The following is a 72,089-nucleotide window of genomic DNA, read 5'->3' as shown; positions in this document are numbered from 1 at the left end:
CAATAATCTTAACTGTTTAGAGAGCCAGAGAGGTTAAAGTAGCATTCAGCTCTCAAGGTTATGAATTAGAGATGAGAGTAGAATTGTTATCCAGTTGGTCACCTTTTTTTTATCTTTGTGCAGTGAGCTATTAGAATTTAGTAAAATTTTTAAAAAAACTGTTAAAAGGGTAGACTGGTCTCCCAGAAAGTGATGTAAAATAGTAATAAAATAGTAAGTTTCTATGAATATAGCTACACTTAGGCTGCTGTCACACGAGCGTCTGTTAAAACACTATGTTTCAACACATTCAGAAGCATTTGACAGCATTTTTTAAATGCACCCCGTCATTGCAATCTGTGATGAGGTGTGTTATAAAGCGCTAAAATGCACTAAAATATAGCAGACAACATTTGAAAATTGCTAGTTTGCAAAGCCCCATTGAAATCAATGGAGATGTTTTACAGGGTTTAGCGTGGCATTTGAAACGCTGCGCTAAACGCTGTAAAAAGCGTTGTGTGTGACAGTGGCCTTATGATGAGGTATAGGGAAACTCAGACACTACAAACCAGACTGGTAAAGGCAGAACAAAGTGCACAACAGCAGGTGGTGCTAGAAGAATTAAAAGATTGCGTGTAGGTAACTTAAGAGGTCAGAAACGCTCTTTTCTCCTTAGGGAGAGCAACTATATACTATAAACTAAGTGAGGAGACTCAAATGGCCACGCACGCTCCTCTGGGTAATATGCAAATAAGGGAGATGGAATAAATCCTCCACAGTGCCACCTATTGAAAGGCAGCATTCCTTCGAGTCAAAGTGGGACTTTTTATACAAGTCTTCTTACAAGTCATTCCCCAGTCATTGTAAGAAGACTTGTATAAAAAGTCCCACTTTGACTCGAAGGAATGCTGCCTTTCAATAGGTGGCACTGTGGAGGATTTATTCCATCTCCCTTATTTGGTAACTTAAGAAACACAGAGTTTCTATAAAGTGAAGTGTCAGAATGTGGTATGAAGTTAATCTCTCAGTGACGAGTCCTGATCTTACTCCTATCGAAAATCTATGGAGCCGATTAAAGAAACTTGTTAGTCAGAAGTAACCAAGGAATAAAGCACAATTAATGGAAGCAATAATACATCTTTGGTTTCATATTATTATAACACCTGAAGAACTAAAAAGAATTGGTTCACTCCATGGGAAGGCATTGTAAGGTCGTAATTAAAGGGGTTCTGACATGAATAATTTTTTTATGCTTTAGCAGCCATTGTTCCCTGGTGTGCCTAATGGACCCAGGGAACCCATGGGTTAATGGCTGCTAAAGCATAAAAAGATAACACTTACCTGTTCTCCTGTTGTTGTTGACATCGGGGGGGTCATCTCCCGGCAGCATATTAGCACTTTCTGCTTAGGTTAAGCAGCCTGACTAGAGCCACCTGATTGGTGCACGCTGTGCAGTCACGTGGTGCCGAAGAGCCAATCAGGTGGCTCTAATCAGCAGCGCTGCTTAACCTAAGCAGAAAGTGCTAGTATGCCTCCCGGCAGGCAGTCTTCTTTCTCCAGCAGCCGCGCCGCTCCGGGATCGCGCGCATGCGCAGTGGAGAGGTGCCCTCTGACAGGAGTCAGGACGGCCCGCGTCTCCACTGCGCATGCTCAGCACTCCGGAGTTCAGCCGGACGGACGGGCCGCCCACAGCAAGCACTGCTTGTGACGTGCTTGCTGTGGCGGTCCGTCCGTTGACCTCGGAAGTGCCTGACGGACGGACCAGAGCAGGAAGCGGTCTTTTTGACCGCTCCTGCTCTGCTTTAAAGGCACAGAAGAAGATGCCGGCTGGAGGGGACATGCCTGGCGATCGGGCCAGGCCAGGCAAGGTGAGTACAATTTTTTTTTTTTCATGTCAGAACCCCTTTAAGGCTAAAGATATTCTAACAAAGAACTAATTGACATGCTCAAAAGTTTTGAATATTTGTTCTTTCCAATCTGTTTCACTTTTCTTGTTTAGAACTGCTGTTCTACTAGGAATTGTTTTATTAAATTTTGCTGCATTATATTCTACAGTAAATTATATTTCCAATGATTTATAATGTCATAGTATTATTACAAAAAATAGAGTTATGTTATGAGCCTTCAAACATTAAAAACATATTTTTCAAAAGGTTTTCACATTTTGGCCACTAATGTAATTTAACATTTACTGAAGTTATTTTAAACTGTTCCATTGTATTAAATGCGCACTGAACTTGACCTTGTTCCTATTTGATCCAATATGACATTAAATTCCTCCATTGCTTAAGGTGCAAGCAATCTGATTGCCTTTAGAACATGTTGGCATGGGTTGCAATAAGTTTCTTGTCTCACATGTTTCATATTAAACAGGTAAATTACTATTTTCAAGGTTAATAGCTAGCTGCTAAATAGCTCACAGAAATTATATTGTACAGCTTTTGAAATAGTTTCTAAATTACATTCCATACATTTTAAAGTTGACAAAGACTAATCACTTTTCATTCCATTATTAATATCTAGTTTTGTGTTACTACATTTTGGTAAAAGACCTTAAAGTAGCAATGTTTGTCTTTTTAGAGCTTGGTGAGATATCAGTAAAACAGGAAACATAACTTGGAAAGGAAAAATAATTGCTGAAAAGTGTGCACAGACGTTCACACATACATCTAATATATTACTGTCTTCTGTTTCCCAATTAACTTAACCCTAATCAAGATTTCACAACACATCACATGTCTAATTTAGTATTTGCTAAAATTTAAACTATATTTTCAGTCAGTACATTCCAGAGCATAGGTCAGTAAAATGTGGCCTAACGGGTGATTTGGTGAACTCATTACTAAAATTTGAAACATAGATCAGTGCAAATTAAATAACCCATCTTACATTAGCATTTTTAAGCCGTGCAGAATGTTAAAGGGATTCTTAATTACAGCCTTATTTTACCAAATAGCATTGCTCTAGGGCAAAACTATGTTCATGAGAGAAAACTAGTAAATAGCGGAGATAGATAGATAGAAAGATAGATAGATAGATAGATAGATAGATAGATAGATAGATAGATAGATAGATATTGCTTAACTATGTTCATTAGGTTGGTTTCACATATAACACTTTTAAGACAAATGGCATGTTTTTAGTGTTTTTAATGTAATTGTTTGCTTTTTTGTGTGGGGAGATACTGTGGCAAGATGTTAGCTGGAGTCACTAGGAATATATTGGCACCTTCCCAACATGTGCCGTACATGTATCGTGCTGATTATCAGAAGGCTCGGAAGCTGAGCCCTCAGTAACTACACTGGGATAGCAGCTGTAACTTAGAGCCACGGTGCCACTACAACAAACAGGATAGCAGCATCTAGAGGGTTCAGAGAGCGTGGCACTTTCTCCCTATTAGCACTTCTCCTTCCTGAGGTGCTAATGGTTGCCATGGCAACTAGAGGTCAAATCATGACCTCCAGATTTGTCATATACGGTGGCCTGTGAGGATCACTGTCATCACTGACAGTAATGGACTTCACGGTTAGTGTTGAAGGTAACAATATTAGATAATACACTGTACTACATAAGTAGTGTAGTGTATTATCTAAGTGATCAAAGGATCACATCTTCAAGTCCTCTTGTAGGACTAACAAATATGGTAAAAAAAGAATAAAATACATTTTCACACGTAAAGCCGTTCCCTGAAAAAATAAATCTGAACATCATCATTTTTGTAATAAAGTTTTCCATAGAGCCCAGAAAAGATTCTAAATGTTTAAACAATTCTTCTCATTGAATAGAATCCTAAAACATACCCTGTTTTCAATATTTTTACAAATACAAAACTGAGTAAATATAGATTAATGTCCTTATCCCCAGAAATACTACAAAAGTATCCATAAAATAATCTATAAGGGCTTAGTCACACAGGCGCATCGGTGCCCCTGTTACTGCAGGAAGAAGACGGCCGTACTTCAAGACGGATGTCTCTCTGCAGGGCCGGAAGAAAGAACATGTGACCAGCTTCATTGCCGGTCATGTGTTCTTTCTTCAGCGCTGCGGGGAGTCGTCCGTCTTGAAGTACAGCCGTCTTCTTCCCGCAGTAAGGGCTCAGTCACACGGGCGCATTGGCGCCTGTGTACGGGTGCCGATGCGCCCGTATGACTAAGCCCTTAAACCACAGATACAACACTTGCCCTATAGGAGGCCAGATCATACATGTAGCCTATGTTTGTATAAAGGCCAAAATCTGACTATCCTCAAGATATTTATTTTTTAAAAAATCACTGATTAAAGGAGAAAATCTGATAGTTTAGCTAGAAACACCTGCCAGGCACAAACTGGCTAGATGACTAAGTAACACTCCCTAGTCATGACCTTCAATGGATGCTCAAAATGCTCTACCTGTTTCTCTATCTCTTCTTATGCTAGAGCATCAGGAGCAGTTGGATAAGAAACAAAATACCATCAGCCATGTTATGTTGCCTGTGGTTCGTGAGATAATTTCACAAACCACCATATGGTAGTATATTATGAGATAAGGACATAAATCTATATTTACTCAGTTTTGTGTTTTTTTTTAAATACTGAATAAATACTATGTCTGAGGATTTTATTCAGTGAGAATGATTTTTCCAATAAAATGCTATTTATTATTGAAAAAATGCAAATAACCCCCCCACCAATAATTTGGTATGCAAGCATTCACAGCAATCAGTAGTATAAAATTACTTTGTTATCTATTCCATATGTTTATGGGATCCCATTGCTGCTTTTGATCATCCTCCTACACAGAAAATGAAATTAAAAGTTGGGTGCACCCCAAGTAGAAATGAAAATGTAAATTGATGATGCAAAAACAAGCTCTCTTATAGCTCTGTCGATGGAAAAATATAAAAGTTATGACTCTCTGAATACGACGATGCTAAATTTGTTTTCTAAATGGTTTTGTTGAAAAATGCTTTAATAGTCCCAAAGCGGGGAAATCTTAAGAAAAACACAAAACAATGTAAATGCATTATCAATGGAATCATGATAACCCAAAGAATGACATATCATTTATACCACACAGTCATTGTACTTTTTTTCTCATACCAATGTCAGAGTTGTCAAAACACACACTAAAAATTATCAAGTAGTCACATACACCCAAAAATGGTACCAATGAACATGTCAATGTATCCAGAAAAATGAGCCCTCAAGAAGCTCCTTCAATTCTGAGGCCTGAGTTAGAGTCTTAGTCCACAGTAGGGCCACATGTGGGATATTTATAAAAACTGCAGAATCAGGGTAATAAAAATTGCATTTTGTTTTTCTGATAACTTCTGTGTTGTCACATAAAACTAAAATTTTCAAATTAATCTTCTGTTTTGTTTTAGTTCCTGTGAACAACTAAAGAGTAAACGGAATTTTGAAAATCCCATTTTGAAAATGGTGCACTTTTTAAAATTAGGCGATTTATGGGAGTTTCTAATATATAAGCCTCCCAAAGTGACTTTACAACTAAATTGGTCCCTTAAAAATAGTTTATCATCAATCTGTGTGCCCTTTTGGTTAGGATCGGAGCTTTTCCGGCTCATGCATACCCATCTTATCAGCTCAAAGGGCATAGCTCTAAGTGAAAACATTCATTAACCCATTGAAAAAAAATGAGTGCACATCAACAAGACCTTACTTGGATGCTTCCTTTAATCTGCTCATCAAGATAATAGCACTCGCTTCCTTGAGGGACACTGTGAGATCTATGGGGACCAGCTTTTTAAACTATAGCTGGAGCTTTCCCCAATGGTTGGCAATATTCTTACATTAACTTGAAATTTTGGTAGTGAAGCAGGTTGGGTATTTCATGGCCCCCTGTTTCTTCTCTAACCACAAAACTATTAAAATTCAGGTCGTTTGGGGTGTTAGTTCTATTTCTGTCTCAGGCTCCTAGAAACTCATAGTGGATCTGCCAACTTAATATGCTGCACTATATAAGGTCAACATATTACAATTGCTAGTAGGCAGAATGCAAACAAATGTGCTATTTAGTTAATTGGAAGTCCTAGTTATGAGTTTGGTGAATGTATAAGGAGAGTGCTCCCACTACCCGTAACTGCCTATTCCTTCCTCTCAGACTGGTGACTAACAGGCTGTTGTGCCTTTGTGCACAAAAAAGAATAAGTAAAATAGCACTGTATGTAAAATGGATATCTTTGGTTTGCTGATATCCATAGTTGTGTCTCACAGCTGTCTGTGGGTTGTGCAGTGGCCTACAAAGTTAAAGTGGCTACCTACAAGTAATACAGATACTAGAGACACAATTTTATTCCTTCTGCAAGAGGGCTTCTTAAACGCAAAAAAAGGAGCTACAGTAAAGGCCCTTTTACACACAACAATTATCGCTCCAAATTTGTTCAAATGGCCAAAAAGAGCAATAATCGTTACATGCAAACGCGGCATCGTGCACTTTTCTTTTAAACAGGGATTTTAAGGTTAACTTAAAATCCATCATTCAGCCATTGAGAGATAAAGCAAACATATTTATCTTTCAATAGACTGCACACTGTTCTCTCCATGGCATGTTTATTTTGGTGGGAAGAGAACAATGCAATCTGCCAGCAGCCACGAGGAGAACAATGCAGCTATTTGCACAGCTAGACATGTGTTTAAGCACATGCTGGGCTCTGCAAACAGCTCCTGGAAGCCCTTTTACATGCAATTAAGATCATAAAGTGTTAATACCTATTACAACCTTATGCAAAAATGCTAAATCTTACAATCTTTCAGACATTTGAAAGATTATCTTTGTATATAAAAGTGCCCTGAGGTGTGTTACAATAAAATATATGTATATAGAGGTAGCAGCATAGTTTAGCTTGTCTGTGAAAATGTGTTGCAGAAAGTTATCTTATCTTAAACTATTAAACTATCGTTCTCTTATGTTACCACAACAGTAAGTGCCTATAGGTATAATATGACTTTGAGGCATCTAGTGCAAATGTACTTAAAGAATCTCATAAAGACATTACTATTGTCAATAGTTGATTGGTCAGACATGACCCCTCTAATAATGCAATTGATTTGATAACTTTTAACATTTTGCTTGTAAGTACTTTTGCTAATGGTTTCTAATCCATTTTTCCATGACAAATTAGGCAGTAGCATTCTTATTCAAGCAGATTTTTCCCTTTCTTCCCTCATTGATAGATCTATCTGATAGGATTCAATAATAGCTTAGTAATGTCTCAATAATACCTTACAGCATTTTTAATCTTGCCATATAAGTCATCATTACTGGGAGATTTATTTGACATTAATGTTCAGAGTTCTCTATAAAATTCTGATAACTATTGAAGGATCTAATGTTTTTCTAAGTTCTTTCAATACACCCGTACTTGACATATATTCTCCAAAAACCTAGCCGGCTGATCATGGGCATAGTTATTTTTGGATGAATACATTTTTTGAAAATATTGAAGAACGACATCTCTGATCTGTTGTGAGTCACTGATGTTGTTTTCTACTTTTCTCATAGCTGGAATAAATTTGGAACGTTTAATATCAATTAACATACCAGAAAGAAATGTTCCTTGGTCTCCCTGTTAAGAATATTTAACATACCTTCCTATTGATATTTATTGTCAAATATTTACTTTCAAATTCATTATTTGGGGTCTATAAGTGCTCCTCTCTACTTTTCTTAAAGAGAACTTGTGAGGTCCCCTAAGCTTTCCAGGCAGAAAGACATGCTGATTGATTGACTGGTTTAGCAAATCTTGCTTTTGGAACTTTGCAAGGTTGGACTGGAAGTGAAATCAGTGAAGCTCATACATATTCATATATGCATATTCCCCCACCCTCCTCCTCCCTCAAGATGCTGATTGGCAGGTCCATGTGAGCAATTTGTATGTTCCCTTTCATATTTCTAAACTGTGATGATAATTAAAGGGAAATTAGATTGTGGGTCACATTGGGGAAAGGCAGGGATGTAAATGATGACAAACTTCATACAGCACTGCAGAATTTGTGGAGCTATATAAGCATCATACATACCTAAATAAAGAAATAGCCTTAAATATGTCTCTACCATTGTAATGCACCTACTGACCCTGCCTAATGCTCCTTTGCATCAGGCTCTGTCATTGAGACCATGGAGGTGGCACTAGGAAACTTACCGGGTGACATCTGGCAGTGCATAGCCCTCAGAACAATTCTGTATTATTCCTGTTGTGTTTGTATCCATTTAATTCTGAATTGAATGCTTCCTGGATCTTTACCTGTTAATCAGTGTCTGCCAGCACACCAATCAGTGCACTATTCAAGCAGCCAATTTGTGTGTTCTGCTTTGTTTTTACCCCTTAAGGGTGACTACCCACTACAGTTTTTTTCACTGTGAAATTCACAGCGTTTTTTTTTTTTTTTGCAGGGGTCTATGGGACTTGTAATGCTAAAATCGCTATTTCGCGGTAAATTGCCATTTTGCGCAATCTCTATTTTAACATTACAAGTCTCATAGACTCCTGCACAAAAAAACCCGCTGCGAATTTCGCAGTGAAAAAAAACTGTAGTGGGTAGTCACCCTAAGGGCTCAATCAGACAGGCGCTTTTTGCTGTGCATGTTTTTTGCATTTGCAATTCGCATCTATTAGAACCAATGCTTTTCAATGGCAGTGGTCACATGTCCGATTTTTACCTGTGCAAAAAATTTGCACCAGTAAAAAATAGGACAGTGAATTGCAAAATGGAACTAACTGCAGCACCAAGATTCTTTGAACGTTGCCAATGGGGCTGGCGGCAGCCCCATTGACAACATACAAAGAAGATTGCAATCCTCTGCCACAGCTGTGACAGATGTGGCCGAGGATTTCTTCATCTCTGCTGGAAGTCCCCTCATCACTGAACACTGTGACAGCCCTGTCACAGTGTTCAGTGACAGGGGGACTTCCCGCGGGGATGAATAATTTCCATGCTACAACTGTCACAACTGTGGCACAGGAGCGCAATGTTCTCTGATTGCTTTCAACAGGGCTGGTGTTTCTGCAGCCTCATTGAAAGCAATGGGCTGCTGGCAACTCCTGCAGTGATTTTCAGGAAAGGGCTTTAAATATGAGCCCTTCCCTGAAAATCATCCCTAGAATGTGTAAAAAAAATATATATATGTATATATACTCATCTTTCCGCCACTGCCAAAGCTCAGGCCCATCTAGCTGCTTGCACTCTGGAACTGCTTTTAAGTTTTTTCAGCAGGCAGATATTTAAAATCCCTGCCTGCTGAAAGGGCTGCCTCTGATTGGCTGAACACTGTGACCAAACACAGGCAGCACTCAGCAATTGAATGACAGCTGAGCACTGTCTGTGATTGGTCCCTGTGCTCAGTCAATCAGAGGCAGCACTCATCCATTCGTTGAATTTTTTACACATTCTAGGAATGATTTTTAGGGAAGGGCTTATATTTAATGCCGTTCCCTGAAAATCACTGCAGGGGGTTACCGGCAGCCCATTGCTTTCAATGGGGGTGCAGAAGTGCCGGCCCCATTGAAAACAGTGGGAGAACATCACACTCCTGTGCCACAGCTGTGACAGCTGTGGCTAGGGAATTCTTCATCCACCATGGTGTGCGCTGTGCAGGGTGCTTTCCATAGGCTTATATCGGAGCCAAGGAAGCATGCAGCCCACACCATAGATGTGTGACTGGGCTACTCCACAGAGCTAGCAGCAGCCCGGTCGCGCAATATTTTTCAGGATGACAGCAGCATGGCTTACATGTTGCTTAGCAGCGTGTAAACCATGCTTGCCTGACCTCAGCCTTAGGCCTTGGTCAGACGGGCGTTTTTTCCCACGATTTGTTGATGCGCATCTGTCATGGATCGCATGACGGATGCGCATCCACAAATCGCATGACCGGGGCCAAAAAAATCGCCCGAAAAATCTGCTCCTTCATTCAGCTGAGAGCTGCCCCTGATTGGTCCCTGCGCTGAGCCAATCAGAGGCAGCACTCACCCATTCATGAATTCATGAATGGGTGAGTGAGAGCTGCCTCTGATTGGTGAGGGCTGTGACCAATCAGAGGCAGCTCATTCAGCAGGCGGGGATTTTAAATCCCCGGCTGCTGAATACTACTCATAGCAGTTCAGGAGAACTGCCGGCCGGCCGCGGCTGAACTCCGTCTGCCGGGACAAGGTGAGTATATATTTTTTTTTACTTTTTACACATTTCTGGATGAATTTCAGGGAAGGGATTATAGTCTTAAGCCCTTCCCGAAAATTCATCGTGAGATCGCCCGCAGCCCATTGCTTTCAATGGAGCCGGCTGTATTGCCGGCTCCATTGAATTCAATGCGCTGGACATCATTCTTCTCTGCCACAGCTGTTACAGCTGTGGCAGAGGAGAATGATTTGTCTAGTATATGTTCTCAATGGGGTCGGCGCTGCTGCCGCCGGCCCCGTTGAGCGCATGTAGAGAAGAGAACAGGAATCGCAGATCGCAGATAGGTGCGATCTGCGATTTCTGTTCTATAATTTATCGGACGAGCGCATAAAAGCGCTCATGTGTCCGATACCATTGCAAAGCTGTATTGCCGGCTCCATTGAATTCAATGAGCTGGACATAGAGATGAGCGAACGTACTCGTCCGAGCTTGATGCTCGGGCGAATATTAGGGTGTTCGGGATGTTCGTTATTCGTAACGAACACCACACGATGTTCGGATGTTCGGGTTACTTTAACTTTCTTCCCTGAGAAATCTTTTCTATATGCGCTCAATGGGGCCGGCGGCAGCAGCGCCAACCCCATTGAAAACATATAGAAGACAAATCCTTCTTCTCTGCCACAGCTGTAACAGCTGTGACAGAGAAGAACGATGTTTGCCCATTGAATTCAATGGAACCGGCAATACAGCCGACTCCACTGAATGCAATGGGCTGCCGGCGATCGCGGGATGAATTGTCGGAAAGGGGTTAAATATATAAGCCCTTTCCTGCAATTCATCCAGAAATGTGTAAAAATAAAAAATATATATATACTCACCTGGTGCCGGCAGACGGAGTTCAGCGCGGCAGGCTGCAGTTCTCCTGAACTGCTCTGAACAGCTGTGAGTAGTATTCAGCAGCCGGGGATTTAAAATCCCCGCCTGCTGAATAAGATGCCTCTGAATGGTCACAGCCTGACCAATCAGAGGCCAGCCCTCACTCACACCCATTCATGAATTCATCCCCAATCCCCGGCTGCTGAATACTACTCACAGCTGTTCAGAGCAGTTCAGGAGAACTGCAGCCTGCCGCGCTGAACTCCGTCTGCCGGCACCAGGTGAGTATATATATATTTTTTATTTTTACACATTTCTGGATGAATTGCAGGAAAGGGCTTATATATTTAACCCCTTTCCGACAATTCATCCCGCGATCGCCGGCAGCCCATTGCATTCAGTGGAGTCGGCTGTATTGACGGCTCCATTGAATTCAATGGGCTAACATCGTTCTTCTCTGCCACAGCTGTTACAGCTGTGGCAGAGGAGAATGATCGTTATGCTGACAGTGCGGGGGGAGGGGGGGGGGTCTCACTCTTGCCGCTATTGTGGCTTAATAGTGGGACCTGTGAACTTGAGATGCAGCCCAACATGTAGCCCCTCGCCTGCTCTATCCGTTGCTGTGTCGTTCCCATCATTTTCTTGAATTGCCAAGATTTTCACACATGAAAACCTTAGTGAGCATCGGCGAAATACAAAAATGTTCCGGTCGCCCATTGACTTCAATGGGGTTCGTTATTCGAAACGAACACCCGAACATCGGGGGAAGTTCGTTTCGAATAACGCGAACCCGAACATTTTGGTGTTCGCTCATCTTTAGCTGGACATCATTCTTCTCTGCCACAGCTGTTACAGCTGTGGCAGAGGAGAATGATTTGTCTAGTATATGTTCTCAATGGGGTCGGCGCTGCTGCCGCCGGCCCCGTTGAGCGCATATAGAGAAGAGAACAGGAATCGCAGATCGCAGATAGGTGCGATCTGCGATTTCTGTTTTATAATTTATCGGACGAGCGCATAAAAAGTGCTCATGTGTCCGATACCATTGCAAAGCAATGGTTTTATAAAATCGCACATCGCATGCGCATCAGCAGATCGCACGGAACATCGCCCGTGTGACCGAGGCCTTAGTGTGCATTTGGGAAAATGTAACATAATCATAATGCAGTAAAAAGATATTATCACACCCTTCCGATCCACTGCAAACCACAGGATGTTAATTTGTGGGTCCCTGTAGCAGAAATAAGATAGGTAATTATATGTGCCCTTTATCTTTTTTAGACTTATAAGATATTAATGGGCATCATGTTTGAACATTGTTACCTATGAAATGGAGCCCATTCATTAATTGCAAGTGTACCTGTGTCAAGCCATGCATTGACTCATGGAATATAGGTGCCAAGTAAAGAGATGAGTGTTGACTTAAAAAAAAAAGTCATGAGTGTTGGCCCCTTAAGAAATTTGTACTTGTCCGTTTATGATATTTATGCCTTTCTAGTGGCAGCTTTGAGGCTAGGATTAAAGAAAGTTTAAAAAAATGCGTTGTTTTTGGTACTTCGAAATGTGATTTGATCAAATATTTTATTCTGGTTATAGACTTCTAATATTACCATGACAACTTGATGGATCTTTATTGTTTGGTTATTTGCAATAATTTTGACTAAAAAATTAGCTTTCTATGCAGATAAATTTTATTTATGCTCATGTAAATTACTGCATTTTGCAATTACTGACATAAACCAACACATTTTTATAAATTATATGCATTGCTTAAAATTTTTAAAAGTAATAATGAAGAGACCAATGCCATTTTGTTATCCTAAAATATACATGTTACCAAGCTTCACCACACAGCTACTATCTTTATGTTCTTCATTTGCAGATGCTAGAATTCCCATTTTGTAAAATGATATGTTTCTAATTATTCTTGAATCATTTATCTGGTGGGAGAGCTTTAAATTCCCAATGACTTTATGCCATACACTACTGAGTGATTAACCTGCATAAAATATAAGTCTGATGTCCTAAAAAATTAATGAAAATATAATGTTTTCACTTTGCATATCACATGTAATTGGGAATTAAAATTTTGACAAGTTTATTATTTTTTTCATCAAATTCTATGAGTCCTAAACCCTTATTTTAATTTTTCTTGTACATTTTGCAAAAATTATTTAAGTACATTTTGCTCTATAGACAAAACAACATATTTTAAGCAATTTATATGTGAATAATGAGTTCAAATATGATTATTTAATTAGGAATTACAACTTCAAAAAAAAGATGCGCTCCCCCATGGATATAGTAGATAGAATGGAAATAGTAGTGTATCTTCACAAAGCCAGGATAACGTGTAGCCAGTTATTAAAGTCTTAAGAGACGCGTTTCGGAGCTGAGAGCATCTTCCTCAATCACAGACACAGTCACCAGCTCTGTAATGCATCTGTTTAGACTTTTAAAAATGGCTACACTTTATCCTGGCTTTGTGTAGATACATTGCTATTTCCATTCTATCTACTGCTGTATATCCATGGAGGAGTGCATCTCTTCTTTGACGTTATTGTATGATACTAGCTCACTCCTTTTTTGGAGATTACAGCGTTCCCTGGGACTTTGTTTATGCCTTCGAAAATATTGTGCTCTCTACACAACTACACAAGGTGATCAAGCTAATTGTCTCTTATATTGATCCTTCATTGGAATACATATTTAAGGAAGTGCTGTTCAGCGTTTTTAGGTTCTTTTCAATTAGGAAATTAGAATTGTATTTTTAACTCAACAAGCTCATGCATTTGCTTAAAAAACACATGTATTGTACTTTGTTTCTTCTCTGCAAGTTCCACTTTACCATATGACTATAAGACTCCATATAGCTGCAGTTAGATACTGTTAGTTATGTTCCATTTTGGAATCTATGTAAACCTGTAAAAAAAATATTACACCTAGTGCAGAGCCTGGAGATGTGGTTCATGACACAAGGACTATCTTCCTTAAATTCCTGTGTCATTCACTACCTCTTTAGGCAAAAACATTAAAGTGGCCCTCTGTTCGTGGACACAGGTCTGGTATCAGCACCTGGCAAACCCAGGCAGATGCTGGGCCAATTCTGCTTGCTGGCCTGAGAGATGAGCCACAGAGAGGCATGGATTATTGGGTCAAAGACAGCTACCCCCCTTACCCCCCATCAAATTTTAATTTGAAGCATGTTTAATTTAAAATAAATAAATAACAATTCCCGAGGCTGCGAATTGACCACAGCAATGAAGTGCTAGTCACATAATCGCATAATTTGGAATTCAGCTAGAGACAGAGCACCCATTACAGGACTTACTGTGTGGGGTCTACAGGAGGCACAAAAATGGGGACAGTACTACTGTGTGGGATACCACAGCTGTCATTATTACTCTCTTGGGTACTATACAGGGGGGGTTGTTTAATGGGGTAAAATCTTAGGAAAGGGTCATTGAACAGCAAAAAGCCAAATATTTCTGTGGATCAAATTACGCAGAGGTAAGTTGTGCTTGGGAGAAGTCATTATGGCAATCTGGGCTGGATACAAAAGACAAGAGAAACTGGACAACTCCAGTCAGTGAGTATGTCACCTGTGATCACTAAATGCAAAGGTACAGTAATCACTTATATGGTCTGCAAAGCACCTGTGTAGAGCTGGTATCTGCCATTATATGGTCACTGTATGCCCTGTTGCAGACTTATTGACACACTGCCAGGGAGCCCACTGAGACTCTATCACCCAATAGTCTGCACAAACCTTTCACCCAAGGCTCTGCCTGGACAAACAAATATGCTACACAGCTTTCCTGAATACCTAATGCACACTATACATTAGTGTGCATTTGTAGTCTAAGATACTACATGCTGTTCTGACTAGCCAGTACTGTTCAAAAGGGCACTTAGCTATCCCCAAAGGTCCCATTGAAGGGAATGCAGCGGTGGTGCGCATGCAAGGCTAACCACTGCCATTCACTTTGGAGCTGAGCTGTGACTGGGTTGTCTGCAAGATAGGTAAAGTCTGTTGTGAGAAAAACTCTTTTACCCCCTTCCTTTGCAAAGAGTTTTGGTCTTCCTAGCCATGCCTCATTTTTTCAGATCTGACATGCGTCACTTTAAGTGGTAATAACTTTGGCACTTAATTATGCAAGACATTCTGAGATTTATTTTTTATGATGGTTTGTAATGCATGTTAGTGGGGAATTTTGTTCAATATGTGTTGCATTTATTCATAAAATTTCCAAAAAATGTTATAATTTTCAAACTTTGAATTTTTTTGCTTGAAAGACAGATAATCATACTACGCAAAATAGCTAATAAACAACATTTTCTATATGTGCACTGTGTGTTGGTAACATTTTGAAAATATCTGTTTATTTATTTTGGATTCAAAAAGTGTGTATAGGAGCAATTTTTCAAATTTTGCCCAAAGGCCTGATCTCATACCTTTACAGCAAGCTTCTCTCAAAACAAGCTCTGACAAAACCTTATTATTTGGCTGAGTGAGAGAATGAATTAGGCACTAAGTTTCTCCACACAAGATGACACACATTTTGCCTAGATTCCATGGGCTCTCACAGTGTGTTACAACCCAGGAGAATGCTTTAAAAGTGCTTACCAGGTGGTTTAGAACCCCTAAGAAACTAGCACTCATGCATACAGGGCTCTCTAAGATGTGTTGGAGGTGCAAACAATAACTGATTACCCTATACCACCTAGGGTGGAGTTGCGATTTAACAATGCCATTCTGGTGCTCATGCAGTCATTTAGCCACATGTCATCCAATGTAAAAGGACTATAAACCATAATATTCAGATACTGAGCTAGGGCAATAAACTGTATGTTTGCTGAGTGAAAATTGTTTTTTTATTAATCTACAACTCTGAACGGAGTTCACAGTGTTGGTTATTTTTTTTTTATCTTCTTGAGTAGAGAAAGACAAAAATCCCAGGCATTTCCCTTCCCAAATTGTCTGCAAAGATGGGAGACTCCCTTTTAATTAGCCCCAGAATTTGACTGTGTTGCAGGTATATCCTTTGCCAGCTCTTTCCTTAATTTTTTAAAATTAGATCCAAATGATTTAAAGCAAAAAACTAATATCCCATCCTTGATGATTCAGCCCTGTGATTCTCCTAGTCTGTATTGAGAGCAGAAGTTAGGTGACCATTGACTGCTAGTCAGAGGCTTCAGCATCACCAACCATTCTATTAGTTTTAGAGCTCACATCCTTGGTGCCATGATTCCAGGAGGTGCCTCAGATTGGCAGGCGGTGGTCACCTGACTTCTGCTGTCAATACAGACTGGGAGAATCACAGGGGTGTAGCGCTTGAATGCTGGGGCTGAGGATGGCTAAGCAAAATTTGTTTCATTGTTTTAAATAAATTTTTTTAAGTTAATTTTTTAACCCCTTTAAGTATACCAGTTCTTTTACATCTAAATATGTCATTTAGTTAGAACAAAATTATAACCAGCATGTTACTCAGCAGAAAATCCTCATGTTTCCTATAAAACATTTTATACATTACTATTTCAAATGTTATCATGCCAGACTAATCTTGCGAAAAACTGCTTGATTATAAATAAACTTATAGATAAACTATTTCAAATATTGCATTTGGTTCTTGAAAAAGATGATAGAATGATAAAAAATGATAGGCAATAGTCTTATAATCACAAAGTCAATTTAAAAGAGCACTTTAAGTTGCCTGAAGCTAGCCTGGATTGATATAAAAAGATTTAAAGAATATATTAGTGATAGAATATAATGTTTCAAATGTAGTGTTAAGCTGGTCACATTAATGCTTTGCTGAATAGACAGACATTTCATATTTATCAGCAAATAATAGTGTATCATTTATACATTTTGGATGAATAGCAACTAAATTAAATTCCTGTGGTATTTAGATGGAGCTTGAAGCAATAAAAATGTTGACTTCAATTATTGTATTAACTGAACATTTTTTTTTCAAGTGTATGAAAATATAAGGTTGCTGAAATGTGTCGGGACAGTCTATTAATAGTCAATTGACTATAGTACATTATAATAAACAGATTATAGGTGTAAAGAAATGTCTAATTAGTATGTCATACTCATGTTGTTTTATATCCTCATTAATCTTGTTGGTTGGGTTCTTAATCAAAAAGATTAATTACTTGACAAGCAGTGGAAGAACAGATTTATACCAGTTCAGTGCCTATATTATTATTACTACCTAACTGTATTTTATAATGGCACTTGAACATTGTAAATGCATCATTTAACTGGTAGCAGTAGCAATTAGAATTTTCTGCTAATATCTTAGGCTTTGTTCACATCACCTTTGGGAGACAGAGTTGAAGAGTGTATTTACAAAAATAAATTAATTCAAAGAATAGTATTGCTTGTATAGGGATATATTTGAGGTAAATCCGTTTTTATTAACAAAATGAAAGCCAAAGTCATAAATAAGGAGTGCTTGCAGGCATATTAAGCATCATATTTTATTTAGACTTGCTTTAAAGACTCATATGTATGTAAAAGTCAACAGTCATTAGTGTGCAGAGTAAAAACATGTATGCCTCTAGGCTAAGAAAAAGTGTTCATAACATACTAAATGCCCATTTAGATACAATGATTATCACTCTAAATTCACTCAAAAGCCACCTTTTGAGCAATAATTGCTGCTTGTAAATGTGCCCATCTTTCACTTTTCTGCCGAACGATGAATTTCAGTTCGGCATGAAATCCATCTTTCGGCAGAACAGCTGATAAGAAGGACCGCACGCTGTGTTCTGCCGGGTGAGCACTGATTTCATTGTCTCAGCTGTCAGCCCTCTGGCAGAATAAAGGGAATTTATTCAGAGAACAGCAGGTAGTCTTTTCTCTGAATACAGCTCCCGGCAGGTGACACGCTACTAATCGGTACTAATAGGCAATAGTACCAAGTAGTAGTTTATGCAAAATGATCGCTCAAAAGCCAACTTTTGAGTGATCATCTTCGTGTGTAAATGCACCTTAAGCTTTGCCTGTAAAAATAAATCTTACCAGACAGTATACTGTACCATAGACGGCACAAGAAAATATCTGGGATGGGGTAAGAAAATAGGAGAAGAAAGAGGTAGAAGAGATGAGAGTATAAGGAAAATAAATCAATAAAGGCAATTATCAAGTTATGAGCACCATGATTTTATGATTGAAAGATGTTTTTTTTTGCAAGAAAAATATGTTGCTAAAAAGCCCATGCCTCTTTTGTCTGCAGGTGAAATAGGGGAGAGATGTCTGTACTAGAGATGAGCGAACACCAAAATGTTCGGGTGTTCGTTATTCGAAACGAACTTCCCGCGATGTTCGAGGGTTCGTTTCGAATAACGAACCCCATTGAAGTCAATGGGCGACCAGAGCATTTTTGTATTTCGCCGATGCTCGCTAAGGTTTTCATGTGTGAAAATCTGGGCAATTCAAGAAAGTGATGGGAATGACACAGAAACGGATAGGGCAGGCGAGGGGCTACATGTTGGGCTGCATCTCAAGTTCACAGGTCCCACTATTAAGCCACAATACCGGCAAGAGTGGGCCCCCCCTCCCTCCCAACAACTTTTACTTCTAAAAAGCCCTCATTAGCATGGCATACCTTTGCTAAGCACCACACTAGCTACAACAAAGCACAATCACTGCCTGGATGACACTCCGCTGCCACTTCTCCTGGGTTACATGCTGCCCAACCGCCCCCCCTCCCCCCCACAGCGCACACCAAAGTGTCCCTGCGCAGCCTTCAGCTGCCCTCATGCCACACCACCCTCATGTCTATTTAGAAGTGCGTCTGCCATGAGGAGGAACCGCAGGCACACACTGCAGAGGGTTGGCACGGCTAGGCAGCGACCCTCTTTAAAAGGGGCGGGGCGATAGCCCACAATGCTGTACAGAAGCAATGAGAAATATAATCCTGTGCCACGGCCATTAGGAGCTGCACACGTGGGCATAGCAATGGGGAACCTATGTGCCACACACTATTCATTCTGTCAAGGTGTCTGCATGCCCCAGTCAGACTGGTAATATGTACCTTAACAGTAACCGCGTTGGTGGTAATGTGGTGGTGACTGCGGACCTAGTAGCACGGTTGTATTTTGTTGGTTTTCGGAATGCGGCCAGGATTAAGTGGGCCGTGGCGGGGGGATGGTGTGGGGGCTCTCTTGTTGTGTCGGTAAAGGTGAAATTCTTGGACTGCCACCAGACGAACCAATGCAAAGGCATTTGCCAAGAATGTTTTCCCTGTTGGAGGAGGAGGGGGATGTTTTTGAGGCACTACGTGTCCTCTCCACGTGTCCGTGGTTATATGCACCTTAACAGTAACCGCGTTGGTGGTAATGTGGTGGTGACTGCGGACCTAGTAGCACGGTTGTATTTTGTTGGTTTTCGGAATGCGGCCAGGATTAAGTGGGCCGTGGCGGGGGGATGGTGTGGGGGCTCTCTTGTTGTGTCGGTAAAGGTGAAATTCTTGGACTGCCACCAGACGAACCAATGCAAAGGCATTTGCCAAGAATGTTTTCCCTGTTGGAGGAGGAGGGGGATGTTTTTGAGGCACTACGTGTCCTCTCCACGTGTCCGTGGTTATATGCACCTTAACAGTAACCGCGTTGGTGGGAAATGGCCTCGCCGCCATCATGTCTTTGGGAAGCCTCTGTTTCCACACCCCAGAGACATACCATTAGCAGCGGTATAGGCAGAGGCCAGAATTCGTAACATTTCAGCCGTAGCATTAGGACAGGCCCCACTAACATATCACTAGCAGCATTATAGGAGGAGCGCAGTCTTCGTTCCATGTCAGCAATAGTAGCACTCAAGACAGGCCCCAGTAACAATTCCGAAGCAGCAGTATAGCGGGAGCGCAGTCTTCGTTCCATGTCAGCAATAGTAGCACTCAAGACAGGCCCCAGTAAAAATTCCGAAGCAGCAGTATAGCGGGAGCGCAGTCTTCGTTCCATGTCAGCAATAGTAGCACTCAAGACAGGCCCCAGTAACAATTCCGAAGCAGCAGTATAGCGGGAGCGCAGTCTTCGTTCCATGTCAGCAATAGTAGCACTCAAGACAGGCCCCAGTAACAATTCCGAAGCAGCAGTATAGCGGGAGCGCAGTCTTCGTTCCATGTCAGCAATAGTAGCACTCAAGACAGGCCCCAGTAACAATTCCGAAGCAGCAGTATAGCGGGAGCGCAGTCTTCGTTCCATGTCAGCAATAGTAGCACTCAAGACAGGCCCCAGTAACAATTCCGAAGCAGCAGTATAGCGGGAGCGCAGTCTTCGTTCCATGTCAGCAATAGTAGCACTCAAGACAGGCCCCAGTAACAATTCCGAAGCAGCAGTATAGCGGGAGCGCAGTCTTAGTTCCATTTCAGTAGCCTTAGTATAGCCAAGGCCCAAGTTACATTTATGTAGCTAAAGTGTAGGCCAACCCCACACACCTTTCTGTACTATGAGTGCAGGTGAAGAACATACAAATTGCTATGATTACACTGTAGGTGAGGGCCCCAAAAATTTGGTGTACCAACAGTACTAATGTACCTCAGTAAAAATTGGCCATGCCCAACCAAGATGGCAGGTGAATCGCTTTGGTTAATGTGGCTTAAGTGGTAACTAGGCCTGGAGGCAGCCCAGTGTAACGAAAAATTGGTTCAAGTTAAAGTTCCAACGCTTTTAAGCGCATTGAAACTTATAAAAATTGTTCAGAAAAATTATTTGAGTGAGCCTTGTGGCCCTAAGAAAAATTGCCCGTTCAGCGTGATTACGTGAGGTTTCAGGAGGAGGAGCAGGAGGAGGAGGAGGAATATTAGACACAGATTGATGAAGCAGAAATGTTCCCGTTTTGGATGGTGAGAGAGAACGTAGCTTCCATCCGCGGGTGCAGCCTACGTATTGCTTACGTATCGCTGCTGTCCGCTGGTGGAGAACAGAAGTCTGGGGAAATCCAGCCTTTGTTCATCTTGATGAGTGTTAGCCTGTCGGCACTGTCGGTTGACAAGCGGCTACGCTTATCTGTGATGATTCCCCCAGCCGCACTAAACACCCTCTCCGACAAGACGCTAGCCGCAGGACAAGCAAGCACCTCCAGGGCATACAGCGCTAGTTCAGGCCACGTGTCCAGCTTCGACACCCAGTAGTTGTAGGTGGCAGAGGCGTCACGGAGGACGGTCGTGTGATCGGCTACGTACTCCCTCACCATCCTTTTACAGTGCTCCCGCCGACTCAGCCTTGACTGGGGAGCGGTGACACAGTCTTGGTGGGGAGCCATAAAGCTGGCCAGGCCCTTAAAGACTGTTGCACTGCCTGGGATGTACATGCTGCTCGATCTACGCACCTCCCCTGCTACCTTGCCCTCGGTACTGCGCCTTCTGCCACTAGCGCTGTCGGCTGGGAATTTTACCATCAGCTTGTCCGCCAGGGTCCTGTGGTATAGCAACACTCTCGAACCCCTTTCCTCTTCGGGAATGAGAGTGGAAAGGTTCTCCTTATAGCGTGGGTCGAGCAGTGTGTACACCCAGTAATCCGTCGTGGCCAGAATGCGTGCAACGCGAGGGTCACGAGAAAGGCATCCTAACATGAAGTCAGCCATGTGTGCCAGGGTACCTGTACGCAACACATGGCTGTCTTCACTAGGAAGATCACTTTCAGGATCCTCCTCCTCCTCCTCCTCCTCCTCCTCCTCAGGCCATACACGCTGAAAGGATGACAGGCAATCAGCCGGTGTACCGTCAGCAGCGGGCCAAGCTGTCTCTTCCCCCTCCTCCTCATCCTCCTCATGCTCCTCCTCCTCCTCCTGTACGCGCTGAGAAATAGACAGGAGGGTGCCCTGACTATCCAGCGGCATACTGTCTTCCCCCGCCCCCGTTTCCGAGCGCAAAGCAGCTGCCTTTATGGTTTGCAGGGAATTTCTCAAGATGCATAGCAGAGGAATGGTGACGCTAATGATTGTAGCATCGCCGCTCACCACCTGCGTAGACTCCTCAAAATTACCAAGGACATGGCAGATGTCTGCCAACCAGGCCCACTCTTCTGAAAGGAATTGAGGAGGCTGACTCCCACTGCGCCGCCCATGTTGGAGTTGGTATTCGACTATAGCTCTATGCTGTTCATAGAGCCTGGCCAACATGTGGAGCGTAGAGTTCCACCGTGTGGGCACGTTGCACAGCAGTCGGTGCACTGGCAGCTTAAAGTGATGTTGCAGGGTGCGCAGGGTGGCAGCGTCCGTGTGGGACTTGCGGAAATGTGCGCAGTGCCGGCGCGCCTTTACGAGCAGGTCTGACAAGCGTGGGTAGCTTTTCAGAAAGCGCTGAACCACCAAATTAAAGACGTGGGCCAGGCATGGCACGTGCGTGAGGCTGCCGAGCTGCAGAGCCGCCACCAGGTTACGGCCGTTGTCACACACGACCATGCCCGGTTGGAGGCTCAGCGGCGCAAGCCAGCGGTCGGTCTGCTGTGTCAGACCCTGCAGCAGTTCGTGGGCCGTGTGCCTCTTATCGCCTAAGCTGAGTAGTTTCAGCACGGCCTGCTGACGCTTGCCCACCGCTGTGCTGCCACACCGCGCGACACCGACCGCTGGCGACATGCTGCTGCTAACACATCTTGATTGCGAGACAGAGGAGGAGGAGGTGGAGGAGGGTGCTTTAGTGGAGGAAGCATACACCTCCGCAGATACCACCACCGAGCTGGGGCCCGCAATTCTGGGGGTGGGTAGGACGTGAGCGGTCCCAGGCTCTGACTCTGTCCCAGCCTCCACTAAATTCACCCAATGTGCCGTCAGGGAGATGTAGTGGCCCTGCCCGCCTGTGCTTGTCCACGTGTCCGTTGTTAAGTGGACCGTGGCAGTAACCGCGTTGGTGAGGGCGCGTACAATGTTGCGGGAGACGTGGTCGTGCAGGGCTGGGACGGCACATCAGGAAAAGTAGTGGCGACTGGGAACTGAGTAGCGCGGGGCCGCCGCCTCCATGATACTTTTGAAGGACTCCGTTTCCACAACCCTATACGGCAGCATCTCAAGGCTGATGAATTTTGCTATGCGGACGGTTAACGTTTGAGCGTGCGGGTGCGTGGCGGCGTACTTGCGCTTGCGCTCCAACAGTTGCGCAAGCAACGGCTGGACGGTGCGCTGAACTACACTGCTGGATGGGGCCGAGGACAGCGGAGATGAGGGTGTGGGTGCAGGCCATGAGGCGGTAGTGCCTGTGTCCTCAGAGGGGGGTTGCATCTCAGTGGCAGGTTGGGGCACAGGGGGAGAGGCAGGGGTGCAAACCGGAGGCGCTGAACGGCCTTCGTCCCACCTTGTGGGGTGCTTGGCCATCATATGTCTGCGCATGGTGGTGGTGGGGAGGCTGTTGGTGTTGGCTCCCCGGCTGAGCTTTGCGCGACAAAGGTTGCACACCACTGTTCGTCGGTTGTCAGGCGTCTCTGTGAAAAACTGCCAGACCTTAGAGCACCTCGGCCTCTGCAGGGTGGCATGGCGCGAGGGGGCGCTTTGGGAAACAGTTGGTGGATTATTCGGTCTGGCCCTGCCTCTACCCCTGGCCACCGCACTGCCTCTTGCAACCTGCCCTGCTGATGCCCTTGACTCCCCCTCTGAAGACCTGTCCTCCTGAGTAAGCGTTGCACACCAGGTGGGGTCAGTCACCTCATCGTCCTGCTGCTCTTCCTCCGAATCCTCTGTGCGCTGCTCCCTCGGACTTACTGCCCTTACTACTACCTCACTGCAAGACAACTGTGTCTGATCGTCATCGTCCTCCTCACCCACAGAAAGTTGTTGAGACAGTTGGCGGAAGTCCCCAGCCTCTTCCCCCGGACCCCGGGAACTTTTGAATGGTTGGGCATCAGTGATGATAAACTCCTCTGGTGGGAGAGGAACCGCTGCTGCCCAATCTATGCAGGGGCCCGAGAACAGTTCCTGGGAGTGTTCCCGCTCCTGAGCAGGTGTCATTGTAGTGGAGTGAGGAGGCTGGGAGGAAGGAGGAGCAGCAGACAGAGGATTCGGATTTGCAGCAGTGGACGGCGCAGAACTGCGTGTTGACGATAGGTTGCTCGAAGCACTTTCTGCCATCCAGGACAGGACCTGCTCACACTGCTCATTTTCTAATAACCGTCTCCCGCGTGGACCCATTAATTGGGCGATGAATGTGGGGACGCCAGAAACGTGCCTCTCTCCTAATCGCGCAGCAGTCGGCTGCGACACACCTGGATCAGGAGCTCGGCCTGTGCCCACACCCTGACTTGGCCCTCCGCGTCCTCGGCCGCGTCCACGTCCTCTAGGCCTACCCCTACCCCTCAGCATGTTGTATTACCAGTGATTTGATTTCACAGGCAGGAAATAAATTGGCGCAAGACTGCAGCCAAATATAATTTTTTCCCTTTTTTGAAAACGAAAGGCCCCACTGCCTCTAGTGAATGAATAATCTAAGTTTAATTTCTGTGCTGTGTCCCTGCTTATGTGTCACAGAACGTGAGGGTAGCAGAGTTATTAACTCTGGCAGAGCAGGTATTTTTTTTCCCAATTAAGGAAAGCAAATGGCGAAGCCAGGAGTAAAACGTAGCTGGGTGCGTCTGATTTTTAAACGTTGCACACGCAGCCGACACGTGTCCACCGCCCTTAGGACAGACAGAGGCAGGACAAATACAATTATTTTCAGTTTTTTTCCACCAAAAGGCAGCACTGCGTATATTCAATGAACATGAGAAGTTTAATAACTGTGCTGTGGCCCTGCTAATGTGGCACAGAACGTGAGGGTAGCAGAGTTATTAACTCTGGCAGAGCAGGTATTTTTTTTCCCAATTAAGGAAAGCAAATGGCGAAGCCAGGAGTAAAACGTAGCTGGGTGCGTCTGATTTTTAAACGTTGCACACGCAGCCGACACGTGTCCACCGCCCTTAGGACGGACAGAGGCAGGACAAATACAATTATTTTCAGTTTTTTTCCACCAAAAGGCAGCACTGCGTATATTCAATGAACATGAGAAGTTTAATAACTGTGCTGTGGCCCTGCTAATGTGGCACAGAACGTGAGGGTAGCAGAGTTATTAAAAAAAATAATTGCCACTGCTAACAGCAGCCAACACACAGCTATCAGTGGCCCTAATAAGGACCTTTGGGGGGTCTTGAAGCCTACACTAACTACCAATTCTTTCCCTACAGCAGCTCCGGTACAAACAGCACTGTCCCTCATCTAACTCACACGGCATCTGAGGCGAGCCGCGGGAGGGGCCGACTTTTATATTCGGTGGACACCTGATCACCCCAGCCACTCACAGCAGGGGGTGGTATAGGGCTGGAACAACACAGGGGGAAGTTGTAATGCCTTCCCTGTCTTTCAATTGGCCAGAAAAGCGCGCTAACGTCTCAGGGAAGGAAGTGAAAGTAACCCGAACACCGCATGGTGTTCGTTACGAATAACGAACATCCCGAACACCCTAATATTCGCACGAATATCAAGCTCGGACGAACACGTTCGCTCATCTCTAGTCTGTACCCCTTAATGACATGGCCCTATTTTTCCATTTTCATTTTTCTCCTCCCCCTTTTAAAAAATCATAACTCTTTTGTTTAGCCATCCACATAGCTGTATGAGAGCTTGTTTTTTTTGCGTGACGAGTTGCATCTTTCAATGGTACTATTTGATGTCCCGTAGCATTACATCGAACTACGATCAGACAGGCATGTTATCAAGCCACCCCAGGTGCATGGCTTAATAGGCATTCTACTATGACAGCCCTGTGGCCTTTCAAAAGGCCCCGGCTGGCATGACACCCACATGGCAACCCTTGATCTCAACGCGAGGGGGCTCTACGGGACCCCAGAATATCGGCAGGGGGATTTAAATGCCACTGGCACTTCAGCCAATCACAATCAGAGCTACCAGTAGGCGGGCATTTTAAATCCCCGACTGCTGATAGCTCAGAACTATAAAGCCGGGGACAGCGCCAGAAGTCGCGGCTGAGCCCCGGCAGCTGAGGAGAGGTGAGTAATGATTTTTTTTATACACTTATTTAAATGGCTTATATGCAAAGCCCTTCCCTGAAAAAGAATGCAGGGGTGCCCGCAGAGCATTGTTTTCAATGGCTGCTGGCAGCAGCTGCAGCTCCATTGACAACAAGCACGTAGCTGTGTTCACGTGTGTTTTTGCTCGTACCTAGGTGCGCACCGAAGTACGCACAAAAGCATGCTCGTGTGAACCCACCCTGAGTAATACTTTTTTCTGTAAGTATATGTATGGCCATTACCTGATCTTCTTTTTTCATTGGTGATTTAATTGCTTTTAATTTAGAATCATTCTGTCTTGTAATGGAAATTAGTTTACATGCTCCAACTTAATGATGAGCTTACTGCATATTCATAGATGTGGCATCCCTGAGTGAGACTTTGGCACTACAAACAGTTTTATAATGTTTATTTATGTTTTTGAAACGTTTACTGATGAAACTTGGAAAGCCTTAATGTCTTTTAACCACTGTATACGTAAGAGGTGATGACTTTAAAAGTGCACACACACCATTCAGCTCCTGCAAGTTGCACACACATAGCCAATTTATGTTAAGATAGTGGGTGAAGCTTAGTCTATATAAGGTCAATCACACACCTAGTTGTTGTTAGAGTCACTGTTGCTACAGGAACTACCTGCTTTGCTCCCAGAAGTAGAGATGCAATGAGAGGGAGAGAACAGCAATCTGAACCAATGAACAAGAAGTGAAGTTCAATAGTTACTGACTTTTCAAGCAACTTGTGCTTATGTGATTGCCAATGTGATAAACAGCAAAATTACAAATCACTTTAATTCCATAAAATGACATATGTTGGCTGATTGGTATGTTTGTGATGTCAAACAAATTATTATTATTAGCAGTCTATTTCGACATATGGACAGTGGATGAGTTTTACACAACGCTGAAAGTATATAGAGGATGAACAATTGATTGTTCCCCATACAGTCGGAATTGGCCTTTGCAACTCTGTTATGACGCAGCAGCATTTCTTTCCTGCAAAACACAGGTGGAGAAATACTGATTGTGGTCAGCACGTGTACTTATAACAGAGATTAAATTAATAAGTCCAGGTGCTGACTGCAATCAGTGAGGCTCCAGCTATGTTTTGCAGTGGAGAAACACTCAAGTAATAGCACCCCTAAAGTTAGGGGCTTTCACACAAGCATATATTGGCCACCGTTTTCACAACCGGCCAATATACATTACCATCTGATACATTGGATTCCAATGCGTCAAATCAGATGGATGATTTTCTGCCACGTAACATCGCTTGGATGGCCAATATAGCGCATTTCAGCCAGCGTCCTTTAACGCCAGGAAGGAAAGATAGTCCTGGAACTATCTTTCTGCCTGGAATAGGTCAGCCACTGCATAGACTCCTCTGGGGGCCTGTGACAGCTGCAGGGAAAGGGAGGTGGGAGGGAGTTTAGCAGTGTGACTGCTTGTCGGCTGTTTGCAATGGCAGGGGGCAGGATGGGGAGGGAGCAAGTTGCAAAGCTACCGCCCCATCCTGCCCCCTCCCATTGCTGGCTGCTGACAAGGGACAGAGAGGGGGCTTAGCACACTGGCTCCCGCCCCGTCCTGCTTCCTCCCCTTGCTGTGAGCCAGCGAGGGGGCAGAAAGGAGGAAGACAGTTTAGCATAGCTAAACTGTCTTCTCCTGCCTGATGGCAATTCGGGCTCAGCGTATATGCACCGAGACTGGGCCATCTGAACAGGTGCACAAGCAACAGATTTGTGCACCTGTTCATGCATTTTTACGGCACTGGTGGGCGCAAGTAAAAATGCCTATGCACATGTGAAAGAGCCCTTACACAAAGGCCTGCTGATCTTGTTGATCAATACTTGTCATTTGGCTCTTATCAAGCTATGTAAAACACCTTGCCTTGTTGACTTGCCTTGTTAGCTCCTACCATTAGGGATGAATGAGAAAAATGGATTGATATAATCATGTTTTCCCTAGAAGATATATGAGAACCCATAAAGTTGTTGACTTATCGCCAAACTCTTTCTTATACAGCTAGTGTGAGAGAATGGCTCATGTGCTCTGTACTAACTCCATTTTGTCTTTCAGCTTGTATAAAGATAGTAACTTAAAAAGGACAATAAGCTTACACAGAGATTTTCTCTAAAAGAAAGCTTCCTCATGTGATTGTAGAACGTTCTGCACATACTAACAATAATCATAGTATTCATGATAAGGGTAATCTCTGTCTATGAGGCATAAAGCTATTTTCAAATTAATGAAGACAACCATTGAGGCATGTGTGATGGCCCTTTTACATGGGCCGACAGTCGTTTAAATGACTTCACAAGTGCTGACGTCACCGCTAAGGTCGTGAGCACTAATGCAGAACACTTAGACAGAAAGACTTCTCTCTGGATCACTGGTTTCTTGCTGGCTTCTCACTCAGTGCTTCAGCTTCTATGTGAAGCGCTGACTGGGGAGAATTTACAAGTAATGAAAAGCCAGCAATCCAGTGACAGTTTTTATTCTTACTAAGGGCGCCTACCCACTTGCGTTGCCGATTTTCGCGCGTTTTTTGCGCTTTTTTCGCGGCGTTTTTTGCGCGTTTTTTGCAGCCCTCCATTGACAATCATGGGTGCATTAAGAGAAAAATAAGGAGACATATGCAACTGACAGTTCCTATGTGAAAAAACCCCACGAAACGGAAAAAAAACCCCAGATGGACAAGAACACATTCTATACTAATAGCTCTTGAGAAAAAACGCAAAACATCACAGGAAAAAAAATCGCAAGTGGGTAGGCACCCCTTAGGCCGTCTGCACACGGGCGGAAATCCCGCGGCGTGATTATCCGTGGGATTTTCGCCACTGAAAGCCTGCATAGGAGTGCATTACAATACGCACTCCTATGCAGACGGACGCAGTTTGGCCACGCAAAATGTCACGCGGCAAACAAACCGCGGCATGTCCTATTTCTGTGCGGGGCTCGCAGAGCCTCGCACAGAAACGTCACTCACCCGGCCGCCGGCTCCGGTCTGCGCATGCGCCTGCTGCCCGGCAGCCGGCACATGAAAGAGCCGGGGCCGCCAGGCGCGGGTGAGTACGCGCTCCTCCCTGCAGGCGTTGGGGTCGGGTCCCGCGGTGAGAATTCTCGCTGCCGGATCCGACCCGCCCGTCTGCAGGCGGCCTAAAAGTGAACAAATAGTGTGTGATTGTTTCATATCTACACTGAATATTATGCATTATGTAACAAAAGTTTAAAAATTTTCTGTTCGTGTTTGGAAATGTTATTTCCTTTTTAATTGTGCAGTACTTACTTTGAAAGTAGTTGCTATACTCCAGAAACTTCATTTTTGGGGCTGTCACAACAATATTAAAATACTGACTAGAGATGAGCGAGCACCAAAATGCTCGGGTGCTCGTTCCTTGAGACGAACTTTTTGTAAAGCTCGAGAGCTCGTTTCGAGTAATGAACCCCATTGAAGTCAATAGGGGAATCAAGCATTTTTGTATGGGACCGATGCTCTGCATAGGTGATGACTTGTGAAACACCAGAAAACATCAGAAGTCATGGAAACACCAAAGAAATGGATAGGGAACCCCCCTAACAATTTACTTGGGACAAACCCTTATTAGCAAGGCACACGCACTCGCACATCTTAGCTAAGCACCACACTACCTACAACCAAGGACAATCACTGCCTGCGGGTGACACCATTGCCTCTTCTCCTGGGTTACATGCTGGCAATGCTGTCCAACCCCCCAAACGACCCTACGTCAACAGCGCACGCAAAATTTTCCCAGGTTCTTACTCGGTCCCAGCCTCCACCAAGTTCACCCAATGTGCCGTCAGGGAGATATAGTGGCCCTGCCCACCAGTACTTATCCACGTGTCTGTGGTTAAGTGAACCTTCCCAGTAACCGCGTTGGTGAGGGCACGATTTATGTTGTGGGAGACGTGTTGGTGTAGGGTGGGACTGGCACACTGGGAAAAATGGTGGCGACTGGTGACCGAGTAGCGTGGGACCGCCGCCATCATGTTTTTGAAAGCCTCCGTTTCCACAAGCCTGTATGGCAGCATCTCCAGGCTGATTAATTTGGAAATATGCACGTTTAAAGGTTATGCATGTAGGTGGGTGGCGGCGTATTTCCACTTTCGCTCCAATGCTTGTGTTAGCGACAGCTGAACGCTGCATTAAGAGACAATGCTTGATGGAGTGGAGGACGGTGGAGGTGAGGGTGTGGGTGCAGGCCAGGAGGCACTTGTGCCTGCGTCCTGGGAGAGGGATTGGATCTGTGTGGCAGGTTGTGGCACATCGCAAGAGGGAGTGGTGTGACCCGAAGGTGGTGAATGGCCTTTGTTCCACCTGGTGGGGTGCTTGGCCATCATATGCTTGCGCATGCTGGTGGTGGGGAGGCTGGTAGTGGTGGCTCCCCAGCTGATCTTGGTGCGACACAGGTTGCACACCACAGTTCGTCGGTCGTTCGCGCTCTCACTAAAAACATCCACACCTTTGAACAACTAGCCCTCTGCACGGAGGCTTGCCGCAAGGGGGTGCTTTGGGAAACAGTTGGGGGATTCTTCGCTCTGCCCCTGCCTCTACCCCTGGCCACTCCACTGCCTCTTCCAACCTGTCCTGTTGCTGCACTTGCCTCCCCCTCTGAAGCCCTGTCCTCAGTAGGCTTAGAAAACCAGGTGGGGTCAGTCACCTCATCGTTCAGCAGCTTTTCCTCCTCCCTCAGACTTACTGCCCTTACTACTACCTCACTGACAGACAACTGTGTCTCCTCATCCTTATCCACAAAAAGCTCTTGAGACAGTTGCTGGAAGTTCCCAGCCTCAGCACCTGGACTCCGGGAACTTTCCAAAGGTTGGGCATCGGTCACGACAAACTCCTCAGGTGAGAGAGGAACCATTTTTTCCTACTCAAAGCGGGGACCCGAGAACAGTTCCTGGGAGACTGCCTGCTCAGAATGTCATTTTCATGGAGTGAGGAGGCAGGGAGGAAGGAGGAGCAGCCAGAGGATTCAGAGTTGCAGTCCCTAGGCAGGAAGAAGTGGACGGCGTAGAAGACTGGGTGGTCGATACATTTCTGGACGCGTTTTCTGCCATCCATGACAGGACCTGCTCGCACTGCTCTGTTTGTAATAAAGGTCTATCACGGGGACCCGCAATTTGTGATAAGAAGCTTGGGCGCCCAGAAACTTGCCTCTCTCCTAATCCCTCAGCAGCTGTCTGTGATTCACCCCACCCAGTAATTCGGCCTGTGCCCACACCCTCACTTGGGCGCCCACGTCCGCATCCGCGTCCTCGACCCTTACCTCTACTCCTCATTATGGCGGATTAAGGATAGAGCAGGGCCCAAATAAATTATCCCACTGGACAGCGCTGACAACTGTGGCTTAATTCACCACATGCAGAGACTTGTAGATAGCGGAGGCTCTATGCTGTGACTTGAAAAAATTAACCTTCTGCTGATACTTAGTGGTAATTTACCGCTCACAGAGACTTGTAGATAAGAGAGGCTGTATGGAGTGGGAGAAGACGCTAAAGTCAGTGGATAGTGCTGGTAACTGCGGTAGTGCTGATAACTATCTCAACCCCCATCAAGGAAAGGGTATTGTGAGACGCTCTGCACAGTGGCAGAGCTGAAATACTTTGCAGTAGCCTAGGAAATATTAGATTTCTGTTTCACGGTGAGACCTCAGTGTTATGCACTGCAGACTGAGAATGCTATAAGTGAAAGGCTGGGAACAGGCCTAGATGCGTAATAAAAAAATTGATGCACTACTGCTCCCAGCCAGCCACAACTATAATGCACACGGTGAGAAGTAGCCCTAAAAACGACCTTTGGGGTTCATGTACAGGGGATTACAACTGTAAAACTTTCCCTATATAGGCAGCTCTATCCCTAAACTCTGCCTAATGCACTGCAGACTGAGAACGCTATAGCTGAAATACTTTGCAGTAGCCTAGGAAATATTAGATTTCTGTTTCACGGTAAGACCTCGGTGTTATGCACTGCAGACTGAGAACGCTATAAGTGAAAGGCTGGGAACAGGCCTAGATGCGTAATAAAAAAATTGATACACTACTGCTCCCAGCTAGCCACAATTATAATACACATGGTGAGAAGTAGCCCTAAAAAGGACCGTTGGTGTTCTTGTACAGAAGATCACGACTGTAAAACTTTCCCTATATAAGAAGTTCTGTCCCTGAACTCTGCCTAATGCACTGCAGACTGAGAACGCTATAGCTGAAATGGCCTGCACAGCCCGAGATGCTTAAAAAAAAAAATTGGTGCACTACTGCTCCAAGCCAGCCACAATTATAATACACACAATAAGGAGTAGCCCTAAGAAGGACCGTTGGGTTTCTTGAAGACAGGATCCTACGATAACACTATCCCTGTATAAGCATCAGCACTTTCCCTTGCCACTGCCGGCATGCGTCCGAGGCGAGCCGCGGGCGGGACCAGTTTAAGTACTCGGCGGTCACCTGATTGGCCCAGCCACTCTCTGCTGTTGGCGGGCAGAGGGCTGGCACGTCACAGCAGGAAGTGGCAATGCCTTCCCCGCATGTTTATAGCCATTACTCGATACTCGAGTATCTCCCCACTCATCTCTAAAGATTTGGGGGCCGACGGGGGGCGGGGAGCGGCGGGGGAGATCGGGGAGAAACAGAGGGGAGATCTCCCTCTCCCCCACCCGCTCCCCGCCGCGTCTCACCTGTCACCCGCGCTGGCCCCCGAATCTTTAGAGATGAGTGGGGAGATACTCGGCTAAGGCACTACTCGCTCGAGTAATGTGCCTTAGCGAGTATACTCGCTCATCTCTAATAGTGAACCCTTCTAAATGAAGTGCTGGCAAGAATGCACCTGTAATAATTTATCCAAACATTCGATCATCCATTGCTCCTGTGCTACATGGCCTAGAGCTTCCTGTTCCTACTCTTCAGCCTGGTGATGAAAGTAGTAACTATGAGAGTCCTGAAGATGTTGCTGATCCAAATGACAGTGCTAAATATGAAATCAGTGAAAGACCATACTATCCCAACCAAAAAGATCTTATTGATTTGATCAGGGACCTTAGTCTTACAAAGTCTAATGCTGAGCTGTTAACATCCAGACTCAATCAATGGAATTTGTTAGATAAAACTGTAAGTGTCACATCAGATGAAACGAGATCACACTTTGTCCAGTTTTTATTTGTGAAGATGAACTGTGCTATTGTCATGATGTAACTGTTATGTTTAAGGAACTTGGAATTCTCTTTGATCCTAGTGAGTAGCGCCTCTTCATCAACAGTTCAGAAAGAGTCTTAAAGCATGATTACTCCATAATGGTAACAAGTATCCTTCTTTTTCCCTTGCCCATTCAGCTCAACTTAAAGAAAACTACAAAAATGTGAAGAGACTGCTAAATGCATTGAAATATGAGGAATATGGTTGTGGACTTATTGGATATTTCAAAATGATTGCATCCTTGATGGGTCTTCAAGGAGGGTTTACTAAGTTGCCATGCTATCTTTGTCCTTGGGATAGCAGATACACTAGAGCACACTACCACAGATTATATTGGCCTGAACGTACAGAGTTTTCATGGGAAAAATAACATTAAATGGGAGCCACTTATACACCCTTGACAGGTACTAACGCCACCTCTGCACATCAAACTAGACCTCTTGAAGCAATTTGTCACCACTTTGGGCAAGGAATCAGTGGCATTCAAGTATTTACAAGATCTTTTACCTAAGCTATTGGAAGCAAATGTTAAAGCCAATGTTTATGTTGGACCTCAAATCAAGAAAGTTATTGAGTGTCAAGAGTTTACTAACCTTCTCAAAGAACAGGAAAAAGAAACATAAATCAGTTTTGTTAAAGTTGTTAAAGGCTTCCTTGGAATTCATAAAGCTGAAAACTAAGTTGAATTGGTTGAGATTCTAGTGAAAAACTTTAGGAAAATGGCTGCAAGATGTTTTTAAAAGTACATATCCTTCATGCTCAGAGAACACGGTTGCCTATTCAGAGAAGCAAGGAGAGTTCTTTCATCAAGACATCCTACAATTTAAACGTCGCTACCAGGGAAACTACAATGAAAACATGATGGGGGACTACATTTGGGGACTAATCAGTGAAAGCAATCTGACATTCTCTCACAAATCTCGCAAAACTACACACGTCTTTGTTCCTTTTCATCCATTTGTAGCATTTTGGTTGTTCATTATTCAGATTGTGAGATAACACAGTTTACCAACGAATATCGTTTCCGATCATGGGGCTCAGTTTGTTTCCAGATTTTGGCATTTTGTTTGCTCTCAGTTGTGAATTTGGCTCTCTTTTTCCTCGGCATATCATCCAGAGACTAATGGCCAGACAGAGAGATATAACTAGAGTCTGCAACAATACTTGCGGTGTTATGTCTGATTGGTTGGAGTTTTTGCCTTTAGCTGAATTTGCTTTGAACAATAGATTGTTGAAATCTACAGGGACTTCACCTTTGTTTTGTAATTTTGGGTTCCATCATGTTTTGGTCCCTTTTCTAAAAAGGTCTCGGAGGTGCCAGAGGAGAATGAGTTATCCTCTAACATCGAGGCAGTTTGCGAAAATATTCAGAAGAATCTTCAAAAGATGATGGATTTCTTGGTGGGAGACTTGATGTAGTTGTCGACTAAGAACCATAAACTCAAACAACAGTCCTTCAAGTTAGGTCCACAATTTAATGGTCCTTTCAAAATCATTAAAAAAAATAATTAATCCTGTGTTGTTTCCTGTGCTCTATGAGAATAACTAATGTGTTTCACAAATCTCTTTTAAAAACGTTTGTTGATTCAGGAAATGGTTCACCTCCTACCTTCTGGTTGATGAAGATATTCAATTTAAAATAAGTCACATAATGGACTCTTGTTTTGTTAGGAAGTCTCTACAGTATTTAATGCATTGGCGCGGTTATGGCCCTGAAAAGAGGACATGGTTCCTCTGTTACCTGTGACTATGCAAAGCTGATTACAGCAGTTTATATTTATTTCTTCTTGTTTTCTGTGTTATTCCCCTATCCCGTAGGTACAAGGTCAGGTTTGTCCTTGTCAGGACAGGTAATCTGTGGGTTAAGCAGGTCCCTTCCCTATTTTAGTTTATTAGGGAGAGTTTGTTTCCTTTATGCGGGTGTCTTGATTACTTTGTACTATTTGGTGTGCAGTATCGTAGTGTTTTCAGGTTACGCATCTAGTGCGTCCCATGCAGACGTAACAATATAATGTTGTTTTTTATCCTTTTAGTACCTAAAGCCCAAAAGTTTGCAATTTTCCTTAAATAAATTATGCTATTTTAACCTTTCAATGTGCAGACCGCAAAATCAAAGCTTTTTTATGATAGAAAAAGGTCGGAAATTACATTTATAACATAGGAACAAAAATCGTATTACATATTGTTACATGTAAATAGGTCATAACTTGTGATAAAAAATCTGCCTGGAGACCTGATGTCACACGACATGACCAGCTTTTAAAGATCATATATATATATATGTTGCACTTACTTACTGCACATGACAAGACACACCCTAGTTTATTTGCTACTATAAAAATCTGCTGTGATATAAAATAAGGATGAACAATCTTGATTACAACAACTGAGTGTGGCATGTCTTAGTTTCTCGGAGAATTCCACTTATTTATTATTAATTTGGATCACCAAGATATACCTGAAGTGCTCAGATTGCGCTAACAAACTTGGTGTTCAACGTGGGGCCAGGATTCATTCCAAACCCAGCAGACAATCCAGCGACCCTCCCCCTAGGATGGACAGATAGAGCTCTATAAACAAAAAGGTAAGAAGCTTATCCTTACAAATTATCTGTCCCTCCTTGAGGCTATGACTGCCCTTGTTCACTGGTCAAAGAAAACACCACTGTCATGTTGAAACCCATGTCCAAGAACCAGACAGAGGTATATTTTACAGTGGCTGGCTGATTGACTCTGAAAGAATGACCAGGATGACTCAACGCTGTTAGAACTATATTTGCAGTCTGGCCCTTTTAGATACTAGATGTAGAAAATGTAGATTTGATAACATAAGATCACCTGTGTCCACTGATAAGACCAAAAAAAAAAGAATCATAATTGGTGGTCTGGATTTGAGGTAGGATTGAAAAGTAGTGATAATATAGCTCAGCTAATCTTTGTGTCACTAGTGTCATACTTCATATGGTCATTTCAGCTGATTTTGGTGTTCTGCTTTCCTTTTCTGTCATGGGAGCAGGAAACTGGAAAGCTTGAGTTGACCTATGATGGAAACAAATAGCACTGGATGGACCCCATTAACTATAACTCTGGCTTCTGCCCTCCAACATTTCCACAAACAAAATAGCATTATTTTGTCTTGGATTTTGGGATGGATCTATGCTAGAGGCCCCAAATGGTGTTTCTGAAGCAGAAGTGAACAGAGCCTAATGGTGAACAAGCATTAATTAATTATAGTTGGTACTATTGCTTCTTCTAAAAAATAAGGACAAATATTAGAAAATAAACTTAGTTTTTGGATGAAGGATAAATTGCTTGATAAGGCTCTTTCAACAACCTGCTGTACCTAGAAGTAGTTAAAGTATTTGGAAAGCTGTTTAATCCAAAGGAAAGCTTCAGCTACAAATCAATATGAATAATATATTAGTCACAGTTCTTTTATTTATTTTTAATAAACAGAATCACCACATTTAAATGCAGTCTTGGAGCAAGTAATCTGTGAGGAGAATTAAAGAAAATGATAAAGAATGCAGAAAAATACATATAGCATAACAGGAAACAAGAGTTCAGGCAATTCCATTGAATGGTGCCCATAATGAGATAGATTTCATTTTTATGAATATGTTTAAGCCTAACAGAAAGCTGAATAATAACCTCAAGGTTTTTAAAAATTTTCATGGCATATAATAAAACTAATAAGCAACTCCGCTAAAGCTTTCATTGGTATTCATCTTGCATTATGCCTGAAAGTAAATTTATCAATGGTGGTTATTGTTTCAGAAACCAAAATGAATCAGAGAGGCATGAAGCATAAATAGGAATGATCAAGGAATTCCAACATGTCAGTCACACAAATATAAGAGATTAAAGAACTCGAAAAGCAACCGAGAAATAGTAGAAATGGATACAACGGGACTGTGGATCTTTATAGACATAAACACATGCTTGTCATTTTTATAATTTGTAGCTTAAATATATGAATTTTTTTGTTTGCTTTTCACTAATTGTCTTATTATTAACCTTATACCTTAATTTACACTTAATGGATGCTATTACATGAAGCATTTCTTCCCTGCAAAATGCAAGCAGAGCTACACTGATTGTGGATGGTATGTTGTGGCGTGATGGTGACAGATGGAGGCGGATCAGCACTTTTTACAAAAACAACTTTACTTAACAAAAGTAACCTTATTCATAGTTTCACTGCATAGGAGGGGTAGCCTACTTGAATGTTGCGTTAACGCAACACAGAATAACATTTAGTCTCATATTTAGGGTACATCTCCTTTGCTACATCTCCTCCCGAACTGTGCTCCAACAAGTCACCTGATAAACCACAGACACATGCTTTGTATGTCCAACACTATCCTGGCTATCTGTAGCATAGACCTTCACCACCCCATTGGGGCCACGTCTTCTCACATAAGACAAGCAATGTTGTAGAGATCACACTACCAATTAACCTAAGGTCTATCTCCGCTACGTCACATTTCCTCACCAGGTGTTTGTTGCGTCTTCACATTCATCATATCACAATTGACCTTTGGTGCTCCACATTTAGCAGCAGTAAGACTTCTGTAGCTTGGACCTTTACGAACCTGCACCCGTTATCTTCAACATTTAAGATACTCAATCTTTAATAGCATACCAACATCTTATGCCCCATAGGGCTACGCCTGTACACCAGGAGACACTGACTTTATAAATATCACTACCACTCCAGAGGTCTCACATGTTTTACATTACTTTTCCTTTCACTATCAGTGGTGTTGCTGCAAATTACATTTCTTATGTATCATTAACATAAACATCACACAATATTAACACTTTCCTTCCCACATTGCGGTATCACCAAATATACTTTTGACATCTTTACTAGAGATGAGCGAGCACCAAAATGCTCGGGTGCTCGTTACTCGAGTCGAACTTTCACTGATGCTCGAGAGTTCGTTTCGAGTAATGAACCCCATTGAAGTCAATGGGCGACTCGAGCATTTTTGTATACGACTGGTGCTCCGCTAAGGTTTTCATTTGTGAAAATCTTAGCAAATCACCAAAGTCATGTAAAAAACACAGAAATGGATAGGGCTGCATTTCATGCTCCGAGGTCTCACTATTAAGCCACAATAGTGGCAAGAGTGAGACCCGCGCGCGCGCGCGCACTGTCAGCATAAAGATCGTTCTCCTCTGCCACAGCTGTAACTGAATTCATGAATGGGTGTGAGTGAGAGCTGCCTCTGATTGGTGAGGCTGTGACCAATCAGAGGCAGCTCATTCAGCAGGCGGGGATTTTAAATCCCCGGCTGCTGAATACTACTCACAGCAGTTCAGGAGAACTGCCGGCCAGACGCGGCTGAACTCCGGCTGCAGCGGAAAGGTGAGTATAAATTTTTTTTTTTTTTTACACATTTTAGGATGATTTTCAGGTAAGGGCTTATATTTTTAAGCCCTTCCCGAAAATTCATCCCGCGCTCGCCGGCAGCCCATTGCTTTCAATGGAGCCAGCTGTATTGCCGGCTCCATTGAATTCAAAGGTCAGTGCTCGTTTAATCGAGACGAGTACCGCGTGGTGCTCGTCTCGAGTAACGAGCATCTCAAGCACCCTAATACTCCAACAAGCATCGAGCTCGGACGAGTATGCTCGCTCATCTCTAATCTTTACTCAAAATTAACCTTTTACCTTCCGGCATGAATCATACCTCAGTTCTATCTCTTAGCAGCTACTCCCTAATGCCCCAATACCGATCTGTACACTGGTGTTTAACAAGGCTGAGCCTCACTCACGTGTCCTTTCAGTGAGTGAAGCATTCTCCACTAGCTCATGAAAGTCAGAATAAATATCCTGCCATTGCATCCAAAGTGATGTCATATTTTTGGTCCCTGGTCATCAGGCCTTTCCATTATCTCTTTGGCCCCTGATCATCAGGCACTTTTCTTGTCTGGGTGCTGTACCCGGTCATCAGACCCACTGACAATCAGTCCTCTTTTGCGCTGCTCCCAAGCAAAGGGACAGTATGGAGTCTGCTGCCATCTACCTCCACCCCTTCACCAGTCCTGGTTGTTCTCTGGGCCTCTTATCTGCTGCTTCTGGGCTCTATGCTGTGGTCTTCCAGGCAGCACACAGTGCTGCTTTGCTCTCTGTTCTGTCACACCCTTGTGATGAGTTCCATCAAACCTCTGAAGGTCGTGATAAAGCCATAAAACAAGGTGCACCAGTAATACGTCCATTCACATATACACAGGAGTGTTTAACCCCTTATGTCCCCCTTTATACAGGTTGTAGGCCACAAACAGCATTTCTCTGCCTATGTTTAGCAATAGAGAAGCACTGCCCTATAACAGCACCCTAAAGCACATGCCCTATTGTTTTTATCAGCAATTCATTTATGCTAGGTTCATTTTACAGTTGGATATTATGGTCTCTAAGGGAATTTATCCGTTTAAAGAAAGAGACCATATTGTTCTGAAGTACCAATAGATTGTCTGTTTTTGTTTCCTCACAATCCTTTTGTTGTATGTTAGTTTTTTTAAGTTTAAAGGCTGCATAGCTGTTTGAATTCTTTTTTTTGTGTGACACATTATTATTTCTAGGCATGATTTTCAATGAAATATATGATGGATTTCTTTTAGAATGTGTAAAAATCAGTTCTGACAGTTTTTTTTCACAGTTTTCACTGTTGAACTTAATACAGGTCTTTTTTTAGTATTAGTCAAGTTAAGTGTGGGATACCTAGTATTTGTATGTTTAAGGCCTCATTCAGACGAGTGCTTTTTTGCGCACAAATAGCCATGCAAAAAGTTTGTATCTATTAGAACCAATGGTTTCTTATTAAAGCTTTAACATGAACAATTTTTAGATGCGCAAAATCCTCGCACCTGCAAAAGATAGGACATGCTTGGCTACAATGCACGCATCTAAGGTGCTGCGAGAAAAGATAGGACCTGACCTATGTTTGGTACGTGTTGCAGAAGAGTTCCCATTGACTCCTATGTGAGCTGGATTAATACGCTGCACGCACCACGGAACGAGCAATTTATGCGTAAGTGTAGATCACACCTTTAGCTTCATTCACGTGATTTTTCCAAACGCGATTTTTTTGCGTGGCTATTTGTGCACAAAAAAACCCACTCATATTAAATTGTCTTTTATTAAATAAATTGATTTGTTTTGTTGTTAAATTGTGTTTATTTCATATTTTAAATACATCTTAGCTATTTTAACATTTGCTAGACCTTTTTTTTTAATCATAATATATTATATTGTCACATATTTATGTGACAATATATTATTGCCTGTGCATGTAAAATGTTCAGGCACTTACTAGCGCGTACATGAGGTATAGAAGCTGACAGATTCTATTACTGGACAACCCTGGGGGCCTTTATTAGGTCCGAGGCTGTCAAGATTTCACATTCAGCTATGACAATTACATTGCTAGAGTTGACAGAGACAGGACAAAGGGAGCGGTCAGGTCTAATCTCTGGGAACAGCCACCAATCACTTTAAAGAAGATGCAGAAGTTACTTTGGCCTTTTACCTGCACAGTATGGCTCCCGTCCTTTCCTGTGCAGGGAACTACAAAACAGCACTATTCAAATGAATGGGATAATAGTGTATTTATCAGCGCAGTGAATAGATAGGGGTATCACTGTGCAGGGAAAATCAGTGAAGGGCTATGTATTCCCTTGAAAAAACCCTCCTGCAAATGCACTTTTTAAAATGATAGATTCTGAGTTTATTTCATGTAAGTGTATTTAGCGCATAACTCATTAGCCTTAGGGCTTTTTCACACGAGCGTACATCGGCCGACGTCTTCACGGCCGGCCTATATACGCTACCATGTGATGCATGGGCTCAGTGTATATACCCATGGGCAGGGAGAGACAGATTAGCTCTGCTATGCCGACTTCCCCTGTCCTCCCGCTTGCCGGCTCACCTCCTCTCTCCTCCACTCTGGTTTGCAATGGGAGGGGGTGGGGCGGAGAGGAGCTAAGCTCCTGCCCCTTGTCCACAGCCAGCAATGTGTGAAGGCATGACTAGTCAGGGCTTAGCTCCACCCCTGTCCCACCCCCTCCCATTGCAAACATCTGGAGAGGAGGAGAGAGGAGGAGAGAAGGGGAGGGAGTTTAGCAGTCACACTGCTAAACTCCCTCACCACCTCCCTTCTCTGGCTGCTGCCAATGGCTCCCATAGGAGTCTATGGCAGCAGTCGTAGTCAGGCAAGGAAGATCTTTCCTGCCCGGCGTAAAAGCGCCTGGGCAGCTGCAAAAAGGTGAGTATATATATTTTTTTAATTTTTTACACTTTTTTGGATGCTTTTCAGGAAAGGGCTTATATTTGAAGCCCTTCCCTGAAAGTTACTACAGCGCTTGCCGGCAGCCCATTGCTTTCAATGGAGCCGGCTGTATTGCCGGCTCCATTGAATTCAAGGGGAGAACATTGTTCTCCTCTGCCCCAGCTGTGGCACAGTTGTGGAAGAGGATAGCGGGCAGCTCTCTTTTTGAGCGTAAAACGCCATGTGACTAAGTCCTGTGGGCTGATAAAAGCTGCTAGCAGCCTTTTTTTCAGCCGTGACGCTGAAAAATGTTGTAAATTTTGATTAGAAGTCCACATGCTTGACCACTGCTCTATTCAAATTTTAGGGGATAACATAGCAGCTAGGCTTTTGCTTCTACTCCTGTACCCTATTGATTTTTATGGGCAACCGTAATCTGATCTGCTAGTGAAGCTGAAAATCCAGATCCTTACATAGAAAGGTATTAGAATGCACAGTGCATCACAGCTAGTTATGTATGGAACAGCATAACCATAGAATAATCAGAGTACCAGTGCTAATCTTATCAACTACCAAAGGCTTCTAAAATCGTCCTGTGAATATCAGAATTAGACCATGGAGCAATGGAAGAAGATGCTTACAAATCACATTTTCTTTCTTTTAGGTGGACAGCTGCGTGTGTATGCCTCACTAAAATCGCAAATAGATTACACAAGGATATACTATGAGAAGAAGGCAATCTGGCATAGGCATTGTTATGCACTACGTAATGCTCTTTTGCAAAGTCTTAGGATCTAACCAAAGCTTGTTTACACTCCCCCAGCTGGCTATCCACGATCAACTGGCATCTTTTAAATGTGGACAAATTACAAAAAAAACAAAGAGTTTGTACTTACCTCTAAACATACATCAGGACTGACACTCACATGCTAGAACATCAGAACCAGCTCAAATCAGCTGACAGTAGCTACTCTGAGCATAGCTCAACATGAGTTGACCTTGAACAATCGAGGCTGAATAATGACATTACTGCTCTCAGTAAGATCTGCTTCCCAGGGAAGGCAGCCTCTGAGAACATAGTGCAGGCTATACGTTTTAATGGTCAGGTAAGTTAGAAACTGAGAGGTGCATTTTTTTGGTTTCAATTTTTATAGTTAAGAACTATATTAACTGCAAGCTTGAAGACATCATCATCTCTCTGTACCTCCCACTACACAATAGTTTGTATGAGATAGTTTTCATTGTGTATGCTCTTCAAGCAGATGCTATTGTAAAGGACAGGTTCTATTTTGATCTGTGCAGTATTACACAGAATGCCCCTATAGTTGACAAAATCATCATCCTTAGTGATTTCAGTGCTATAGTTGGCAGAGATTCAATAGCCTGTGAAGGGGCACTTAGAAGGCACAGTGTTGGAAATCACAATGATAATGGGAATCTCCTGTTACATTTCTGCATGGAAAAACATCTCACTATTACCAACAGCTTGTTCCAACTAAAGGACAGACTGAAGGCAGACTGGAAGCACCCCAGATCCAAACATTCACATCTTATAGATTTCATCTTGGTGTGCCAAAGAGATCTTTGTGATACACACTTGACTGATGCCCAATGCATAATGCAGAATGTGACGCAGATCATTGTCTTGAGCGCTGCAAATTTTGCCTCCATTTTAAACCTAAGTGAGTACGAGGTACTTTAAGGAAAAGGCTTCAGGTTGGCTACCTCCAGTCAGCTGAAGTGAAAGGTGACATTTAGGTGACCCTCCAGTCAAAGCTTAAGTATTTCCAGTTGCTCTACAGATCTCTTCTCAGAAGTACTCTGGGAAAATCTAAAAACTGCCATCTTGCAGGCCTCTGAAGAAGTTCTAGGCCTTACAGAAACAAAAGGATTGGCTTGATGAAAATGATCAAGAGATCCTAGAACTGTTGACAAATAACACCAACCAAACCTTGCTCAGCCATCATGCCCTGACAACAAAGTAATGTTCTTCCCTACATGCAATAATTTGTACTATAGGTGCCGAGTGGTCTAAAATGAATAGTGATCCACCTTGCAAAGAGAACTCAGACACCGGAGACCACAAGGGATTTTGTAAGGCTCTGAAGGTGGCAACCTTTACACCAAATTCAAGGTCCTTTATGCAGCGCAGATGGTCAAATGCTCCTAACAGAAAAAGCATCAATCCTAAATCGGTGGTCAAAACACTTTCAGACCCTGTTCAGCATCAACCATATGGTCCAAGATTCAGGCATACATCCCATCCTAAAACACCCAGAGAAAATAGAACTTTATGAGGCCCCCACCCATTAAGCTTATTTAACAACTGATGTTTGGATACATGGTGGTTCAGCACTATATACTAAACTCCATCATCTCTGTTTGTTGCCAAAGGACTTCTGAGGTGCAGTTATCACCTTAAAAAAAAGTCAGACTACTCCAACTATCAGGAGATAACTCAACTTTTCATTACAGGATAAATTATTACTAGGGTTTTTCTGAATAGATTGGCCCCCATCATTGTAGAAATAAAATCCTTCCAAAAGCTAGTGTGGCTTCAGAGCTGCCATTGACATGATATTTGTTTTTCAACAGCTTCAAGAGAAATGTAGGGAACAAAACAAAGGACTGTATGTGACTTTTGTAGACCTTACTGAAGCATTCGATACCATTAGTCGTAAAGGCCTATGACAAGTTTTGGTGCAACTGGAATACTCTTTAAAATTCCTCAATATGATCATCAAACTGCATGAAGACCAGTTAGGTCGAGTCTGATATAACAATGAACTTTTAGAGTCCTTTTCAACATACAAAAATGTAAAGCTAGGCTGTATCTTTTTACCAACCTTTATAACCTTCATATATAAATAGAATAATTGATCAAAAGTGCTCACGGGATACAGTGCAAAGGGCATACAAAATGGCCTTATAGGTCATTATAGCCAAATGGCCTTATAGCCAAAATGGCTCTCCTTGGAAGAGGTCTCTATCCAGGAGACGCCCAAAAAATGACTCCAGGTCAAAATAGATATCCTTAATCCAGAAAGCTCAATTAGAAAAGGTTAAATGTTCCAAAATTACACAGACAATGGAAAGATAAAATCATAAAACCATAGGCTCAATGCTGGACTCAAATGTAATGGCACATCATCTTGGGATGTCATCTTAGTTTGTGGCTAACACTATATATAGGGTTTTAACCGCAAACTTTCAAGGTGAGTCCCACATTTCTAGTCAGTTTTTTTTACGTATATCCTCGGAGCGCTGTACTTTTAATTATTATTATAACTTTACAACCTTCACAAACTTTATAATCATTTTCAATATACATTTCTTAAAACTAAAGCAGATCTGCATGACCTGGATAGTGTTTACATTTGATATCTCACTGATGGTAACCTGTTCACCCTAAGGAAACTAAAGGCCCGTACTAAGACAGTAGAACTCCCACTCATATGCAGCGCTGCAATGTACAACAGTCTGCTTTGCAGAAGCTACTAGCCTATTTAGGCTGGAGATCAGTTTGCAAAGCCAAGCCATACACACATATATGTTGATGACTGGGTGTGTGTGCCTCACTTAACTATTGAATAGATTATAAAAGGATGCACTATGGGAAGAAAGCAATCTGGCAGAGGCAGTATTGTACTCTGGGTAATGCTCTCTTGGAAAGCCTTTGGGTGCAGGCATTCATATGAATGTTACTTTGAGATTTACCACCTTCCTAAACACTATTGTAGACCATGTATTTCTCGATATCACAATGGCTGTTAATATTAATATTTTTTAATGGCTGTGCTCTCTTTCAGAAAGCTAATGCATTCTGTCATGCTGTAAAAATACTTCAGAAATTGTTTGAGGAACATGACAAACAATTCAAAATGTTGGCCTTGGCTATAATTTCTTCGAAAAATTTCAAGGAGAGCAGCATCTGACAAAGTCCTTTGCATAGAATGAAACGTTGCAGTTGTTGTGCTTTGTGTATGGAGTTGTTTTACCAATAAAGATGACTTGGATTTTTATCCGCTGAGGACTTCAGAATTTCTCTATGACATGCTCCATCGGATGCTGCTCTCCTTGACATTTTTCTAGGATTCATCTAGGACCTTCCAAGTCCGGATCCCTCGGTGAGTGTGCATCTATTTGCTTTTATGCCACTTTTGGGCTTATTGCCATATCTCCCTATTTCTATAAGCCATTGGGCTTATGGTGTGCTGCTGAGACACCTTTGCATTTTTCTGGCTATAATTTCTTCAGGTCTCAATCAAATTGAATATCTTTGGGATTTACTCGAAAAACAAACTTAATCCAGAGAGGCCCTATACCACATTTTACAGAACTTAAAAAGATCTGCTGCTAATGCCTTGTTGCCAGATACAGGATATGTTCAGAGGTCTTGCGAATTTCCATTTCTTGACAGATCAGATCTGCTTTTGTGGCACTTGGAGGATTAATATAATATTATGCAGGTAGCTTTGAAGGGGTATTTCAGGACTTTAACTACTGATGACCTATCCTCAGGATAGATCATTAATAGTTAATCAATGGGAGTCTGCTGCTCAGGGTCCCTGACTATCAGCTAATCGTTTTGCCTACTGTCATTGCAGTGGGCTAGATTTCATCAGTGCAGGGAGTGTAATAATCGGCTTTATTCCCATTGATGTCCATGGGAGCACTGCTTATTATACGTATGGCTCTTCACAGTGGTCAGGGTCAGAAGTGTAACAGGAGGCAGCGCTCTCATTGATTTCAATTGGAGTGAAGCCAGCAATTACCCTTCCGTTGCTGACCAACAGTGATGACATCTGACCCACTGCACTGACACCAGGCTGAATGATCGCTGATTGGTGGGGATACCTCCTTCTCATAGCTGAACAGCAAATTTTCCTTGGATGAATAGCTATTCTGTTTTTAGGCACGAAACGGATAAGGCCAAAGATACAGCAATGTGACTCAATTAGTCCTACGTAAAAAAAAAAAACAATTGATGCATTCATGAATTTAGCTGTGCTGAATCCGTAGTTTAATCTTTAGTCCAACGTTTAGTTAATGCCTTGATTTAACAGTCCTTGAAGTAAGTTTATATAAATGGTAAACATCATTCGAAATTGTTACTGTACTGACTGGGCTTCAACCACATTTTGTTATTTAGTAATTGTATACACAATAACATTTTTGAAGATAAAAACAAGCTGAGAGCCAGGTCTTAGCATTATGTAAAGAAACTTTTCTTTATCTCAGGCACAGAGCTAACTATGAAACTGGGAAATGGCAGTTTCAGAATGAATAAAATATTCATGTTGATAACTTACATAAAACAAAAGATGGAGTATTTTCTTCAGGGAAATTACTTTCTCTGATGAGGCTCCATTTATGCATGATGGAGTTTTACATTTTTGAAAACCCCTTTGGTTATTTTTTTCTTCCTTTGAATTCTGGCAAGTTTAATTTCTGGCTCACAAATAGAAATATAGTATTGCTTTCTATTATGTGGAATGCTATTTGGAAAATATAATTTAGTTCCTTGAAAATGAAAATGTGCCAAAAACTAACATTTAAGACATTAGCCTTATGGATAGTATGGCATGGTTACAAGGATGAAGTTTTCTTACTGGTTATTTATTTTATCTAGTATTCATTATCACTGTGATAGGCTTGAAGGCTGTAAATTATTTAGTTGAGTCTAACAAGCATGCAGATAAAAGCAGTTTAGTACACTGTGGATGTAAAAAGCACAGGCTGAATTATTTCCTAAATGGGATTTAATCTTTGTATACGGATTTATCATAATATATTTCATTGGGTAGAAAAGCTTATATTTTTAGTAGTATTATAGCAAGCTGAGAAATGCAGAGATGCCTTACAGAATTACAGTATGAAACGAGATGTATGGCATTAAATGCTTTACGCTGGGTAATGCTTGTTGTTGATTGGTTTACAAAAAGTTAAAAGCTGGTGATTTCTTTTAAAAATGCAATATAAGAATTTTGACAAATACTGTGCATGCTTGCAGTCGGGACTGTTTTTTTACTATGAGCAATATAAGGCTGTGTTCTCATGGGATGGATTTGCTGCCAATACAGGTGATTTAACAAGTGATACCTCTGTAATTTCAATTTTTACTTGACAACAATGCATCACATTCAAGCAGTTCCTGAATATTCCCTCAGTTTGAGATAAAGAACATGATGTAAGAGACAGTGGACATACAATCAATGGTGTTTTTTTGTAGCACAGGGGTGATGTTACAGAAAGAAGAATACAAACGGGCATTATCAGCGTAGAGTTTGAAAGCTAAATCTGCTATCTGTTTGTCTAGTATGCATTGTGTAAAGAGAGAAGAATATAACACCTAGGGCTGAATCCTGAGGAATACCAACAGCAAGGGGAAGAAGAGAAGAATTACAACATTATGTTCATGTGGATCTTATTCACCTTGCCTGCACGACTGCAATATATTTAAGGCTAGAGGGAAGGATATAGACATGATTGGACACCATTCACAGCAAGCATAAACCAAACACGCAAGCGACAAAGGGAAAACATAGACATAAGACAATATACCACACCAAGCAGTCAAATACTTACCAATGTACTAACACACCGAGGTAGGTGGCAATGTTAATAAGTATGAGGTAGTAGTTAATATTATGATCAAAGTACATAAGTTCACAAGCCCACGTCCAGGGTCCTCATTAACTTGTGAGTTCCTACACTAACAACATAACCAAAACCAAGAAAAAGAACCCTGCCTACAAGCGGGATGATGTTCACAATAAGGATGGTCCAAGGCTGAAACCTAGAGACCACCTGTTTTGACCTAGACAGAAATAGGCAGGAAAAGCACAACACCTACAGACATACATTGAACAAGTCACTATTCACACAAGGTGTCTGCACTCCTAAAGAAAGGCAATGAGGAAGTCATTGCTCACAACAGACATAGTTTAAATGCCAACACATAAGGAGTAGATTATCATACATCACTAGAGATGAGCGAGCATATTCGTCCGAGCTTGATGCTCGTTCGAGTATTAGGGTGCTCGAGATGCTCGTTACTCGAGACGAGCCCCACGCGGTACTCATCTCGATTAAACGAGCACTGACCATTGAATTCAATGGAGCCGGCAATACAGCCAGCTCCATTGAAAGCAATGGGCTGCCGGCGAGCGCGGGCTGAATTTTCGGGAAGGGCTTAAAAATATAAGCCCTTACCTGAAAATCATCCTAAAATGTGTAAAAATAAAAAAAAAAAAAAAATTTATGCTCACCTTTCCGCTGCAGCCGGAGTTCAGCCGCGTCTGGCCAGCAGTTCTCCTGAACTGCTGTGAGTAGTATTCAGCAGGTGGGGATTTAAAATCTCCGCCTGCTGAATGGGCTGCCTCTGATTGGTCACAGCTCTCACCAATCAGAGGCAGCTCTCACTGAATGACAGCTGAGAGCTGCCCCTGATTGGTCCCTGTGCTGAGCCAATCAGAGGCAGCACTCACTCACCCATTCATGAATGGGTGAGTGAGAGCTGCCTCTGATTGGTGAGGGCTGTGACCAATCAGAGGCAGCTCATTCAGCAGGCGGGGATTTTAAATCCCCGGCTGCTGAATACTACTCATGGCAGTTCAGGAGAACTGCCGGCCGGCCGCGGCTGAACTCCGTCTGCCGGGACAAGGTGAGTATATTTTTTTTTTTACTTTTTACACATTTCTGGTTGACTTTCAGGGAAGGGCTTATATTTTTAGGCCCTTCCCAAAAATTCATCCCGCGCTCGCCGGCAGCCCATTGCTTTCAATGGAGCCGACTGTATTGCCGGCTCTATTGAATTCAATGGGCTAACATCGTTCTTCTCTGCCACAGCTGTTACAGCTGTGGCAGAGGAGAACGATCTTTATGCTGACAGTGCGGGGGGGGGTCTCACTCTTGCCACTATTGTGGCTTAATAGTGAGACCTCGGAGCCCGAAATGCAGCCCTGCATGTTGCTCCTCGCCTGCCCTATCCATTTCTGTGTTTTTTACATGACTTTGGTGATTTGCTAAGATTTTCACAAATGAAAACCTTAGCGGAACACCAGTCATATACAAAAATGCTCGAAACGAACCCTCGAGCATCACTGAAAGTTCGACTCGAGTAACGAGCACTCGAGCATTTTGGTGCTCGCTCATCTCTATACATCACCCATTTGATCGAGAAGGGACAAGGTGTCAGACATCACCCATCTGACAGCATGAAGGACATCTGATGTCTGGAACCACACCTGACAAGGGTAAGAGAGCAGGGGCCTACAGAACATTTGAACAGAGGAATCAGGTGTCCAGACCATCTTTAGGGAGTGTGTGGGAGAACGACTCAAACAAGCCTTACAGCATGCATGACTGCAAACACCAGAGTTCTGAGAGGGAAGGTTGAGGAATGAATAATGATCAGCACCCTCTAGCAAGAGGACGGGCCGCGGATTCCGCAGGAAAGCAGGAGTTTAAAAGAAAAAAAAATTGTACTGTGCATGCATGCCGACCACCACGCATCCGCATACCAGAAAGGAGAAGACCCGGACAGGTAACATAGGGTTCTCGGCTGTGGGCAGGGTTGGATTACGCTGTGGGCTCCAGCATGCGGATTCAGATCTGCCCATGGACATAAGGCCTAAGTGAGTGGATAGACTTTTATGACCAGTAGGATATTTTATGCACATCAGTTATTATGCAGAAATTGCTAACAACATATCACGGGATGTTTACTTCAAGACATAGTACACAAAATATGTAATTCATAAACAATAGCCTCACAAAAATGTGGGCTGATTTTTGGTGAATTGTTGTAGAGCTGGAGCTTTCAAAGTGGACCACAAGAGTAAAAACAGGATGTAAAGCACAATTGGGGAAGATGTATCAATAATGACTTAACTCTTTCCAATCCAATTTCCCTGCTAGCCGCACACTTCCCAGCTCCTATTTATTTTGCGTGGAAAAGCGCTTTGTGAAATCCTTGGAATTACTCAACAGAAAACATAAAAATTACCTGTCATGATATTTTTAGCAAAGTTTTGAAATTTAAATGTGTGTTAATAGGTATATTATACAGACACACATATATACACACACACATATATATATATATATATATATATATATATATATATATAATCATTATACATGTTCGATGTCGGACCTCTCTTCTGCATACTTAATAATATACATATTAACTCATGTTTAATTTTCAAAATATTGCTAATACAATCATCATGACGGTTGATTTTTATGTGTTTGTGCATATACTTATGCAGAAGAGATATCCCATGCTGGTCCTCTGTGTTGCATACTGTAATATACATATGCCGTAAAGAGGTCAGATTATAGAACTCTCTTCTCCATACTGTAATATACGTGTGCAGTAGAGAGATCTGATGACGGACCTCTCTTCTGCATAGTATTAGGCCTCGGTCAGACAACTGTTTTTTGCTACGATTTGCGGATCGCATGACGGATGCGCATCCGTAAATCGCGTGACCAGGGCCGACGATTCGCAGAAAAATCTGCAGCTAGCAGCGTTTTCAGCGAAACGGGCAAGACACGAGGAATCGCAGATCGTGCCTATCTGCGTTCTGCGATTCCTTGTGTTCTATATATGCGCTCAATGGGACCGGCGGCAGCAGCGCCGACCCCATTGAGAACATATACTACAAAGGTCATTCTCCTCTGCCACAGCTGTAACAGAGAAGAACGATGTTCGCCCATTGAATTCAATGGAGCCGGCAATACAGCCAGCTCCATTGAAAGCAATGGGATGCCGGCGAGTGCGGGATGAATTTTCGGGAAGGGCTTAAAAATATAAGCCCTTCCCTGAAAATCATCCAAAAATGTGTAAAAATAAAAAAAATATATATACTCTCCTTGTCCGTGCAGCCGGAGTTCAGCCGCGGCCGGCCGGCAGTTCTCCTGAACTGCTCTGTGTAGTATTCAGCAGGCGGGGATTTAAAATCCCCGCCTTCTGAATCGGCTGCCTCTGATTGGTCACAGCCCTCACCAATCAGAGGCAGCTCTCACCCATTCATAAATTCATGAATGGGTGAGTGAGTGCTGCCTCTGATTGGCTCAGCGCAGGGACCAATCAGGGGTAGCTCTCAGCTGTCATTCAATAGCTCAGGAGAACTGCCGGCCGGCCACGGATGAACTCCGGCTGCACGGACAAGGTGAGTATATATATATTTTTTATTTTTACACATTTTAGGATGATTTTCAGGTAAGGGCTTATATTTTTAAGCCCTTCCCGAAAATTCATCCCTCGCTCGCCGGCAGCCCATTGCTTTCAATGGAGCCGGCTGTATTGCCGGCTCCATTGAATTCAATGGGCGAACAGCGTTCTTCTCTGCCATCTTTGCAGTGTATGTTCTCAATGGGGTCGGCGCTGCTGCCACCGGCCCCTTTCAGCGCATATATAGAACACAAGGAATCGCAGATCTCAGATAGGCGCGATCTGCGATTCCTCGTGTCCTAATTTATCGGACATCCCCATAAAAAGCGGCCATGTGACCGATCCCATTGCGAAGCAATGGTTCTATATATGCACAGATCGCATGCGCATGCGCAAATCGCGCGAAAAAATGCCCATCTGACCGAGGGCTTAGAAACAATTGCTGCACCTCACCCCACATGAGACCTATGCAGGGAAATATCAATGTTGGACGAAATCTAACACTGGATTAGGAAGGGTTGAGATGCAAGCATTTCACAGTCAGCAAAAATGGTTCAGCTTGAATCAAATTTGGCAGCAAGTTACAATACACCTTTGGTGAACTCTCCAAGTATGTTAAATGTATTTCTTTTTCTTTTGTTATCTACTAGCTGGCATATGTGTACAGCAAAAATACGCCGAAAAATGTCTTTTATTGATTTGCAGCATTCTTTTCACAATTTTTTGACACTTTTTTAAAACTGTTAGGGCTGAGTCACACGGGCGTTTTTTACGCGCGTATATAAGAGCGGAAAAAAATTCGTACTGCGTTCGTCAAAAATAAAATCGCACCTAAAAAAAATAGAACATATGGGTGGCAATGGACATGGTCAAGCGTTTTTTTTTACGCGTGTATATACACGCGTAAAAACGCCGGTGTGACTAAGCCCTAAAGGTAAAAAAGAATGATTTTAGTGCTAGTCATGTATCCTATCACAGAGTAGAATATATAACAGGGTCCTTTTATATATTACTGTATTTACTAGTTATTCCCCATCTTGGGCGTTAACAGCTATTGCATACTGGAGCTGAGCAAAAGGTTTTTAGACCTGTAGAGTCAAAAATGCATGCAAGATTATTAAACATCATTTAGCAAAACTATCTAAAACAATGTGTCGTTTTTGCCAATAGCAACCAGCAATCACAGTACAGCTTTCATCTCTTATCCCCATGAGCAACATATATGTATGTGACAGCCAATAAGATGTTAGTAGAAGCTGAGCCTGCAGTTTCCTCAGTGGACATTGGCTGTAACTGATAGCTTGACTCCTGCTGCAGTGTCTGGGATCAGAACCCCAGCCATTTAATCCCATAGATGCTGCTGTCAAGGCATACTGAGGAATATAAAGGGATTGGAGAGGAGAGGACCCCCTCTTTCAAACCATCAGCACCTCTGCAATCCAATCATAGTGTGCTGTGGAGTGCCATGGAAGCCAGAGGCCAAATCAAGGCTTCTGGGTCTGTAATTTATAGTGATTTATAAGGCCCTGCCAGAGGCAGGGTTTGATTAACCTTTCAGTGAGAAAAGTGTCAGTTGTGGTCCTTTAACACTGGTAGATAATCTGTCTGTGCTAATGAGCATGTCAGTCAGTGCTCATTACCTCCATCTACATTGGCAGATTATCTACTCTGTGTGGTCAATTTAGCATTTATCAATATGTTTGGTCCCTTTTGTTATTCATTTCCATAACATTTTCATTTTGATATTCATCAATTTATTATTAATACCATGGTAAACATGCAACTGAGTAATGAGCATTTTTTATGCTTGCATGAATGAGATGATCTGCAACTAATGAGCATTAGTTTCTACGTTAGCTCATTCCCTTACTCAGCCTGCTTGTTCATTGTACAAGCATTTTGAAGAACGCTATGGTCCAAAAAATGGCCCATATAAAAGGATTATTAGTAGAGATGAGCGAGCACCCAAATGCTCGAGTCCGCGTTATTCGAGTCGAGCTTTTCGTAAAATTCGAGAGCTCTACTCGAGTAACAAACCCCATTGACTACAATGGGAGACTCAAGCATTTTTGTATGTGGGACGCTGGGTCCCGAGCTTTCTTTTTCTTGGTTCGTGTTCTCTCTCTCTTTCTCTCTCGGCAGAGTATGTTCGCTCAACTTTAATTATTAGCCATAATACACTGCACTACTTAAGTAGTCAAGTGTATTATGTAGGTGATTAAACTGCAGGTCCCATTGTTGGACGGATTAATTGTGTAAATAAAAAGTAATAAAAGTGATTTTAAAAAAATATAAATAATAAAGAGCCACCACATATTTGGTAGTGACATGTTTATAAGTCCCTAAAACTAAACTATATTAAAAAGAATCTATAATATGGGCTACATACAACAAACAAACATATAGAAATCAAGGTATCTAGTAAAGTTGACCATAGACTCAGATACAAAGAATAGATTGGAAAATGAATACCAGCTGCAGAAGCACAGCATAGGGTGGATAAATGTCCCCTTCTGAGCTATGTCAACTGTAGGGTTAACCCTAGACATAGAGTAGAACATTATTTCACCTGCTATAGATGGTCTAACAAAGGCAGCAGAGTGCAAGCTTGCTAGAACTTGATATCAAGTACAGTGCGCCATTCATATCATGGATGTTTTAAATGGAATCCTTTATTTATTTAAATAGTGCACTATCTTATAATGTTTGATAAAGCAGCAATAGGTTGCAGTTAGAAAACAAGATAGAAATTCTCAGAGAGTATGAACAAAGAACTCAAAGAGTTTTGCTAGGTTAGTGGTTTTGATAAATAGATACCACAATGAAAAAAAAAATATATAAGTTCTGGTTCAACACATTTCCTTAGAGTAATTCTAATTCCTCAGGAACTTAATAATTAACAAGATATCATAATAGACTGCACCAATTAGATGCCTTCTCCCAGAACAGATAGAGAAATAATTACAGAGTACTTAGAACAGCCCTGTAGATACAATGGCTCAGTGCATAGATTTCATTTACAGAATAGGAGCTATCAACTACCTAGGCACTGTCAGACCACGTGCAGCCAGACTCCAGAACTCCCCAATTATGAAAGAAACAGATAGAAACTCCCAGTATGAAAGAGCCTTTAAAAGGACTACAGACAATCCTCTAAATAAACAGAGAATTGCCCAAACAAAGAGCTCTAAATAGAGCTGGAGACAATCCACAGAGAGGCAAATAATGAATGGAGCAACCATTAGCCCTAAGGGAGGATTGACAGTTGGAAGTAGTAGAAGTCCAGAATAATACATGCATATGCGTGGTCTTCTGCATGTCACACAGCCCACTGTTGGAGTACCGTGCTGTGAGATGCAAGTCATGTTCGAAATAGTCTGCTTGTCCATGTGAATGTACCCTAATAAGCAGAAAATTTCAAAGATTGAAAAACGCTACTTTTTACAAATTATCTCTAAATTTTGGATATAATAAATAAACACAATCACAGAGGTGAGGGAAACAGTGTACAAAAATATAACTCACAGAAAAAGAAGCCAAATATGCACAGCAGGCTCAATCCCCATATTCCCTAGTAGCATGCAGAAAGCCAGATTGCAATATGAGGGAGCTAAATGTTCAGTTCAGACTGATGTGCAGCCACTCAACTCAACCCAAGATTGGGGGAGGGGTGACAACACTTTCTGCACATATGAACTGATACCAAAGTTGCCAGCCAATAAATAGACATAAAACATGTGAGATGCAAAGTCTAACAAAAAACTTTCCTAGAATCATTTGGATAAGTAAAAGCATTTGAAAGTAACAACCACATAAGGTGACACATGTTAGAATTGAAAAATAGGGCTTTGTCAGCAAGGCCAAAGTGGCTGCAACTACAAAGTGTTGAATTACTCTGGTAAAATAAAAACAGCAAGGGATTAGTTGCTATGAGCAAGAAAGACAGTTTTTGTTTTATACAGTTTTGATAAAACTTCCCCATTGTGTTTTATCATCATATCTCATTTTCACAATGTACAGTAGAAAGCTATACCATATAATCTAGGTAGATAGTAAAAGATGGTCCAACAACTAAGATATAACAAATGTTAACTAGACATTTAACACATTTTGAGAACTTAACTACAATGTTCTACAATGTAAATCACATTATCATGATGAAAAAGTCATGTAGATTTGTTTGGAATAAAATGGCTACCAATTATACAGATCACAGGTACAAATGGTGTAATATCGACAAGAAACATGACAACATGTGCTACCGCTTGTGGTGTGGACCCACTGTGCCAACTTACCAGCTAGGCCGTGATCCTGGACCGAGTGAAGTAGCAGCTGATCCCAGTGAATCAAGGTGTTGGAGTGCAATGCTGCGAGTCCATCGAATCTGTGAGCAGGAGAGGTACAAGGAATACCTAGCATAGGTAAAGACTAATGTCCTCTGATAGGCTATGGGAGGTGGAGGGCTGTGTCTGATTAACCTAATTGAATTCAATGAATGGTCAAGCGCTGTCAGTGATTGGCTGAGTGCTGTGACCAATCACAGGCAGGGCTCAGCTGTCATTCAATGAATTTAAAATCCCTGCCTACTTAAAGAACTTCATTACAGTGCCGTGACCCAAGCCGTTAGATGTGCCTGAGCCCCGGCAGCGGCAGAGAGGTGCGTATACAGTATATAATTTTTTATTAAGCTAGGAATGATTTTTATGAAAGGGCTTAAATTTAAAGGCCTTCCCTGAAAACCACTACGGTGGTTACCAGCAGACCATTGCTTTCAATTGGGCAGCCGGCAGCAGCAGTGGCCCCATTGGAAGCAATGGCAGAACATTGTGATCCTCTGCCACAGATGTCACAGCTGTGACAGTGGATTCTTTACTCCCAGTGCTGTCACAGTGTTCAGTGGCAAGGGGACTTCCCGCGGCGAATATTGATACGCACCATGGACTAATGGTGCACATATGTCCTATGTTTTGCAGGTATGTGCATTTGCACGCCTATAAAATACGGACATGTAAACACACCATGGGGAACCAATGGTTCTAATAGATGCGTGGTTTTGTGCGAACGTATGTACACACATAAACACGCTCGTCTGAATGAGACCTTAATGCCAAGCAGATAATAGACAGTATGCACATCATAGTTAAATCATTCACATGAGACATCATAGTACTCTTCAGCTATTCAGGTTCAAAAGGGACAGATTAGTTTACTAGTATATGTATCATACCAAAAATATGAATATAGAAAGGTGTGTTGCAATTAATATTTTTTTGATGTACTATCCATAGGTTTTATTTATTCACATATTTAGTTTTCTACTTTGTATAAATTGTCATTTGCGATGTACATATTCAAAGATAGGTAGACTGACTTAAAAATAAATTGTCCTACTTTAGAAATACTTTTTCTTTTCAGTGATATAAATGAACTTTCGGGGATCGATACTTTTCTTTATGAAAGATATAAGACTTCTGCTTTATATTTGCAGTGTTTCTTTTTTTTCTCAAATGGTATTATCTAAAAAAATAAAGATAAAAGTTATCCCTTTGGAGTATAGGAGGTTCTTCTTACCATCTTTGCACTTGTTTTCACACACGGCAGGTTGCTCAGTGGCATACAGCCCAGCAGGATCTCATCTTTAAATGGTTCTTTTCACCTGTTAATAGCGTGCTGCTGACAGGGCATTTTAAAAAGGTCTTGAACATGAACTGGTCAAATGTTTTATACAAAACCCTTCACCTTTGATGTTATTTGTTTGTTTTTTTCCAACCTTTCATAAAATAGAAAAGATACTGTGAATTAAATGACCTATTGAGCAATACCATCCTATGAAATAGAGAATATAGCTGAATGATATATGCTTCATGGAGTTCATTGACACTCATTAACTGGTAAAAGGTCACTTTCTTCTTTTATCATTATGTTTCAAAGAAAGATAACATTTTCAGAATTACACCAGGAAAATTTCTTAAGGAAGCAGTGTTGAACTTAAAAAAAAAAAAAAGTTTTTAACTTTTTAAAATATGTAAGGTTAAAACTATAGATATTAGTTGTTTACAGTAAAACAACAGTCAGAAACACATTTTGAGTGACATAGAAAATCAGAAGAAATTCAAAAGCAATAGCCGCGCTCCTGCATTGCTGATAGACACCAAGACACATGAAACAGGAGCAGGACAGGAGCAGTTAACATAACCAGAAACATCTACACACTTTAAGTGCACACAGTGATTTGCATGAGGAGGAGCTGGAATATGTGTGTACAGACAGGTGCTGATTTGCTGACTTGGACACACACATCTCAACTGGACAGTGGTCAGACCCCCCAAAGAAAACAGCGCTCCAGGAGATAAACCAATTAGTTGAAATAAAAGTGGAGGACTTACTTCACAGGGACTTGGTTGAGAAAATCCCTAAACCCAAGTGAGCAGTCAAATCGAATTGATTGTGAAGAAAGTCCTCCACTTTTACTTCAACTAATTGGTTTATCCCCAGAGAAGGTACATAAAGAAATCCCATTGCAGTGCCCCGGATAGCTGTGGTAACATGAGAGAAAATACATGTTGGCTTCGGCCCACACTCCATGCCCTAGTCAGTCTGGGTTTTTTTTTTAGTGCCAGGCAGGTACAACACCGCTATGGGAAGTCTGTGTGCACCCACAGCATGGGTGGGTCTCAGGAACCCAGAAAAGGTACATAAAGTAAACCCATTGCAGTGCCCCGGATAGCTGTGGTAACGTGAGAGAAAATACATGTTGGCTTCGGCCCACACTCCATGCCCTAGTCAGTCTGGGTTTTTTTTTTAGTGCCAGGCAGGTACAACACCGCTATGGGAAGTCTGTGTGCACCCACAGCATGGGTGGGTCTCAGGAACCCAGAAAAGGTACATAAAGTAAACCCATTGCAGTGCCCCGGATAGCTGTGGTAACGTGAGAGAAAATACATGTGGGCCTCGGCCCACAATCCGTGCCCTAGTCAGTCAGTGTTTTTTTGGGGGCCAGATAGGTAGAACACCGTGATGGGAAGACTTAGTACACCCATAATATACAAAGACCCCTGTAATATTCATGTAGCAAAGGTATAAGCTGACCCCAGTAACAGTTATGTTGCAGAAGTCTAGGGAGACCCCAGTAACATTTTTGTAGTAACAGTATAGACAGACTCCAGTAACATTTCATTAGCAGAAGTATAGGCAGAGCCCTGTAACATTTCTGTAGCAGAAGTATAGGCAGACCCCAGTAACATTTCTGTAGTAGAAGTATAGGCAGACCCCTGTAACATTTCTGTAGCAGAAGTCTAGGCAGACCCCTGTAACATTTACGTGGCAGAAGTATAGGCAGACCCCAGTAACATTTTAGTAGCAGAAGTATACGCAGACCCCCTAGTAACATTTATGCAGCAACAGTATTGGCAGACCCCTGTAACATTTGTGTAGCAGCAGTATAGGCAGACCCCTGTAACATTTGTGTAGCAGCAGTATAGGCAGACCCCTGTAACATTTATGTAGCAGCAGTATATATATATATATTTTATTTTATTTTTATTTTTTTTATTTTATCTATTTATTTATTTTTTCATTGACATAGCTGTGTCTGTTTTTTTTTTCTAGGGGGCAATTTATATATTTTAATGGCACCACTTTGGGGTTCATATAATTTATTATATAACGTTTAGACATTTTTTTCAGAAGATGGGGAAATCTCTAGAAACCTGACCCTTGATAGGTTTTGTTTTTATGCACAATAAATAATATGAAATACTTACTCTCTGGGTCTATACCATTATGATACCAAATTTATATAGGTTTTAAATATTCTATTACATTTGCACGTTAAAAACACTTTTTCTAAAAAAAAAGCATTTTTTTTGTCACTGCCTTATAAGACCAAAAAGATTTTTATTTTTTAGTCAATAGTACTGTATGAGATCTAGTTTTTTACAGCACAACTTGCACTTTTTCCATTTTGCAATACTTTTGACCACTTTTTATTTGTCTTTTTCTTTAGAAGAAGGGACAGGATGAACAAAAACAGCTATTCTACCATGTTTTTAGTGTTTTATTTTCTTTTTACAGCACTCACCAAGCAGTATAATATTAACTTTGCTTTCTGGGACAGTATAATTACAGCAATACTAAATTTATGTATTGTTTTAAGTTTTACTACTTTTGCACAATAAAAACACTTAAAAAAACTTCTGTTTTCAGAGCCACATTTCAAAACCCATGACACTTTTTTCACATCAATGCTGTGTAAGAGTTCTTTTATCAGAATAAGCAGCTGCTTTAGTTGGCAGCATTTTGTGCTGCAGTTTTTCTTATAAGGCACATGAACAGCAGTCCTGGTATTGCTCTTCTAGTTTTTACATCATGCAGGGGGGTGAGTAAAGGGGTAAAAGAGGGAAACTATACATAGTCTATACTTCTATACATCCATGAGGCTCCAATAAATGTCACATTCACAACTGTATAACTGCACAATTAAAATTGTCTTGCTATCTTTGTCTTGCATTATTGGTCCTTGTCCAAAGGCTATATTTCTTTCCCTGAGATGTCTTTACAAGAGTTAATTCTCCACCTAGTGTAAGGGCAATTTGCTAAATGGACCAGAAATCCTAGCGTTCGGATCAGCAGCACTATCTAAGTAAAATAAATAACCAAAGTTACTATCTGAGATAACACCGGTCTGCTGGGGCATGATCCCATTTTTCCCGTCCTGGTTTCATTACTACACATTATCTGCGCATCTAGTAATGATTTAAGTTTCTTTCAGAAGACCTTTATTCCCTGGCTGCTTTACCCAGATCTTAGCACCGATATTCAACTGGTTTGTAGAGCCAAAACCTTTATCTCCTCCTACAGTCACTAATGCAGGAGCATTTTCCTTTATTACTTCCATTCAAGGTATGGACAGTGCTAGCAATTGAGCTATTCTGTCTCCCCTTTGAATCAATAAATCATTAAAACTACCATATAGCTAAAAGACTTTAATCTCGATTTGATAATCTTGATCAATACCTCCTCCCATTACTTGAATTCCTTTTAGGGCTAGCCCTGAGTGTGGGGCAATTAAACCAAAATGACCTGGGGACAACTGTCTCCTATAGCTGTTTTGATTGCAATGTGATCAGGGGGTCCTGATGGGTTTCTTTGGCACCCGGAGGCTTGAATATAGCCTCCGGGGTTTGCCAGCTTAGGCTATGACGCTCAGACTCTGTCGGAGCGTCATAGCCTGTTTAATACTCTGCTATGCCTCAGCATAGCAGAGTATTATAAGAATAAAAAAGTTTTATGCAAGTCCCCTAAAGGGACAAAAAATTTAAAACAATTTTTAAAAAAAGTACAAAAATTATAAAAAAAATAAAAACGCCCAAACCCCACCTTTCTCCCTTTACTTTGTAAAAAGTTAAAAACAAAATTACACATGTGGTATGCCTGCATTTGTAATGACCCAGAAAAGGAAGTTAGTTCATTATTTAACTCCTTAATGACACGGCCCCCTTTGTTTTTTTTCTCCATTTTTGTTTTTTCCTCATCCCTTTTAAAAAATCGTAACTCCTTTGTTTATTCATTGACGTCACTGTATGGGGGCTTTTTTTTGCGGAACGAGTTGTAATTTTCAATAGTGCTATTTTATGTATCATATAATGTACTGAAAAACTTTAAAAAATTCTAAGTGGAGTAAAATGAAAAAAAGGAAACGAATGGCAGAATTTCTTTTTTTTCTCCAATCTCCCTACATTTTTTTTTTTTACAAAAGTTATGCAATACATTATATGTACCTAAAAATGTAGCCATTAAAATATACAACTTGTCCCGCAAAAAACAAGCCCTCATATGGCTGTGTCAATGAAAAAATGAAAACGTTATTGCTCTTGGAAAATGAGTTGAAATTAATCATAGGCCCATTTGAAAAACCTGCCCTGGTGGGCACGACAGGGTGGTAAGAAACCCGCCACTCAAGGGGTTAAACCACTCACCCTCCACCCTTTGTCTTCCTTCTTCGCTACTACTAGAATTCTAATCATCAACATCCCATTTATCTGGATACCAATTCACTCTTGCTTTGCTATGGCCAATGCCACGTAACGCCTATTGACTCTACCTTTCCCCTTTCAGGAAATGTATTGAGCCACTCTCTGCTGCTGATTTGAATCACATTTATCCATTAATAGCTGATTTTCACATTGTGCTACATTCAAAGCACCATGAACATTAACCAGTTGCTCTTCTACACCTGTAACAATAGTCATTACTTTCTCTTCATTCAGTGCTGGACAAGCGAACAATACAATCCACCCGCATCTGCTCACATTTGTAAATTATTTTCCTTTTTGAACTTTCCCTTTCTGCAAACAGGAAAGAACATCCACTGGCTCAAGAGTCTTTAATTTTTTTCCCCATGATTCACTCAATTCAACACATTGCGACCATTCAATGACTAAAATGTTAAAGGGAACCTAATCCTACCCTGGGATCTCATCAGATTCAGTTACTACCTCTTTCTTTTTGAAGAGAGACATTTTTTTGCAATATCACCTATATTCCTGACAATTGGACTGAGTTTCTTAAGTTACAGATTATTGGAATTTTTAAAAACATCAATTTCTAGACCTTCTGCGAAAAGTGCAGACAATGCCAAATTATATATTTCCATGTTTTTGTGTTTGAGGTTCTGATACGCTTTTAAAGAAGGAAGGCGAGCTAAGTCTAATGCGATTTTCTTAAAAGAATGAGCTATAATATAGTTGCATATTGTAATTTTGCATACATTTTTGTTATCAGTATAAACAAAAGGTAAGTACTTACATCACCAAGAGGCTTTGCAAACATCGTCTATCTGAACATCAGTTGTGGAAGTGCCAATAAAGACAGAGAACCCCTTGGAAAAAAATTCAACACCATGATGGAAGTCTCCTCTCACAGGTACAAATAGCTTCTGATTCAATCCGGGCCTTCCGACTTTTTATCCATAGTAAAAAATCTTCTACATAACCTAGTGTTATGTAAACTGCACATGTGCACTGTGAAGGTCAATGCTGATGTGGTATCAGCCTGAAATACACATAGTCTGGAGCGGCCAACCCCCTTCTGTGACCTAGAGTAATAAGACTTACTTCCAGACCATCGTGGCAGTATGCCCAAAAAATTGCAAGGTCTCAGGGAGTCTAGAAAACAAGTTGTTTAGCCTGAACTGTTGCTGCAACTCTACCAGACAAACGACAGCTATGTGTGCATGCCGAAAGTGCAGACACAGTTTCCTGGCTTTTTCCAGCACTGGATGTAAAAACTTGGTAATTATTTAGGAAGCACTGCACTGCTAGGTTCATCATATGGGCCAGGCAAGGTATGTGTGTGAGATTGCCAAGGCAAAGGGCTGCCAGCAGGTTGAACCCATTGTCACACATGACCTAGCATTCTGCAGTGCTAGGGACACATAACCACTTGCATGGCAGGGATGGATTTTTGGACAAGGAAATGGCAGCTGGAAATCTGGCACTTTGTGTTAGCACAGGCATCATGTTGCAGTAGAAATCTGCATTCATTAGCCCGAAAGGAAATATTTTCATTGCAAGCAGCTGTGCATTACTTGCGATCAGCCTCTGTGCTCGTGAATAGCTTGGGAGGCTTTCTTTTTTTTACGTTTCCATAGCTGGAGAATGGAGGGTTGACTGCTGACCTGGGACATTCTGGAATATGGGGAGATTTCAATGTCTGTGAAGGTAGTGGTAATGGTGGTGTCTCTACTTCTGCTCTCTATTTCCCAATACTGGCTCTTAAGCCTCCAGCCCGGTCATCAATTGTGAAGGAGAGACCTCAAGTAAGCATGCAACTGTCCTTACACAAAACTGCTTACTGTGCTTAGAGGCTTAGATGGAGGAAGAGACAGCTACAGCAGCAGAAAAAGGAGCAGTATGAGACTGATTCTTTGCCCCAGGTGGACTCTCCAAGGCAGGGGATGGTAGAAATTCATGTGGCTGTTCATACACATTGAGTTGAGGTTGTTTACATTCTTACCAAAGTTTTAAATACTTACCACAGATCTTACAGATGGCCCCTCTTATGTAAGATCTAGGACAATATAGAACACAAAAGAACAGTAGCAACTGTGTTACTAGTGCACATGAAAATATTCAACTTATATACACGGTATATACATCTCTCTCTCTTGTTCTTTCAACATTTAGATAGACAGATAGATCCCCTTGTAAAACTTTTAAATCTTTATTGCTTACTAGGCTATTGCAGAATACAATTTAGGATACCAGAAAACCATGTTGTTAGGTAATTATTTAGCTTGTGCAATTAATTAAACATTTACTGCTGGTAATCATAATACAGCGGCCCTGTCGTGTGATTGACTGCGTCATCATCAATCATTACTTGGTAGTCAAACGAATAACCATTTAATATGGATAATGAATGTTTCACTTCATTTAATGGAGCTCCTAGACATGTTTTAACAACTTAACCTGTCTGTAAGCAAAATACATCAACAAATCAAAGGGCTTTAGTGTAAAATAGTGGAAAGTAATTAATGCAGTTAAAGTTTTACTTGTCAATGCACAATTTGAATCATAGTGGTTTGACTGGTTTCTCATGTTCAGCATTTATAAGATTTTGTGTAACTCTTCATAAATCATAGAGCCATTGTGTGTTTTTTTTAAATATATTTGTAAAGATACCTGAAAATCTGCTGATATAGGACTCAAACCATTCTGAAGAAGGGTATTAAAAAGCAATATAGCAATAAAAAGACTGTATCATTCTAACCAAACTGACATAGCAGTGAAATAACATGTTGTGGATTCTGTCTATCAAAAACATCTCTTCATATAAGTCTATGCATTTATTCTTAAATGCACGATAGGAAGCCCATGGCATTGCTGACAAAAGAATAGGGAGATTATTGTCTACTCCATGGATGCAAATTTTACGAAAGAATAAAAGAAAATTCCTTTTTTTCTCAGAAGAATGACATGTTTTGATGAGCAAAATAAATATTTTTAGTAAGAACCATATGAAGAAAGGCAGAAGATGTAATACAAATGAAACAACAATCACAGTACAGTATATAGAAAACACTTGAAGATCAACATATTTTTGCCTGAATATGTTTAAAATCAACGTTTTAGTTTGTGTGAAATAAATTATTTTCATGAAGTGTAAAAAATAAGTGAAAAGCGGTAAAAAATAATCATTTACAGTCTTCAGTATAAAATAACTACTAATGTTTTTAGACATCACACAGCAGGGTTTCAACATGTGGCATTGTACAAGAGCAGCTTAAACAGGGGCATGTAGACTTTAGAATTCAGCTTTTTTTCCCCAATAGATTCTTAATAGAGATGAGCGAACGTACTCGTCCGAGCTTGATACTCGTTCGAGTATTAGCGTGTTCGAGATGCTCGTTACTAGAGGCGAGCACCACGCAATGTTCAAGTTACTTTCACTTCATCTCTGAGACGTTAGCGCGCTTTTCTGGCCAATAGCAAGACAGGGAAGGCATTACAACTTCCCCCTGCAAAGTTCAAACCCTATACCACCCCCTGCAGTGAGTGGCTGGCGAGATCAGGTGTCACCCGAGTATATAAATCGGCCCCTCCCGCGGCTCGCCACAGATGCATTCTGACAGAGATCAGGGAAAGTTGCTGCTGATGCCGGAGCTTCTACATGGAGAGCGTTAGGAGTGATTTTAGGCTTCAAGAACCCCAACGGTCCTTCTTAGGGCCACATCTGACCATATGCAGTACTGTTGAGGCTGCTTTTTGCAGTGTTGCACTTTTATTTATTTTTTTTTTGTATATCGGCCGTGCAGAGCATTGCGTCCTCAGTCTGCAGTCATTGTACAGAGTATAGGGCCAGTACTGGTGAGGCAGGGAAAGAGATATTCAGGCTATATAGGCAGTGGGCTTTTTCCAAAAAATTGGGGAAAAATACTATATTTGGGGTGCCTGTGACCGTCTTCAGTTTACTGCATGTCTGCTGGGGGTAGTAGTCCTAATTAATATGCAGCTAAGCGTTACAGCAGGCTTGCGCAAAATTGTTTCCTGGATCTGCTGTCTCTGTTACATCAGCGCCGTCATCCCGCCAGAGGGAAACAGTATACATAATATTATATGCTGCCTACAGTATCTATCTGCTGGGAGTAGTAGTCCTAATTAATACGCAGCTAAGCGTTACAGCAGGCTTGCGCAAAATTGTTTCCTGGATCTGCTGTCTCTGTTACATCACCGCTGTCATCCCGCCAGAGGGAAACAGTATAAATAATATTATACGCTGCCTACAGTATCTATCTGCTGGGGGTAGTAGTCCTAATTAATACGCAAGTAAGCGTTACAGCAGGCTTGCGCAAAATTGTTTCCTGGATCTGCTGTGCGTTCCATAAGGGAAGTCAGCCTTCAACCACAGGCCAATAAGCGGCACATTTAATTACAGAGTTCTGTTTTTGCACTACTGGTAATACAGCATGCTGAGGGGTAGGGGTAGGCCTAGAGGACGTGGACGCGGGCGAGGACGCGGAGGCCCAAGTCAGGGTGTGGGCACAGGCCGAGCTCCTGATCCAGGTGTATCGCAGTCGACTGCTGCGGGATTAGGAGAGAGGCACGTTTCTGGCGTCCCCACATTCATCTCACAATTAATGGGTCCACGCGGTAGACCTTTATTAGAAAATGAGCAGTGTGAGCAGGTCCTGTCGTGGATAGCAGAAAGTGCATCCAGCAATCTATCGACCACCCAGAATTCTGCGCCGTCCACTGCTGCAACTCTGAATCCTCTGGCTGTTGCTCCTCCTTCCTCCCAGCCTCCTCACTCCATTACAATGACACATTCTGAGGAGCAGGTAGACTCCCAGGAACTGTTCTCGGGCCCCTGCCCAGAATGGGCAGCAATGGTTCCGAATCCTCTCCCACTGGAGGAGTTTGTCGTGACCGATGCCCAACCTTTGGAAAGTTCCCGGGGTCCGGGGGATAAGGCTGGGGACTTCCGGCAACTGTCTCAAGAGCTTTCAGTGGGTGAGGAGGATGATGACGATGAGACACAGTTGTCTATCACTCAGGTAGTAGTAATTGGAGTAAGTCCGAGGGAGGAGCACACAGAGGATTCGGAGGAAGAGCAGCAGGACGATGAGGTGACTGACCCCACCTGGTTTGCTACGCCTACTGAGGACAGGTCTTCAGAGGGGGAGGCAAGTGCAGCAGCAGGGCAGGTTGGAAGAGGCAGTGCAGTGGCCAGGGGTAGAGGCAGGGCCAGACCGAATAATCCACCAACTGTTTCCCAAAGCGCCCCCTCGCGCCATGCCACCCTGCAGAGGCCGAGGTGCTCAAAGGTCTGGCAGTTTTTCACTGAGAGTGCAGACGACCGACGAACAGTGGTGTGCAACCTTTGTCGTGTCAAGATCAGCCGGGGAGCCACCACCACCAGCCTCACCACCACCAGCATGCGCAGACATATGATGGCCAAGCACCCCACAAGGTGGGACGAAGGCCGTTCACCGCCTCCGGTTTGCACCGCTGCCTCTCCCCCTGTGCCCCAACCTGCCACTGAGATCCAATCCCCCTCTCAGGACACAGGCACTACCGTCTCCTGGCCTGCACCCACACCCTCACCTCCGCTGTGCTCGGTTCCATCCACCAATGTCTCTCAGCGCACCGTCCAGCCGTCGCAATCGCAAGTGTTGGAGCGCAAGCGCAAGTACTCCGTCACGCACCCACACGCTCAGGCGTTAAACGTGCACATAGCCAAATTTATCAGCCTGGAGATGCTGCCGTATAGGGTTGTGGAAACGGAGGCTTTCAAAGGTATGATGGTGGCTGCGGCCCTGCGCTACTCAGTTCCCAGTCGCCACTACTTTTCCCGATGTGCCGTCCCAGCCCTGCACGACCACGTCTCCCGCAACATTGTACGCGCCCTCACCAACGCGGTTACTGCCAAGGTCCACTTAACAACGGACACGTGGACAAGCACAGGCGGGCAGGGCCACTATATCTCCCTGATGGCACATTGGGTGAATTTAGTGGAGGCTGGGACAGAGTCAGAGCCTGGGACCGCTCATGTCCTACCCACCCCCAGAATTGCAGGCCCCAGCTCGGTGGTGGTATCTGCAGCGGTGTATGCTTCCTCCACTAAGCCACCCTCCTCCTCCGCCTCCTCCTCCTACGCAACCTCTGTCTCGCAATCAAGATGTGTTAGCAGCACGTCGCCAGCAGTCGGTGTCGCGCATTGTGGCAGCACAGCGGTGGGCAAGCGTCAGCAGGCCGTGCTGAAACTACTCAGCTTAGGAGAGAAGAGGCACACGGCCCACGAACTGCTGCAGGGTCTGACAGAGCAGACCGACCGCTGGCTTGCGCCGCTGAGCCTCCAACCGGGCATGGTCGTGTGTGACAACGGCCGTAACCTGCTGGCAGCTCGGCAGCCTCACGCACGTGCCATGCCTGGCCCACGTCTTTAATTTGGTGGTTCAGCGCTTTCTGAAAAGCTACCCACGCTTGTCAGACCTGCTCGGAAAGGTGCGCCAGCTCTGCGCACATTTCCGCAAGTCCCACACGGACGCTGCCACCCTGCGTACCCTGCAACATCGGTTTCATCTGCCAGTGCACCGACTGCTGTGCGACGTGCCCACACGGTGGAACTCTACGCTCCACATGTTGGCCAGGCTCTATGAGTAGCGTAGAGCTATAGTGGAATACCAACTCCAACATGGGCGGCGTAGTGGAAGTCAGCCTCCTCAATTCTTTACAAAAGAGTGGGCCTGGTTGGCAGACATCTGCCAGGTCCTTGGAAACTTTGAGGAGTCTACCCAGATGGTGAGCGGCGATTCTGCAATCATTAGCGTCACCATTCCTCTGCTATGCCTCTTGAGAAGTTCCCTGCAAAGCATAAAGGCAGACGCTTTGCGCTCGGAAACAGAGGCAGGGGAAGACAGTATGTCGCTGGATAGTCAGAGCACCCTCCTGTCTATATCTCAGCACGTTGAGGAGGAGGAGCATGAGGAGGATGAGGAGGAGGGGGAAGAGACAGCTTGGCCCACTGCTGAGGGTACCCATGCTGCTTGCCTGTCATCCTTTCAGTGTGTATGGCCTGAGGAGGAGGAGGAGGAGGAGGAGGAGGAGGAGGAGGAGGAGGATCCTGAAAGTGATCTTCCTAGTGAGGACAGCCATGTGTTGCGTACAGGTACCCTGGCACACATGGCTGACTTCATGTTAAGATGCCTTTCTCGTGACCCTCGCGTTACACCCATTCTGGCCAACACGGATTACTGGGTGCATACCCTTCTCGACCCACGGTATAAGGAGAACCTTTCCACTCTCATACCCGAAGAGGAAAGGGGTTCGAGAGTGATGCTATACCACAGGACCCTGGCGGACAAACTGATGGTAGAAATTCCCATCCGACGGCGCTAGTGGCCGAAGGCGCCGTTCCGAGGGCCAGGTAGCAGGGGAGGCGCAGAGATCAGGCAGCATGTACAGCACAGGCAGGGGAACACTCTCTAAGGCCTTTGACAGCTTTATGGCTCCCCAGCAAGACTGTGTCACCGCTCCCCAGTCAAGGCTGAGTCGGCGGGAGCACTGTAAAAGGATGGTGAGGGAGTACGTAGCCGATCGCACGACCGTCCTCTGTGACGCCTCTGCCACCTACAACTACTGGGTGTCGAAGCTGGACACGTGGCCTGAACTCGCGTTGTATGCCCTGGAGGTGCTTGCTTGTCCTGCGGCTAGCGTCTTGTCAGAGAGGGTGTTTAGTGCGGCTGGGGGAATCATCACAGATAAGCGTACCCGCCTGTCAACCGACAGTGCCGACAGGCTTACACTCATCAAGATGAACAAAGCCTGGATTTCCCCAGACTTCTCTTCTCCACCAGCGGACAGCAGCGATACCTAAACAATACGTAGGCTGCACCCGCGGATGGAAGCATTGTTCTCTATCACCATCAAAAACGTGGACCTTTTAGCTTCATCAATCTGTGTATAATATTCATCCTCCTCCTCCTGCTCCTCTTCCTGAAACCTGACGTAATCACGCCAAACGGGCAATTTTTCTTAGGCCCACAAGGCTCAGTCATATAATTTTTGTAAAAATTTTTTATACGTTTCAATGCTCATTAAAACGTTGAAAATTGCACCTGAACCAATTTTTATTTTAACTGGGCTGCCTCCAGGCCTAGTTACAAATTAAGCCACATTAACCAAAGCGATTAATGGGTTTCACCTGCCCTCTTGGTTGGGCATGGGCAATTTTTCTGACGTACATTAGTACTGTTGGTACACCAATTTTTTGGGGCCCTCGCCCACAGTGTAATCCAATTAATTTTTTGCCCACCTGCATTAAAGCTGACGTTACATCAGCTGTGATGGGCACTGCAATGAGATACATTTATGTACAGCCGGTGGGTTCCAGGGAGCCACCAATGCTGTCGGTCCACACGGAGTTGTAACTGCATGTATCCACTTCTAAAGAACCCCAGTCTGACTGGGGAATGCAGTGTGGGCCGAAGCCCACCTGCATTAAACATGACATTACCTCAGCTGGGATGGGCAATGCAATGGGATATATTTATGTACCGCCAGTGGCTTCCTGGCACCCACCCATGCTGTTGGTCCACACGGAGTTGTAACTGCATGTGTCCACTTCTAAAGAACCCCAGTGTGACTGGGGCATGCAGTGTGGGCCGAAGCCCACCTGCATTTAATCTGACGTTACCTCAGCTGTGATGGGCACTGCAATGGGATGCATTTATGTACAGCCGGTGGGTTCCAGGGAGCCACCCATGCTGTGGGTGCACACGGAATTCCCATTGCGGAGTTGTACCTGCCTGTGACTATTTAAAAAAAAACGCGGTCTGACTGGGGCATGCAGACACTTTGACAGAATGAATAGTGTGCGGCACATAGGTTCCCCATTGCTATGCCCATGTGTGCAGCTCCTAATTGCGGTGTCACAGGATTATATTTCTCATTGCTTCTGTACAGCATTGTGGGCTATCGCCCCACCCCTTTTAAAGAGGGTCGCTGCCTAGCCGTGCCAACCCTCTGCAGTGTGTGCCTGCAGTTCCTCCTCATGGCAGACGCACTTATAAATAGACATGAGGGTGGTGTGGCTATGAGGCCAGCGTGTGCAATGAGTGCAGCTGAAGGACAGTTTGGTGTGCGCTGTGGACACTGGGTCGTGCGGGGGGGGGGGGGGGGGTGTTGGGAAGCATGTAACCCAGGAGAAGTGGCAGCGGAGTGTCATGCAGGCAGTGATTGTGCTTTGTTGGAGGTAGTGTGGTGCTTAGCTAAGGTATGCATTGCTAATGAGGGCTTTTCAGAAGTAAAAGTTGTTGGGAGGGGGGGGGGGGGCACTCTTGCCGCTATTGTGGCTTAATAGTGTGACCTGGGAACTTGAGATGTAGCCCAACATGTAGCCCCTTGCCTGCCCTATCCGTTGCTGTGTCGTTCCCATCACTTTCTTGAATTGCCCAGATTTTCACAAATGGAAACCTTAGCGAGCATCGGCGATATACAAGAATGGGGTTTGTTACTCGAAACGAACCCTCGAGCATCGCGAAAATTTCGTCCCAAGTTACGAGCACCCGAGCATTTTGGTGCTTGCTCATCTCTAATTCTTAATGAATGTTTAAATGCAATATAAACAAAAGAACAAAAATGGCAGAAATGTGGATCAAAATTGAGTTCAGATATAGGTGACATAGCAGATATCTGCACAAAAATCTTATAATCAGCATGAACAATTACTGAGTAACATAAAGGTAGACAAATAAAATGGAAAAAAGGGAGATGATGCAGAGAGTCCTGAAAATCATTCCTTGTAATAATTGCATAATTGCGCCAAGACATACAAGAATAAAAGAAATTACGAAGAGTATTATTTCTAAGGGCATGTAAAAGTTTATACAGACTGTGATTAGAGATCATATGCACTAACATTGCTATACTGGAAGGCGTGGGAGCTTTCCAGTGTTTAGTTATAAGAAGTTTTGTTTAAAGAAAAATATGGCTAATAAGTTTCCTGAAACTAATTTGAAATAGATCAATACCCATCAGTAATGGGGCTAGCGTTGGGTCCTGTGGGATGTATGTATCTGAAATTGTATGTACAAGAGAGAAAACACCATTCTAATAAATAGATAAAAATGGGGTACATTTAATGTGTTATATATAACCTATATTACATTTCTTTATGGGTGGTGGGTGGATAGGGAAAAACTTTAAAAAAAACTCACACTACAGTTGTGCATTTGTGCTTAAATATTTTACTTTTGTCTCATCTGTCTATACAATATTTCTTTAGAAGCACCGATGAACTTTAGATGGGCCACAATGTTTATATTGGAGAGCAATGGTGTCTCTTCATGATTTCAATTCTTGTTTAGTGTTTTGCTAATAGTACATACATGAACAGAGATTTTTGCAATTTGTTGAGTTTTCTGACATGCTTTTTCATCTTTTTCAGGATAGCCAGT

This window comes from Eleutherodactylus coqui, chromosome 7, assembly GCF_035609145.1.
Source record: "Eleutherodactylus coqui strain aEleCoq1 chromosome 7, aEleCoq1.hap1, whole genome shotgun sequence".
In the NCBI taxonomy this organism is placed as follows: Eukaryota; Metazoa; Chordata; class Amphibia; order Anura; family Eleutherodactylidae; genus Eleutherodactylus; species Eleutherodactylus coqui.
This window is presented reverse-complemented; position numbering follows the sequence as displayed.